Source organism: Ruditapes philippinarum, unplaced genomic scaffold (assembly GCF_026571515.1).
Source record: "Ruditapes philippinarum isolate M1 unplaced genomic scaffold, ASM2657151v2 ctg8279_1_1_1_1, whole genome shotgun sequence".
Classification (NCBI taxonomy): domain Eukaryota; kingdom Metazoa; phylum Mollusca; class Bivalvia; order Venerida; family Veneridae; genus Ruditapes; species Ruditapes philippinarum.
Genome location: NW_026863187.1, coordinates 1 through 56,109, shown reverse-complemented (window position 1 = coordinate 56,109; position 56,109 = coordinate 1). Strand labels below are relative to the sequence as shown.

Here is a 56,109-nt window from a genome sequence, read left to right as displayed (position 1 = left end):
TGGCGAAAAATTTCAATATTATGATTATTTTTAAATAAAAAATTTTAATTATTTTTAATATTATTCGTCTGAAAAACTGCAATTTTTTATTGTAAAATTCAAACGCTTTGATTAAATATTTTTTGCCAGTCTGTATAAAATATGCACATCACTGGATGATAATAAATTCATAGAATTTAAATCATATTTGGCCTTGTTCTGTACCAATTGTGGTATTATACTGTCTTCAGGGCATTCTAATATGAAGTGGAATTTTCCATCTTCTATTGTTCGGTTGAAAGACATAAATTTACACAGACGCTCGTTCCTAGGAATGATCCAATGCCTACCTTGTACCAATTTCAAGGCAATGAGAGGACAACCGTATTTTTCGTAATTTTACATTTTCTATTTTTTTTAATTTTCCATCAATGTTAAATATTCTGCCATTCCAAAGATTTGTTTAATACTGTTAAATAACATGATACTTGGGCTACTTCGCGGTACACAACTCTCCATTCACTAAACATATATATCGTAATATCTTCATTTGAATAATGGTATAAAACGCGTTTTTAAAGTATTTACGAACGCGGATATAGCCATACTTCTTCCAAAAGCCACATTCATAAAGTAGTTTTCTTCACTTTTTGGAAAGCCAATCAGTTTTGCTGCCCATTTTCAGCTGTTTGCAAAAAATAGATTCGTTATAACTTTCCCACATTATTACAGTTTGTTGTCCCTTCAACCAAAATTTAACAATTCGAAACTTTTCTGTTTTTAGAACTAGTGGATGCCCTACCCGTTTCACCGGGTATATGCCATGGCTACTTGTCGATAGTTTTCACATTTACGACTGGCTTTAATGAACTTTCGGGGTGTTACACGTTCTTTTACTTCTTGCGGAAATGAAAAATCCCATATTTCAGCACTAATAACAAAGAATAGATGTAACATATGGCGTCGAATAGGTTGAATTTTATATCTTAACTGGCATTTTCTATGTTCTTTTGTTATCGAAGTAAATTGTTCATGGATTTTATGGCCTTTGATTGCCGTTTCCCCCCGACCATTCTTCTAAAGTATGTTAGCCAAGAATAAGTAAACTGTTGAAAGATCCGACGGATTATCTATTGCCGTTGCCGTTATTGTCCATGTTTCGTTATCTCTCACACGCCCGGTAAACCTTTTTTGAATACTATAATTGTTTTGTTTTCGTTACATTGACGGTTAATCTCCATTTTTATCAAGGCAAGTCGAGGTGTGGTTGCATTTCCTTCCCGGGGGTTTCAGTCATCCGCATAGAGTAGAAGGTAAATGAAGTTAATCCAGATTGTGTATTTTCTTTGTATGGTCATTTCAAATAGCTTTTAGGAAGAGAGCGAAATAATATGCTTGATGTTATTTTCTCCCTTGAAATACACCTATATAACAATTGAAGAAGTCGGATACTTTGTCTATTTGCTTTCACACAAGATTTTACATTTGCATACATTTTGATCTAAAAAACTTTTTTTAAAAGTTTGGCCCGTCGATTTCCATGTTTTATTAGCTTATTATTCATAATGCCACTTCTAAGAAACAGAAAGGTTAAATTGGGCTCTTTGATAGTCGATGAAAGCAGCGTTATAGACGTTTCCCTTGACTTTAGTAGCTTTGTCAATTTAATGACTGTAATACAAATATTTGCATTGGTAAGTTTCCATAAATTAGGTTTAAAAATCCGAATTGTGCGTCAGTTATTGTTTTGTGAATATCTGTCCAATTTTTCCCAAGAACGCGCATTTAACACTGAAGTGAACAATTTTGCCAAAACAACTAATGAGTGTGTTCCAGCGATAATTGTTTGGGTCATCACCAGGTTTTCTTTAAAAGAGGGATAATAACACCATTTGACCAAGTTGTAGGGAATTGTCCCGATTCAAATATATTGTTAAATAGCGTTAGTTCATGGCTGTATTAATAGATCACAGGTTTCAATCAAATATTCATTTATAATTGAATCATCTCCAGGTGATTTATTTCTGTTTAATGTTTTCATGCTTTTAACACTTTCCTCTAACGTAATAGGGAGATCGAGTCCCTCATATGTACTGTTTTCGTCATGTTCATCAAAATCACGTAAGAAGTCTTCGATATCATTATCCGGTGTATTTATGGTCCTGCGCTAATGTTTTAAAATGCTCAACACAACTGTTCCTTTCAAATCTCATTGACAGAATTATTTTTATAAGTCTGAAACATTCTCCAGAAAATCGCGGGGGCTTTTCCTTCTCACTGTGTTCATTTCACGACACCATCACGATGGAATACTTTCTTTGCACGATTTACACATGTCTTATATTCACGTTTAAGCTTGATGCAGCCTATTTTAATGATTTCGTATTTCTATATGTGTCAGATAATGTCCCAATGCTTCTTGTATATGCGTTGCTTTTCTATATATTCTTCGTTAAACCATTTTTTCCTGTCAGTGCTTCTATCAAGGAATGTGTTATTTGTACATTTAACATATTGCTTAAAGTACTTATCGGCGTTATCGGTAATTACTTTGCTAAAGGTTTGTACTTTATCATTTATGCTGATGTCGCTGTGTTTAAATTGCCAAATTCACTGAATATATCGTTTCGAAATGCATGTTTGTGTTCATCATTCCACCTGTTATATATTATTCGGTGAGTTGTTTCCCTTTTTCTAAAACATTGTTAAATAGTTGATCATGTAATGTAAAAAAGTTATTAGATGACCTTGGTTTTCCTTACCTGTGGCATTGTGAAAGAATATCTGAAATGAATGTTTTAAATTAATTATTCAAAGAATCCATGATCAATATTACAACAATGGTTATCTGAATTAGACTCATCTTCTAAATTACGATTATTATAGAGAAATTAAGTCAAACTTTATTTAAGCTAATTATTTAAACACTGTTAATGTCGATGCACATATGAAAGCACTAGCGAGATTTAGATGTTCATCACACAACTTAGAGATTGAAGAAGGTCGATATAGGAATATTATTAGAAGCGAAAGATTATGTATCAGAGTATCATTTTTTGTTAATATGTCCTTTTTATAGAGAATTACGTTTAATTTTTAGATAATTATTATACACGTGGCCTAATATGAATAAATTCAATAAGCTTATGTCAACACCCAAAAGATCTGTTATAGTAAAACTTGCAAAATTTGTCTATTTGGGTTTAAAGAAGAGAAATTATAGTGTTGTTGTATAATAAAATATGTATTTCTTTAAACTATGTTTCATGTTTATGCTGTATATGATTAGATATGTTAAATATGACATGACTTGTATTGTATGTGTTTATGTGTACTTAAAACTGCCCATTTTTTGTTAAAACATGAAAATGAAACATGAATTATATATTTTCATACTTTTCAATATTATATTACTTTTGTTAATCTAACCGCCAGTTCCTTTAAGAACTTGAAATTTGAGTATTTAGTTTACACTAAGTCAATCACACTTTCACCATTGAGCGTCATACACGTATAACTGCCGTTATCGCCCGGCATACCTGATCGTCCGTTAACAATACACATATTCACTGTTTTACAAAGTTCAATCAATAAATAGGGGCGTCCGTGGCCGAATCCCGACAGGGACTTTGGATTCTTTCATGTGAGGAAGCTATCCAGCTAGCTTACGGAACGTCGGTGGTTCGACTCAGGTGCCCGTTCGTGCCTGAAATAATGCACAGAAGGGCACCTGAGATCTTTCCTCCACCAGTAAAGCTGGAACGTCGCGATAGACCTATTACTGGTGTCGATGTGAGTAAAACCAAAAACGAAACAAAACAATCAATAAATAACCAAATCGATTACTCTTAAAATCCATTGATCGTCGTATTGGCGGTACATCAGTTTAAGGTATTGTTTCATGTCTAAAACCGTTAAGCGCCCATCCTTGATAAAATTACACTTTACCCCCACCCGACTATTTCGTGTCGCGTTATAGTAATGTACGTCCGTATTGTTGAAAAGTTGTAATATCTTGTTTCTAAAATACTAAATATGTCACTTTCATAAAAGTCATGTACGTGGGGAGTTTTCTGGGGCAACATACGTGCAACAAATATACCAGTCTGTATCTGTTTTGAAAGAATATTTTATCAAGTTTTAACTATAGTACTCCGTCAATATCGTTTTTCACTAATTTGACACCTTTTCTTTATAAAATCTTTACTATACACTATAATCCCACCGCGCTTGCTCCTTTGCACGTCTATTCAATACGCTAAGTTTCTATTTGGGACACTTTGGTTTTTAAAGAAACGATCTCGTCCTGCTTTCTTTGGATTTCATCTACGGTATTGCTTTCAAACTGGTCACTGATCCGTTTTTCCATGGCGTCGACCTTTTTACGTATATCATACATAAAAACCGTTAATCCATTAACGGTAGTCTGAATTTTTTCAAGTTGTCCTAGTTTCATATCCATATCATCCAATCTGTTCAAGATCAATGTAAATGGAGCAATACTATTGGGTGAATTCGAAAAATACCATGACCATTGCTCAATGTTTGAAATGTTTGTGCATTATGTACAGTATTTGGTGATGAATTTCACGTATATGTATATCCGCCATTACGTTAGTTCCCTGCATAACAAATGTCTGACTTGCCTGGCCAACGCTGCCGTTCATACATCCTTGTCCCTGACCTGTCGTCTGTACTGATGATTTGTTCATATCTGTCACTTTTCAGCGTGAAGTCTCTTGGTTCACTTGCTGGGGTGATGTATTACTGTTTTTGCGTTTTTTCCCAAGATTAGGCCAAAACAAAATGATCTTGTGGCTTCAGTAACCTGACCGACCCGGTATTTCCGCACCTAATATAGAACATTTTATTGCAAAAATGGAGTATCCTATAGTGTAAATATCTGACATACAGTTAAATCTTAATAAAATACTAACAAAAAAAAAAATTTTCCCCACCTACCTACCCTATTATATTTCAGCATGTTACCAGAACCTCAAGATCATTTTGTTTTGGCCTTATGACGTCAAACACACAGGCCAATTTTCCCTATGGAATTATGTAATAATGATTTATGTAAATACCCATTGGAATAAATTTGTAACGTTCAAGGGAATGGGGCAGTCTTTGTAAATTTAAAGCAGATTGTTGATTTATCCTGAAACATTTTTCCAATGTCAACAGTTGGTCAGACACCAATTAATTATAATGAATCTATTGAAAATATCTAAACATTCATGGTTCAAACTTGGACAATGAAAAAAAAATAGGTCTTGAAGCGGCGGCGAAACCATTGTACGGAAAGGGTTTAAAAAAATCAAAGGGCGCAAGCTTTGGTTTTTCATTTTTCGAAAATTTTAAATGGGTACCGTAAAAATCTGTCTAAATTTTTTCCTGTAAAAAGGTTTATTCTAAATATATAATTCTTTTGCGGGAGCCCCCCGGGATGCAGGAGAGGTTTTGTTTTTTAAAAGTTTGAGTGTCCCACTTTAGGTTTTTGGGCAGATAGATTGTACCCAAAAATCTTTTAAAATGCTCTTTATTTTTAATTTACGGGCCACCCCTTTACCCTTGAAATTTATCGGGGGGCCCTTCTTTAAAAAAGACATTTAAAAAAAACCAGATCCCAAATAAATTTTTTTAAACCAAACAGCCCCAAACGGGCGCTTTTACCCCTGCGAGAAGTTATACGAAGAAACCCCTGAAATAAAATCAAAAAAATTCAAAATTTAAAATTTTCCTTTTTCCTTTGTTAATTTCAATGATATATTTTTCACGAAAACCTTTTGTTTAACCATAAATGTAAAAAATTTTAGCAAAAAAATTATTCTCCAAAAACATTTCCAAACCCAATTTTAATATATCCCACACTCAACAGTCAGTTTTAAATTTCCTTTAAATACGCTCCGAAATACTCGGGTAATCGACATGTTAAAAAAGGTTTTTTAAATTTTTTTAAAATAAAAAATTAAACCGCGTAATTTTTTGATTGGGCATTTATTGAAAATTCTATAACCAACCCCTATTTTTTAAACAAATGCTTTTGGAAATTTTTGGGGATATTTATAACAAAAAAAATTTTTTTTTTTTTTGGGGCCGCTTTTTTAAACTGTTTTGAGAACTCCCTTGTTGTTGGCCCCGGGGCCCCAAAGGTTGAATTTTCAGCATTGTATTTCCTGATCTGCGATCAGAAAATACAAAAACGCTACGAAAACTGCTCGTGTGTGAGTGTTATAACATATCTCATATAATTTGAAGGGTTATAATGCCGACATTAAAAATAAATATTTGTTGTCTAAAAAAACAAACTCATACATTTTATGAGCAGGGTTCCATAACCAGGGGTATATATTGCCGAGTTCAGCAAAATATAAATATATGACATAATGATATATATAGTGATAGAAATTAAGCATAATTGCATGTAGGTCAATGTAACATTTCATGATAAACCACAACCAAAGGACTGTTCCCTTTTCTTTATCACGTTTCTATGTTTCAAAAGGGGAGTTTTTATGCAGGTTTCCGTAATAAGTTGACATCTCTTGAACGTTTCAATAATTACAACTGCATTTTATTTAGAAATTTTACAATTCAGGTGTGAAATTTGGATCTGGAACAAGGGTTAAAAATAAAGCAATTTTTAATTATAAACAAGAACAGTTTAGTTCGCATATACTTTATTTTTCGTGTAAAGCATTATAAAGAAGTAACAATATTTAATATTAGTTAGCGGTTGTCGTTACTACAACTCTGTCATGGCTTGTTTTTTCTCTCCCTCCTCACAAAACCACATAATACGGGATGTCCAATAGTTAAAGCACTTACGGCATAAAGAAAATGTAACCCTGAAAATATTCAATTATTCGTAAATCTTAACTGAGCAATGTGCACTATGCTTAACATAAATAATCAATACACTTTTAATAAGCAGTGACACGTCTGCTTATAAATGGTTTACCCTGTTAAATGTATAAATATCATCGTATTCGTCTAACTTAAAAACAATGCATGAGATCCCTGACTGTCTCTTATTTTAATTATCCAGTTAGTGGATACATAAGCATCACCACATACTCCTCTTTTTACCAAAAACCATGTTAGATATACCATGTATTGGTTATTCAAATAAATAAAAAAAGGTCATAGTGGTATCTACTCATTGTGCCAGTCATCCAAATATTGCTGAACGCTTAATACTTAATGGGTATCTGGTTAACTGCACATGAAATGGTGCTTTCAAATAGAGCCTCCGCCAGCTGACAAATCGCATACTGGAAGCAAACAAACCCGCACGCAGCAATCTCGTTATTCCCATACAATACGGCAAAATATTGATCTCGGAAATCTATATAAATATAAACTATTGAAACGTTATAGCTTGATGATTGTATAGCTAAACATATACAGATGAAAACACAGTTTTGTACAAATATTAATTATAAATAAGGAATAAACTAACATAAAAAAGTGTATAAAGTAAATACATGTACTTTCTTGGGGGAAAAAACTAGTTTGCATGTATTATTGTGTACAATTTGCAATGAGCAAAAATCTAATATATAAACACATTATTATGTGTCAACATTGATTTGCTTAAATGAGTCATCAAAGCCTCCACTGTTTAGAAATAATGAAACATATCAGACAAAATATATAAAGATAAATAACATATGGTGCAATATCAAATGAAGTTTCTGAAATGATCAGATTGTATGATAATGTAGTACAGCGTTATGCATTAGACATACAATATAACTACTTTTGACAGCTTTTGTAAAGTTAATGAATCGTTTATACGAATACAATTTTAAATGGTAATGGGTGTGGCTGAAAACTGATTTCTTCCTTTGACACGATATATATAAGACGTGGGAATACTACATGCTACCTTTTATGAAATACAAAGAATTCGTTCGCGTGAACTAGTTTGCAGTGTGATATCACTCTATCATATAAGAGAATCTCAAATTTGTGAGTACATGCAAAAGGTGTAAGTAAATATGCTAGATATACTTTTAGTTCGCAAAAGAACTAAAACATTCAAACAAAAGATACGCGGTCACACATCAATTTTGACTTAGAACTGATTGATGAAGTAAGTCCTTATTGCAATAAATACATTATAAAAAAAAGCATTTATTATATATTATTATCATGTTCATGCTATATGCTTACAGTATATACCTTCATATCAATATTGGGCGCTAGTCAGGCGCCAGAGAAAGAGCAATTTATTATAATATTTTAATGTTATGCTAATGACTTACAATCGCATTTATTAAATGCTGCCGCCATACTATATAAGAATATCTGTAAAAGTGTCATTGGTGATAATATGATGTTAACAGAATGATATCTGTCGGTTTGAGCACAGTACAAGTAGCACAGTACAAAACACTTGGCTAGAGATAGTGGTAATAGTGCTGGCATTAAACATCGGTACAACTTTGTACCACCATCTGAAAAAATAACGTATGCATAAAAACAATTATATTTAGTACATAAATTAATGAACATACAGATCACCTGTATTAATGTTATCAGCAAAACTTTCTTCTACAACGTTCACTTTAGAATGTTTTTGAACAGTCATAATGTAGATATAAACGACCGAAAAATAGACTTCTAACAATCTTTAATGATGAATCCCAAATAAGTTACCTATTAATTAATCAACTGTAATTTCGCAGTCGACGAATATGTGCGCTAGACGTTGATAAAATAGAAACAGTAGTAATTTGTTTAGTAATTGTAAAATAAGCTTTTTTACTTTTAAATATTGCTTTCTGTCCATCATAGACAATTCCGACAAGAAAAGAAGTAAAAAGACCTCCCATCATTGTGTAAAGCCAGACACTCGGTAAAGTAGCTCACTGAAAACAATCTAAATATACAGAAAATGACATGACAAACTTTTATATATGTTAACTCAAGCACATGAAACTTAAATTAGTTTTAAGATTGACTGTAAATTGCCGATAATTATATGCTACGCCATAGTTTAATGTCCAATCGTATATTAAAAAATCGCAAGTTCAACATTTTTAAAGGCCCATTATGCCTCTGAATGGCTTTTTTTTAATTTCTCAAGAACGCTTTTTAATTTTTTGTATATAGCTTTGATGGTTCCCGAAAGTTATTTATTGCTAATTACCTGAGACCATTTTTTTCAGATACCTGTCTTGTAAACGTTTTTATATGGAAGTCAAAATACCCACTTGTACTTTGTTTACATTTTGCATACTTTTACTGACACAATTATTTTAACATTTCAGTCGAGGCATTGGCATTTAATATGCTCTAAATCAATTTTAAACATTAAACAATTCCATGTTTACCCATTCTAAAGAATGTAAAATGTATTCGTTCTGAGACATCTGTGCATGGTATTAAAATAGAGAGAAAACAGAAATCGCTTTAAAACGCACGATGTTGCAGGCTCGTTTGATTGAGCCTGTTCGTGGACGTAAGGTAAGTGCAACGTTACCGGCCATGCTCCCCTAGCACCGCTGTAAGCAAGTATCAACATTTTAGATCCATGAAATGGTAACATTTTGAATTTTGAAACCATCCGAAGATCGTTTTCATACGGCGATTATCGATGAAACCATTCATGTGACTCTGTAAGTTAGGTGCCATTTCATGATAAGCGGCGTAATGGTAAGTAATTATATACTTGCAATTTCTTTGCCTTATTTAATTTCAGGACAAATTGTCAAGCGAAATGGATCAGAAAGTGAATAACCTTTCATAACAATCATTGTTAAGTGTCCTGTTAAGATGTATTAAGGTTGCCTATGAAATAATAAAACCGAAGCTGTAAAAGACATAACAAATATTATGAGTTATAAACAACGGTTGGCGCAGGTAACTGCTTTAATGGTTGAATATCTGCTATCTTAGAAACCCTTCGTCTATCTGAAACAAGCAACGAACTCCTGTTACCATATTGTTAATTACTGATTTCACTATTCATTAAATGTCAATTTAAATTTCAAAATATACATAAATATATCATTACATTTTTAAGACAATTAAACAATATTTAAAGCTGAAATTGATTCCATTGTAAGGTTACATCAAAAAAAGTTAAATCATCAGTGATTCGAAATAATTTAGCATTTCGATATTGTGGTGCTTACCTGCTTTCTTTAAAATTTTTAGTAAACGTGTAGACTTAATTTAGGATTTATCTGGATTTCATTATATGTTTTATGATAAAAGTAAATCATACAGCTTGTAACATTACTTACTCAATCGTGGGTTTTCTTGATCAATAGTTTTTCTTTCGTGTTTGAATCAGGATTTGTCAACTGTATGCTCTCTACTGTTACAGGTGGTTGTTAGATATATGAAATCTTTAGGCAGATATTTCTGTGTGCTTACAAGGTTAGACAGTGCCACACCAAGTATGACGAAAAATATGTTTCTTGAGAAAATCCACTTTGATGAGCAAGCTAAAACCATGCAAAATGAATATACAATAAGTTGTTTTACAGCTTTCCTTATTAAATGTTTGAGGGAAAAATGGTTAAAAACTTCAAGTACCCTAAGATTGATACTTCTCGAAATCTGTTCATCTTTTATGTCCCACTTTCTTTTAATTTCTATAATGATATTACAATGATACAGACAATTAAACAAGAAAAGATCCTGTAGAGTACGTTTCAAGAGAAGAATTTTCGAACAATTTAATAAATGCATAAAATAGTAAACATACTTTAATGACCAGGTACACGGCCGCTGACATGTCGTAGCCACCGCAAAATAAAACCCAACAACTGATGAACTTCCGGTTGTGAATAAGTTAGCAACCTGTAGATTAATATAGAAATGTATAAATATCAAGAATTAATGCACTAAACATATAGATGCTAATTGCAAAACAAACAATAGACGTTCAAAAACATATTTTTCTAAAAAAAATGGTATCGAAGAGTTCTGTTGAAGATCCGACGTAAAGAATGATTTCTAAATAACAAATAACTATTGTGTGATAAGTGCATAATGTTTAAAGAAAACATGTGCTGCATTCATTTGCAGAACCATTACCAAAGGACACGATGTTGTGTCCACGGTTATGCGGCAAAATATAGATACCTGATTACTGGGTAACAACACAATGGTAAACCTCCAATACCTATCATTGACAGCCCGGGGAACATTAACCACGGCACGGCTAAAATAAAACACGAATGTTGTTTAGTATAGCAGAACAGATAATCAATTCTAACAAATAAAACATTCTATTAGTTCGTGAATAGTAGTTCAAATGAATTGACTGCGCCCCTATAATATACACTTTAACAGCATTGAAGACAATTTGTTGTAATAGTTTGTTTTTTTTTGTTGTAAACAGTTTTTTAGTTTTCTTTTATTTATTTTTTTTTTTAATTGTTTTTTTGTTTTTGTTTTTGTCTTTGTTTTTTTATTTTTTACTAAACCATATATATAATAAGTAATTTACATTTAACCTTTAGAGACAAACGCCAAACAAAAGTGCCCCCAGCAACAAATATTACACTGAAGTAAAAGGAAGAGATATGTAGATATATATATTTTTTTATCAATAAATCTAAATCATCGACTGTAATATAATGTCACATAAAGGTGTGAAAATTGAAAGGGGTTAGACGTGTTTTTCTCTCAGTAAGAAAAATCATCATTTTTCTAAAACTAATGGATTAATATCTACATCTACATCTACATCATACTGCTTAACAATCAATTATGATTATGACTAGCAGGCGATATTGGATATATTTATATAAAAAGTGAGTTTATAACATTTCCTACATGTCTACAAATGAATCTTTATCGAAAAGTCAAATCAAAAGACGTACAAAGGCAGAAAAACGTAAAGCAAGTAGTTCACCAGGGACAATACAAAATGGACAATTATCCCCTGAGAATCGCTCACCGAACTTGAGTGATGACAGCGATATTTCATATATACTTTTGATACTTTATAAATTTTCTTTTGTCTCTATGGCGGAAGAGCAATGACACATGAATAATGTTAAAAATACATTGTGTAGTATGCATAGTTATTTCATTGGATGCGATGTGCTCATTGTGTTGAAATATCTCATCTTAAATAAACATTTATATGTAAAACGAACATATTAATGACAATAAGCCATTTTGAACATGATTGTTAATTTATAACATATTATCAGTCTTGCAGTTTCTTTTCGGTAAGGCCGATATATTTATGTTATAACCGTTACAAATGAATTAAATATGCATCAATTATATTATATGTTTCTTGTCTTAGAATGTGGCAAGAATCGTGGATTTATTCAGTACATACATTGTATATGTATATAACCTATTATTTGATGAATGTATATAATTTCACATAGGTTTAAAACTTTAAACATTTATCAAATATAGATGTTTTGGATTACATTCATATCAAATGATACTATACATATATATGTAAGTTAAACACAACATTAATGTATTTATACTTGAAGAGTTTGTCTTCTCCGATATTATCATCATGCTATGTTATGTATTTCATATGTATATGCACTGTTCGTTGTCTAGTATTATGCTTTTATCATGTCATCGTGGGCTTTTAAGCCTAAATGATTGAAATGAAACTATCTATCTATCTATCTATATACTTCAAAATAGTAAGGAATATGTACAAACAGTCATGAATAATATATCACCAATTAATTATGAATCGCACCCAAAAAACTCTTGCGCAACATTCCCTTTACGCTCTCCATAATTTATTTATTGTATTCAATCAGTTAGAATTAAAAGTCGTGGATAAATGCAAGCTTTTCGACAGTCTTGTAAGTTCTATTCTTAATTATGGGGCAGAAGTATTTGGATATGACGAAGCAAAGGATATTGAATTAGTTCCATGTACCATGAATGAAATTGAAAATGAGTTTCATTTCCTCCTTATATGCCCAAATTATTATAACTTAAGGAAACAATATCTAAAACCATATTTTTGTACGTGGCCTACTATTAAAAAATTCGAATTACTGATGACAAGTAGAAATCCTAAAGAAATTATCAATTTATCAAAATATTTATACTTTGCATTTCAAAGAAGAGAATTACAAAATATTTAGAATAAAATAAACTGAAAATATATAAATTTTAAGAGGTTAATTTATTTTTCTTTTCTGTTCAGTATTAATTGTTGTTTTGTACCATTCTTCTGTAAATTGTTAAATATTGTACAATGTTTGTAACACGTTTATCCCTTTTCATATGTAATTGAAAGTATATTGGCTATTTGTATGCTCATGTTATTTTATGCCAAATAAAGATTATGTTATGTTATGTTATATAATAACAATCTAATATGGATAAATATGAAATGTTTGTTTTTGTTACCTACATCAATAGGCATATAGTAAAAGTGTATAAATTATTTAGAAATCCTCTACCTGACAGAATTTTTATAATGCTTCTTTAAAAAAAGTGTTATTACCGATCGTATTTAAGATCATAATATATAATAATACAATCAAGATTTGGAACAAGCCTCAAGAAAATGCCATTTTACTATCTAAGAAATTAATAAGAACTTACTTACAAGGCAGTGTATCGTGTTATTCTAGTTCCTAGTTTATAATTGACTTGACCCATAACAACACAACTAATACAGAATATTGATGATGATATGGTAAAACACAGTGATAACATGCTATCCTGTTCTTTACATTGAACTCTTTCATTCTTTACAGTGTCAGACATTTCTCCACTAATATTTGTTTTATAAAACACTGTGACGTTATTAATATCTGCTGCATTGGTAACATCTAAAACTGTTATATTGTCTATAGCATTATCACCAGAATTATATATCATTGCGTTTCTTGTCGTGTTGGTATCCAAGCCAAAGTCTGATGACGTCATATTATTAAATGACGTATCACACAGATTTGAATATATTCCTTCATCTTTGAAAACAAAGACTAGAGAGCTCCAGCCATAGAGGGTACCAGCAAAAAACAAACATTCAAAGAATGCCCATATTGCCATCATGTATTTCACCCATCCTTTCTTACTTTTGCTTAGTGACATTTTACACCTGTAGAGTGTTTCAGTTGTTGATTAAATGACTGTCAATAAAGATCACCTTGATCTGAAACGGAATAGTGAATTGTAATAACCTGTTAAAAATATTGTTGAAAAGATGGTTTAAGTAATAAGATGAGAATGTTTTCTAATTGTATATTATTTTGAAAACTCATAACAAAACACTGCTAATTAATATAAACTTCAAAAAATGATGAGTAAAGTCTTTACTATTTATCTGCTCTTTCATAACTATTTAGAAATATTTTTTTACTAAAATGTTTGAGCATTTAAAATATAGCTAACGTATTAAGTGCTTTAAATTCAAATATTGTTTTACGAGGAAAATAGTTTACAGAGTATCGTTTTCGGTGTTTACTGCTAAGTAACTACAGTGATAAACAACAAGTGATACAGATAAACATAAAATGGCAAAACTTGCATCTATGAGATTGTGATTAACAGTATAAAATTGTATACCTATAAAAGTGTGCCACAAAAGGATATAATTTTATAATTATACCATGCACATTCAACAATTATTTTGAAACAGTTACAAATTTACAACATCGGTCAAATGAAGAAAAAAAAATAGATAAAGAATTATATTCTAAAAACACGTCATATCTTAAGTATCAACTATTTATCTGAAATGATTAGACCACGTAAAGCTGCTAAATTTAGCTTATTAATAAACAAGTATCTGCATTTTACTCGTACATCTGGGCTTAACAGATATGTATACACTAAATTGCAATATGTAGTGAATATAATATAAGCGATTTAAAGAAAACTTTTCAACAACGAACATAAACAAATAGTTTTATATACCGTTGTGTCCAGAAACTATAACAAACTCCTTATATTAAATAATCCACGAGTCAATGAACTTTGATTTTATTAATAATAAACACTGGTAAGTTTTTACATAACTTTCACTACAGTATGAAGTTATAGCTTAAAATGTTTTTAGTTTAGTTTACTATTTTGTGACAGCGCCAGCGTACATTCAGTTAATGATTTTGTTGATGCGCTCAAGGACACTGGTTTTAACTCTATCTCGTTCATGTTTATATAAATTAAACCTTTATTCGGAAGTTAGTAAGTCGATAAGATAATGTTAACATTTTTACGAATCTGTGACTTTTCATAAATAAAGGGACTACTGTAATTTCACATGATTAATTATGCATGCTTGATATAACTCGGAAAAAACAAGCATGTATGTTTAAAGTTCTCAATGTCTGTTAATTAGCCAACTGGAACAGGTTAATGCATATCTAATTACTTTGCCTTTAACTTGTTAAACTGTATTTATTAACTACATCAAAGTTTTATGTTTACATGAAACAGAACATACCAATAATGAAAACCATAAATTCTCTAGATATTTCATTATAAATACGCGTAAAATGTTACAGTTGCAATAACCCTTGTACCAGTACAGATCAGCGGCAGATCGTGATCTTCTATTAAGTCACAACATATTTTGAAATTTTCCCCCTAAAATAATGAATGGTTTTGTCCAGATTTTAATGTTGGGTTAGTCTATTTAAGGTATTTAACGTTGTAAGGGTTAGTCTAGCGGTTTCTTAGGCTCCAAAACTTTCTAATCAGAAAACTAGCCTTGTATATCATTCAACTTTCTTGCAGATGTCCCTATAAGTCCATACTAATATATTGTCAAAGGATAATGCCAATTTTTACTCTTTGTTGTGAAAATGATTAGTAAATTAAATCATTTATGTGCAATTTTCCTGGACAAGAAATCTATTACACGTGCAAGTAGTTGTTATAAGTGTTCATTTTGAATAACCAAACATCGTCACAATATAATAAATTATTTATTATCTATTACTAGGAACGTCTAAAACAGTAGATTAAAGGGCAAACAAAAATACTCATATCAAAAGGTAGAGAATGCTGACATAAAGGTGAACTAGATTTATTCTGAATAGAATAAAATGGACATTGTACATATCGGGAGATTACCGTCTTTGTCGGTATTAATAATTACATAAGATAAATCGATAACATCAATATTTATCAAATCTTAATAACATTTAAAGGTGGCTCATCAAAAATGAACGGCGAACGCATGTACTGTTCGAGCTAATTTAATATCATATTTTAGAATTGTCATCACAGTAGCTTATCAAATGATTACATTACAAATGAATAAAGTTCGTGACAATCGCTCCCTAAGATCTACTGTTAGAACAGACAATACGTCAATGTGAAAGTAGGTTATTAAGGTGTTTCTTTTTACCTAAGTGGCATAATTATTTTAAGTTTTGAAGAGGTCCACTAAACTATTCTACATGTTTAATACCAAAGCTCTTAGCATAGTTGTTCCCACAAGAATACTTAAATGTTTTTATAAAAGACTTTATAAGTAATCCTAAGCACGGTATATTTAAATTTTGTGAGGGACCACAAAGTGATACTTCATGTCAACATTTCCTTGGTAGAAGAATGCCATAGAAGTCTATGAATTTGTAACAGAGTTACCAATGCCCCCCCCCCCCCCGTCTAAGGGAAGATTTACATGAAGCACAAAATTGTGCTGTTTCAAAAGATTGAGGTATGGTGCTGGACTTTCAGTGCAAAATTTTGATCAATGCAAGATATGCAAGTAACAATAAATTCATTAAAGAAATATAATGAAACAACTACTATGTATGTGTCAACAGAAATACATTTGTATAGTTGTTATCACTGTTCCAAAGCCACAAAATATAACAAATACAAAATCAATACAGGATATGGTCTGTTACAGGCAGTCATCAATCAAGGTATGTGGGCAATTCACCAATGACATTTTTTGTATGGGCCTGACTTGGCATCATACCCTGTAACAGACTATTTTAAGCTTTGACCTCCAAGTGTGACCTTGACCTTTGAGGTACGGGTCTGAGTGTTAGGCATGACATGTCTTCTCGTTATAGTATACATTTGCACCAATTTATTTTTAAAAAAAACCTTGATTGATGAAAGTTATATACTGTTGCATATGACACATGGTCCCATTATTGTGAACATTTGTGCCAAGTAATTTTAAAATCCCTTGAACAGTAAAGTGATTATGGACTGGATACAAAATATAATCTATAAAAGAACATGTTAAGCTTTGACCCGTAAGTGTGTCCTTGACCTTGAGATAAGGGCCGGATGTTATGCAAGACACATTGTTTTATTATTGTCAACATTTGTGCAAAGTAATTTCAAAATCCCTTAATAGATGAAAAAGTTATGGACCGGATACGACAAATACTCTCGAATAGACAATGTTGACCTTTTATCACAAAGTGTCACCTTTACCTTGAAGGTAGGCAGCTGTATGTTGCGCACAACAATCATCTTCTTATTGTGAATATTTGTCCTAAGTATTTTCAACATCCCTTGATGGATGAAAATGTTATGAACTGGAAACAAAATATACCTTAGAACAAATGTGACCTTGACCTTGGAGGTAGAGGTTTTTGGTGTTGTACAGGACACATCGTCTTATTATTTTGAACATTTGTGCAGAGTAATTTCAAAATCCCTTGATCTATAAAGAAGTTATGGACAGGACACAAAAATACCCTGTAATAGACTAAGTTAATTTTAGACCTCAAACTGTGGCCTTGACCTTGGAGATAGGCTACTGGTTATTGCGCATGACATTGTCTCATTATTGTCAACATTTGTGCCAAGTATTTTCGAAATCCCTTCATGGATAAGAAAATTATGGACCGCACAAAACACATACCCTCAAATAGACAATATTGACCTTAAATCACCAAGTGTGACATTGACCTTGGACGTAGGGGTCTGTTTGTTTTGCGCATGATACATCGTCTTATTGTAAGTTGTAACAAACATGTTTGCCAAGTTATCTCAAATTCCTTTGATAAATGACATAGTTATGGACCAGACACAAAAGTGTGACAGACCGACGGAGACTATTTCTATATCCACTTTTTTCTTCGAAAAGGCGGGGGATAATTAAATACCCATAGGATGATGCCAAATTTGGTTCCAGGGAAAAGATTAATATCATTTTTTTAAGGTCCACTAAGCAATGCTTTTGGAGGATGTACGTGCATTATTACAGACACGAGTAAGGACCTCAGTAGAAACAATGACGTTAGGTAAATTTGCTTGATAGATTAGCTTCCTCGCATAAAAAAATTCAGTTCCTGACAGGATTCAAACTTACAGCGGTGAGGGTCAAGTAACTTGAAGTCAACCTATACCATTCAACCACAGACACCTCTTCAAATCTGATAATTTATGTTATAATATGAATCCTTAAAAAAACACCATACCTTTAATTAAACACTAAAACCATGTATAACACAATAATTGGATATATAGGAGTATTTGTGCAAAAAATTTCATCTAATAAAGGCAGTTCTGCTTTTCTCAAATAGATCGACGAAAACTTAATACATGTATTTCAATAAATAAGCAACAGTTTTCACAATAATAACTATCCTTTATTAATATATTTTCAAATAAAAGCACACATTAATCAAAAATATGACACAAAAATAAAATTCTACGCTATTGCAAAAAAGCATTTAAAATATCTTTCAACAATAAAAATTGTTTATTTTTTACATTGCCAAACATAACAAAACTGTCTAAAATATCAAAATATGTCAAAAAAAAAATTAATCTATCATTCTGTCCTTTCAAAAAAGATAGGTTTCTACTCATTTCAATTAGGGTTCTTTCAAATATTGAAAAGACCCTTTTTCAATATTTGTAATCTAAAATTTCAACACATGTTTTTAAAACATTGTGAACATAAAATCAACTTGAAATAAAATAAGATACTACATAAAGTAAAACAAAATCAATACTTAATTTATCAAACTAAATATATTGTAAAAATTAAAGCTATTGATATAATGAAATGACTTAGTATGTGTCAGTATTAAATAAGTTGTTTTGAGTCCGACTAAGTCAGACTAAAACCCGTGCTGCGGGCGTTGCACTTTTTCGCTATCACTCATGTACATACTCAATTAAACCGAGTCTGCAATTTTCCTCAAATTATGTTGTTTTTATTTCTTCAAAGGGATCTCTGCTTTTTCTAAACAATCCATACAACTTAAATACTGCTTTTAAAATACCTTTATAGTTAAAACATAAATAACAAGAAATTATCATAGTATTGCAAGCAATCCATAAGTCCCCTACCGGTAAGAGCCCAAGCAACATTCTGAAGGGCCATTCACTTAGGTTCCTATTTTAAGTAAATTTGTTGAAAAAGTTCTTTAAAAGTGATCACAGGAAACAGTTTTTATGTACAGACAGACGGACTGAAGGACACTCTAAAGTTATTTTTTAAACATCCCTGTTATCAAAATATAACATTTTTAAAATCCTATCATGATTGAAGAAGTTGTGGAGTAAAAATTACCAATTTCTCAAAAAAAAGTCTAAGTTCAAAAGGGGCATAATTCTGGAAATAGTCTTGCTAGAGTATTGAACACTCGCAAATGTTGAGTGACAATAAGAAACATTTATATGAAGTTTGAAGTAGATACATTCAGAAAAAGAAGTTATTAAAAAAAAACAATGTTTTTTTCATGAAAATTTTAAGTTCAAGGGAGGTAATTCTGATAAATTTTGTACTAGAGTTGTAAACCTTGCCACATATGATATGGTTTGATGACAAGCAACTTATATTTAAAGTTTGAAGAAAATACCTTAAGAAATAAAGAACTTATAGTGAAAAAACTTAAAAACTAGAATAAGAAATCTTGAAATTCAGTCTATTTGTTGCCATAGCAACCAGAATTTTCAACATAGGAAGATAAGAAAAGGATGTGCATAATTTCCATACTGCCATCTACCCATATGTCAAGTTTCATAAACATATTTTCAGTACTTTTTGTGTTATCACTGGATCCAGGTTATGTGTAAAATTTGCCATATTTTCAGTCTATTTGTTGCCATAGCAACCAGAATTTTCAACATAGGAAGAAAAGAAAAAGACGTGCATAATCTCCATACTGCCATCTATCCATATATCAAGTTTCATAAAAATATTTTCAGTACTTTTTTCGTTATCGCGGGATCCAGTTTATGTGTAAAATTTGTCATATTTTCAGTCTATTTGTTGCCATAGCAACCAGAATTTTCAACATAGGAAGAAAAAAAAAAGACGTGCATAATCTCCATACTGCCATCTATCCATATATCAAGTTTCATTAAAATATTTTCAGTACTTTTTGCGTTATCGCGGGATCCAGTTTTGTGGACGGACGGACTGACGGACGGACAGACGGACGGACGGACGGACAGACGGACGGAGGGTAAACCTAAAGTCCCCTCCGGTAAACCGGTAGGGGACTAACAAGTTCTAATAACAATAAATGTCAAATAATCATATGCTAAAATGACGGCAAAACAATAAAACTTTTACGTCCAAGTACTGTCATACAAGGAGGTTCAATGTACATGAATGTATTCACTCCGAAAGTCTTAAATATAAATAATTTGGTAGTGTAAAATCAACAATAATGTCATGGTTTTTTTTTCATATTTAGTCTGGTGGACAATAAAATAAAATAAATAAATATTATAATCTATGACTATAATGAGATTCCTATTAATTTTAAGTAAACCATCTAATTCTAGCTTTTATGGCGTTTTTCTTACGAAACCCTCACATTTCTTACTATTATAGTAGAATTCGATTAATTATTATTCCTACATGTGTATTTTCTTTATTGTATTAATTTGCATAATATTGATGTATGTACTATTCTTTGCACATGTTTAAGTATTGTTGGTTAAAACAATAAATAGAGGCCATACCTTATAGTATGGTAGGGCCATTAAACACAATTTGATACATGTAGTTTGTTATTCCTCGCGTGGCTGTTCATAAATATTTTTAAGCAAACAAAGTCTTTGGGATATACTATTCTTAGTAACTACATTCACAGTTACTGCATGGCCAAGAGCCTGTTCTGAAGAACTAGTGTCATGGAAAATTAGTAACACAATGCCTAATAAATAATTTGTTTTAAGGTTGTTGGTTTTTGTTATTGTTGGATTTAAATTCAATATTGTATGGAAACTTAGTAGCATTTCTGGTATAGGAGGACCTCAGGTGCCAGCTGTTCATTATTTAAGATGTGAGCTGGTAGACCAACTAATCTTTGATGGGCTAGCTAGATAGCTTCTTAATGTGAAAGAATTCAAAGTGTCATTCAGGATTTGGATTCACAATGTAAAGGGTTAAGAAATTTAAAAGAATAAAAATGCCACTAAACACCAAAGATAATGCCCATTATTGGATGTTACATGTACTGAATGTAATTACTTAAAAGTTAGTGTAAAAAAATAACAGTTTTTGACAAGAAGTTATTAACACAATCAAAATGCAAGGTATACAAAATTTATAGAGGTTAATTTTTATTTAAAAAATCATATATTATAAAAGTTGTGCATAAAAAATAAAATAAGTATTTGAGACAAGTAGTGTACCCTCCATAAATCATTAAAATATGTTAATTTAAACCATAACACCTGCTTAATTTGTGTAAAGGATTTGCCCAGCTTTGAAGTTGGAACAGTCCATTCAAAGGTTGAGGGGTTTCATCATCAAAATACAAAAAGAAAAAATATTCTAGTAATAGTAAGGAAACTAGTAACATATGCTAGCCTGGCTCTATACTGGTGGCAAAGACTAATTTGGTTCTGGCAGGTTAATGTTAAAATGAGTCATTGTTCCTATAAACTTTAAAAAAAAATATCTAATAGAGCTACTTATCAAAATACTTTAACTCATTACAAAATATTAAATAGTGTAACAGTTTTCATATGATAACAAAATAAAAAGATCTAAACTAGTACACTTCATGACTTATACATAAGTCAAGTTAAACATCAAAAATTAAAATCTTTCTATCAATATACGCTGAAAGACATTCAACGACATTTTTTAATGCAATACTTTCTTAAAGCAAAGAGTACATCTAAGATTTCATATACCCATATAATTATTACCTTTTTTCAATCCTTATAATTTATTTAACAGTTTATCTTTTTTTTTTATATGTATATACACAAAAAATATTACCTGACACTGCTGTAAGTAAACAACAGCTCTATCTATACACTTACTTACATTAAAGTTGTATTAAGTGTATAAATTAACAGTTTGCAAAAAAGATACAAAATCAGAAAGGCACTTTACATACCAAGATAGACTCAGCATGATTATTTACTACATAAAAAAGAGAGACTTTTTGTATAAATATTGTGTTATCTGTAATAATTTAACTGTGTAAGTAACAATATCTTTTAGATTTAAGACCAGATTTGTTTAATTATGTCTAGCTTGAAGTAAAATTTACTTAAACATCTCATTAAATCAAAACTAACAAAAAACTTCATATTTCGATTAATTTCGTATACTATAACCTATGTGTAACATAAAATATTACAAAACATACTATATTGATTTACCACTACTTTTAGCTAAAACAAAAAATACAACAAATATCAAACTACATTTAAGCATAAGAGGCTATGAAAATATGATATCTGATCAACAAATACACTCTGCAAAATATATAATTGAGCCGCGCCATGACAAAACCAACATAGTGTGTTTGCGACCAGCATGGATCCAGACCAGCCTGCGCATTTGCGCAGTCTAATCAGGATCCATGCTGTTCACTATCAGTTTCTCTACTTGTAATAGGGTCGGATCCATGCTGGTCGCAAACGCATTACCTTGGTTTTGTCATGATGCAGCTCATATAGTAAACATATAGTAAAGCAGAGTATACAAGGTAAATAGCTTACTCCCGGCTATATAAATATAGTTATTTCTTTACCTGTGATTGACTAAATTGACAATCATCCTGATTATAAGACAAATTGTTTAAATGTGGAAACATTTATGACTACTTTTTTTCTCATCTTTGCTTTTATTTGAATAACCCATAAAATTTAGGGTCATTTACATCTATCATTTCTCAACAAAATCAGCTTTTAAATAGCTCATATAAATTTATAACCTGTAAATTAATAAACTCACCTTGAACTATGGTGAATCTTACAAAATTCTAACAAATATAAATATTTTCAATTAATTCTGACATCAATATTAACAATAGAAATATTTGGTGGATAAAATATATTGTGTATATATATAAACAAAATCATTCTTCAACGAAAATATTAAACTAAAATTAGTGGGCTAAAATGGCCCAGCATTGTTCACAAAAATAAATATTTAGATTTGTTCATGACATGAGGTACATGGCTCTAATGATTTATTTTATCTCAAATCAAATGGTCCCTATGACAAGTGCACAAAAAGTTTATATACAGTTTTATAACACAACATTTATAACGCCACTTTTCATTGGATAATTGTGATATTTATATAATTTTATATACAATGCTACTGTCAATTCATGAAGAAATCTCACTTTTTTCACTAAAAAAGAAAGTTTGTAGAGTTACAATTTAGTTATAAATATTCCAAACAGGTTATATGACCATATATAAACAGATGTTTGCAATAAAACCCTCGCCAGTAGCATTATAGGGACCATATAACCTGTCAAAAATCTTCATCTGCCTACTTATCTACAAGAAAAACAGTAGCATAAGCCTTTAAAGGTACTTATTATCTTAGCTTCAATAGTTCATAAAAAAACATTCAGTTTAGTCATGGTTATACTTTATTTTCAGCAATTATAATTACTGGTAATATGATTATCATTGTTTCAGATCTAAAATTTAATATCTTACTTATCAGCAGGACTATTAAAATATATAACTAAAATAATCCAATTATTTCTAAATTAAATGACATCAAATGTAATAATTAATTATATGCTTGCGTATACATGTATAGAATATATATACGAATCACTGCTAAATATCTCCATAAAAAACCAGTATCAATCTTGGTTTCACAGTTTCAATTTAGCACCTTAAATATATAAACATCTATAGTTCATTCATGCAAGTTCATAATGAAGTAAAGTTATTTATTTATTTTTATATTATCAAGTGAATGACAGATTCACTTCCAAACGGGACAGTTATATTTGACATACATCAGTACTATTCTTGTTAAATTTTAATCAGGTTCATGAAAATACATGGGTGAAAGTTGCAAATTTGTAAGATACTGAAAATTTTAGTTGGGGGGGGCCATAGGAACCCCAGTGGGTCCAGGCCAAAGCCCTGCCTGGGTGTCCAGGAAGCTGGATTCCCCCGGAGCTCTTGATATATAACCTTAACTGCATCACTTATAGGCCTATCAATGCGCAAAACTTTCACCCAAGAAAATAGCAATTTCAATATTGCCACCCAACATATATTTAAAGTAATGATATAATGATAACTAAACCTGATCCTATGAATTTGAAGTATATTGAAGGGGAGTGGTGGTCCTTTGAGTAAGGTATCTGTCTCTCCAACACTGGTATGGTAGGATTCAACCCTACTTTTGTCATGATTAGGTTTCCTCAATCAGTAGAGGTTAGACTTCAATATGGTTCAAATACGCTTTTTTCAAAATCAAACTCTTATAAATAGTGTTTAAACTATTATGTGAAATCACAATTTCAATAAATTCTTTTCTGTAGTCTTTAAAGTATCAAACTTATCTAAGTAAATCATGTTATTCATTTAAAACTTGATTTACTTAATGAGGATCTAATGTCATTTGTTTAAATAAACATAAGATATTTAGTAAAAATTTGTAATATAATAATGTCATTTGTTGAAATAAACATAAGATATTTAGTAAAAATTTGTAAGCAAAAAGCCATAATTTTGCAAACCAGGTACATATCCTTCCTTTTCATATTTTGATACAGTTATGCATATAGTCACCAGTGGTCAATTTTTTTCTGTGAAAACATAGAAGAAACTTCTCTCCCTCTCACCATCATGATTTACAGTTTTTCGAAAAAAAATTTCCATTTCAATCATCTCATCTTCTATGGTTGACCTTAACCTCACCTCAACATTGACCTATAGTTGAATTTAAGCTCTGTTCAACCTTGACCTTTAGTTAACCTTGAACTTCTTCTCTTCCTTCCAACATGTGATCCATAGATACAGAGGATGTACAAACGAAAATAAAACCAAACAAAGAAGGAAAATGTTGGCCTGGAAAGAAAACAATAATATTTGTTAACTATTCAATCATAAGCACTGCATTAAATACCATTTCAACATACATGTGAACTTTTTTTGATGATCAAGTGGGAGATTTTTCTTCAAAAAGAGGGAGATTTTAGAATTTGCAATTAACAAAGAAGAATGTTCTGGCATCAAAAAAGGGAGATTTCTTTAATTTGTGAAAATACCCCTTATTTTAAAAAAAATCTTTGAAAATATGACTGCAGAAAGTGGGTGTCTCCTGCTAAAAATGGGAGAGTTCACATGTATGTTTCAATTTCAAAGAAGAAATTTAATACATGTATTCATACTTGAAATAACTGAACTGTGAAGACATCAATCAATTACTGAAATAATATATAACCTAAGAATTTCCTTTTTTATATCATACACATTCTTTTGTTGGGTTTTACATCAAACCAACTCAGTATAAGTCATTCAAGCAACTTTCCAGCTTTACTGGTGGAGGAAGACCTCAGGTGCCCCTCCATGCATTATTTCAGGCACGAACAAGCACCTGAGTAGACTATCACCATTCACAAGCTAGCTTGATAGCTTCCTCTCATGAAAGAATCCAAAGTCATTGTCAGGATTCAATTCCACAGTGATTAGGGCAAAGTGTTTTGAAGTCAACAGCCTTAACCACTCGGCCACTGATGCCCCCCATTGTAAACTTTCTTTAAGAACATTTTATCATGTACTGTAATATAGATTTTCTAGTAATAGTCATGGTAACCCCTAAAAGACGCTATGTGACTGATATAACATGAGCTATAACAGTAAAAAAGTCACTAGATAAATAACAAGAGGACCATGTTGGCCCTGAGTCGCTCACCAGAAAAAACTGCTTTTCAGTGTTGGAAATTATCCATTGTCAATATTTTCTAATATTAAACTTGAGCATAGAATATGTTTAAACAATAATTTGAAGAAATGTCATGACCTGTGACATTTAAGCTTTAGCTTAAACAGGGCCAATCAAATTAATATGAGCAAACTTGATAAAAGACTACCTAAGAATCCTACAGACAAAGTTTGGTGAACATTCATCAATTAGTTCTGTAGAAGAAGATGTCTAAAGGGTTTTCTATTTTTAGCCCTAGAGACCCCTAAAAGGGGTCAATCAATTCAATATGAGCAAACTTGATAAAAGACTACCAAAGAATGCTACAGATCATCCATCAATTTGTTCTGTAGTAAAAGATGTTTAAGGGTTTTCTATTTTTAGCTATGTTGACCCCTAAAAGGGGTCAAATAAAATGACATGAGCAAATTCAAGTGTGACTGTCACAAGGATGCTACAGACCAAATTTAAAGTAAATCTGCCCAGCAGTTTCAGAGAAGACGACGATTGTTGACGCATGACAATGGATGACGGACGCCAGAGCATCCCCCTTTGATACTTATAGCTCACCCTGAACCTTCGGTTCTTTAAACTATATCTGAGCAGGAAATTTAAAGATCAATGATATAAACAAGAACACCCTCCCCACCCCTGCACCCCACCCCACTCACCCTGAATATATGGTTCTGGTCAGAAAACTTACCCTAGGCTTAAAAATCATATATGCTACCTTTAATTAAAACAAATTGTTTTATCAATTTGGAAATATAGAAGATTTTACTTACATGCAGTGGAGCCTCGGGATATGCCTCGGCCCATGAGAAGAAAGCATACTGTAGAATGCTGAATATACCTGCACATACTATCATGATTCCATACAACATACCAAAATATTCACTTGGAAATCTAAAACAACAATACATATATTGATACATATTTACTTTTAAAATACATGTACTTCTCAAAACAATCAGTAGCATATTTCTTTTGCATAATTAGACTGTTTACGTTTCAGAAAAACATGAGTTTCTCAGACCTGTTAGTACTTGTCTTTTATCTAGACCAGCATTGTCACTTTTTACCTTCCATTGTTACAGCTTAGAACCTTTTACATATCATATCAATACTGAAAACATTGTGGCCTTAAAACATTTCAGAAAGTCAGAAAGAGCTTTATGGAGCGAACTGGATTAGTTACAAATATTAACCTAAATTACATGTGACACATTTGTAGTCATAATAGTTATCATTATCAATAAATGATGACTAAATGGTCCGTGTATTACAGGCATACACAAACTTTGACCTCTCTATGTGACCTCGACTTTGGTAGCAGGGACCTGGATTTTGTGCAAAATACTTAGCTTCACAATGGTAGTCATGATAATGACCAATGATGACTAAATGGTCTGAATACACATTTTCATATTTTTATCTAAACTTTATACCCTATGTGTGACCTTGACCACAGGCACTTGAATTTTGCATGTGACACACAGTCTCACAATGGTGAACATTTGTGCCAAGTTATATTGAAATCCCTCTATGCATGTAGAAGTTTTGCTCTGGACAAGCGTTTTTCAATGACCTCTAAGTGTGACCTTGACCAATGACCTAGAGAACTGGTTCATACAATGCTCTGGACAAAATCTCTATATTTTATCATTTTTAGTGACCTTGACCTTGCATATATTAACCTGAATTACATGTTTCACATCCATAGTCATGATAATGACCATCTGTGTTTAAATACCTCAATAAATAATAACTAAATGGTCTGAATACACATTTTCATATTTTTATCTGAACTTTGACCCCTTTGTGTGACCTTGGCCACAGGGACATTTGTGCCAAGTTATATTAAAATCCCTCTTTGCATGTATAAGTTTTGAAGTTTTATGTAGAAGATATGCTCTGGACAAAATCTCTATATTTTATCACCTTTAGTGACCTAGACCTTGCATATATTAAGCTAATTTACATGTTTCACATCCGTAGTCATGATAATGACCATTTGTGTCTCAATCCCTCAATAAATAATGACTAAATGGTCTGAATACACATTTTCATATTTTTATCTGAACTTTGACCCCTATGTGTGACCTTGACCTTGGCTGCATGGACCTCAATTTTGCATGCGACAATCCGCCTCACAATGTTGAACATATGTGCTAAGCTTTGACCTAGAGAACTGGTTCATACGCATGACATTTCTTCTCACAGTGGTGAACATTTCTATGAAGTTTCATTAGAAACTCTCCATATGCATATGAGATATGCTCTGGACAAAATCTAAATTTTATCATTTTTAGTGACCTTGACCTTGCATATATTAACCTAAATTACATGTTTCACATCCCTCAATCCCTCAATAAATAATGACTAAATGGTTCGAATGGTGGTGAACATTTCTATGAAGTTTCATTAGAATCCCTCCATATATGTAGGAGATATGCTCCAGACAAAAATTGGAAGCAGCCTACCCACAAACCCGCCCGCCCGCCACGGGTAAAACTATAATACAACCCATTTTTCATAAGGGCACATAAAAATGAAATACATTTTCTTGTTTTTTGTTTTATTTGGTTTTACACTGCAGGAACACAATTTATGTCATACGGCTCCAAAACAGGGAAGATGAAATGAAATATGTAAACAAACAATTTTTCATGCATTAATTAGTGTAAGAAGCCATATACTTACATGGCACTGAGGAATGCTGCACCTAGACTATACAGGAAGGATCTATATACTGTCATCACTATGAAGGTAAGATAAAGAACCTCAGTTACAGGAATGAGGACAAGTATAGACAACAACACAGATAGAGCACTTGCTAGAGCCAATGGTAATACTGCAGGCATTATTTCCCTGTACATCTGAGATTTACCATCTGTAATATAGTAAAACACATTACATATTATACAAACATTTTATATATATGACTAGATGCCCAGAGGGCAACAAGTCAAGCCCGCTATCACATCTGACCTTGAGGTATGACTTTAACATTTGATCTAGTTTAAAGGTTCTTGCACGTGACACGCCATCTCATGATGTTGAATATTTGTGCCAGGTTATTTGAAATTCCACCAACTAGTGATAGAATTATGGACAAGCTGTTTGAGACGATTTTTTTTTGCATTTGACCTTAAAGTATGGCTTTGACTTTTGACCTAGCCGGATGGTTCTTGTGTGCAACACACCCCCTCATTATTGTGAATTTTTTTAAAATTTTGGAATATACGAGGGTTGTCTCAAAAGTCTGTGACAAATTTTATAAACTGTTCATTTTTAACGCCAATAGATAATAATTCACACATATTACCATTAAGTTTATTATTTAACATTACAACAAATCATTTACTCTAGTTACTTAGAAATTTTCAGTATTAACAACATTGGTTTGAGTTGTCGGCGCATGTCAAATAATTTGCATTTTGTTATGAATAGGCTAAAATTAATAACATATATTTCAATTATCTGATGATGTGTCTGCATGATGTCACGTTGACTTCCTCTGCTGCTATGTTTACATCATCTCAAATAACTTAAGAAACAAACAAGATACTGATAAATGAAAATACCCATACAAAAATAGGAAAGTAAAAATGGCGATGTTCGAAAGAATTTGCGGCGCAGTGAACAGGTCACTCAGGTTTTGTGACTATTTGGAGAAGACTCATGTTACAATTTTCAACAAATATACCAAATATAACAGTTAAGCAACATATCCTGAGCATTTGTTTACTAACCGCATGAACGCAACCAGAGTTCTGCGCTACAAAAAGCGAAAATAAGGAAAACACAAATAGGAAGACCAATCTCCGTCTCCTATTTCCTACAGCTTAAAGCAGGTGCAATGAGACCGGAAATTCGCATATAGCAAAAAATAATGTATGCCATCCAAACATTCAACAGACATTAACAACCACATGATTTAAGTCTGTTCTTGCCGATATATGGGTAAAGCTGCACCATTATTGCCTTGAAAGCCATTGGGAGTATTTGAGAAAGGCGCCCTATATAGATTAAATGCCGTCTTTGATGTTTGACGTGCTCCGCGATTCAGATAGATGACATGGTGTTTATGGCATATTATTGTTGTTTGTTGATATATTTCTATGTAAATTTGTAAAAATGTTTTAATTATATGGGTTTATAACATATTAAAATATCAAATTCGTACCTATTTTATTCAGCTTTTAAACAATCTTGTCACAGAATATTGGGACAAACCACATATGTTTAGTACAGCTTAACCATTCCACTAAATTACAATAGGTTTTTGAAAGAGTATTCTTTTATGTCTTACTTTGCCACTAACTTTATTGATTTTTCCATCCTTAAAATATCAAGCTATTACATACATGTAATCCCACATTGTATAATACAATACCTGTATATAAAATATTAAACTTGAATTCCTACCTTCAGCATTAAACTAATTGAATATACTAGTTTTAAGTCTGGAAATGATGATTAATTTATGATCAAACTTTGTTGACATATCATATAGATAATAGAATTACCTGAGAATACTCTTTTCTGTGAATCATAAACTATCCCAGAGAGAAATGAGGTCAACAGTCCACCCATCATGATATAGAAGCATATATCTGTGAAATAACTTACTGAAAACAAAACAATACAATACATACTTATTACTTAGTTCATTTCAATGAAAACTGTACATATTTGAAAACATGTTTTATCTTATATACATTATTATTTATATCATTACAAACTATATATTGTTTTACTATATTTTCAATATTAAACATGGGAACACTTGTAAAATCTGAAGGACTTAAACTAGCTTAAAGATTGTCATTTATAATAAATCTAACAACTCTGTAGTTTATTTCTTCAAGTTTTTGTTCAAACTTCCATACTTTCAAACTTCCATACATAGAGGAGCAAGAGTCAAAATAACCAACCTTGTTTCTCATCTCCATCTAAGATTCTATTTAAATATGGATTAAGTGTCCCCAAAATGTAATAGAATCTGAGTTGTAGAATACATAGCCAGATGACATGTGTTATAAACTTTGTCTGTTTTAGGCAACTCAATAAACTTGGTAATTCTGTTTTAGCAGCAGTTCCCTCCCCTGTAATAAATTAAACATATTAACATTATCGATATTTTCTTGAAAGAGGTATGATTCCCTTTCTACAGCATTAAATGACTTAATTATGACTGACAAAGCCACTGCTTGTATTTATTAATACAAAATCATACAATCAACATACCAATTACTAAATTATACACGATAAAACAATTAATATTCACATGACCAATATATCTACAAATCACATTGTAGAGATGATACTTTTACTGGCATGTGACTAAAGATTGTTATCTAAGGATAAAAAAGACAATTTCCAACAAAATCTATCGCATACATCATTGAACTAAGGCAAAATCAAAACATTTTTCCATAAATGCTAAAACACACAGATTCTGGTCTGGTGAGCAAACAAAGGCACAATACATTTTGAAATCGCTGAATTTTTATTCAAAAATTTCCTTTGTCTTATATCAACGCTATAAACCATTTTAAAGTAGATTATAATAATGTTACAAAGAAAGAGTTTCTATCTAATTAAAGGAAAAAGATGTAGTAGAAGAAGTAATGTGATAATTTAACATATACATGTACAGTAAAGACAAGCACCTGTTTGATTATTTTGCTTCAGAAGTTCTATCCCAGCTTCACCATCTTCAGGAATCTCTGATTCCATACCTTGCTTTACAACAGGTTTTGATATGAAATCTTTTGGAAGGAAGAAAAATGTGCTGACCAAGAAAAGGGAATGCATTACTGTGATAATAATAAACATGTTCATTCTGCTGAAACCATTCTCATATGCAATCTGAAAAATACAAATTCTAATCTACAATATCTAATTTATGATATATCTTTATTAACAATTTCGAGTACAGTTCCAAAACCTGGCTGATTATCTCTAAAACAAGAATTGTCAAAGGGACAGCATACTCAACTTTTCTCAGTGCATTTTGTGAGAATGGCATGAAAACGTTTTTTCAGTGTGTTTAGGTTCAACTATTTTTTTTTCAATATGAGCAAAATTTCTGGAATCACAAAGGAGAATAATTAAGTAAAAATTTCAAGCTAAAGTAATGGGTCTTTGTCAGTGATCTCAAAGTCGTACCCTGACAACATATGTGAGATTTCAAGTGGAAACCTTTCATAGTAAATTAGAAAACAATTATGTATCCAAAACTTTAACCAAGACTTTCGCAAATAAATCCAAAATGATGTAGGCAGTGAATTTTCATCTTATACAACAGAGGCCTTTAAAAGGCTCTTCCCACTTTTCTTTAAAATCATGCAGTATTCCCAAAAATCTGAACCTTCACCAGCTTTTTTGCTTCCCAAATTAGCAATTTTAGCATTATTTTTTCCCAAATTCAAGAGGCTAAGGTCTCTTTCCAATAGAGTGAGAAAAACCACTGGCTGTTTTAGGCGGCATCCAAATTCTTCCAAATATACAAAAATTGGATGATATTTGATTTCACTCTAGATCACTACTTAGAAACAGTCTGTCCTTAAATCAGCTATAATCTGCAACAAAACTAACTTTCAAAGTGCCCCAATTTGATATTTTGCAAAACATTTTTTTCTGATTTTTAATTAGCATAAAACATGTATTCGTAACAAATACATCATACACAGAAAAAATACTGACCTTGACAATAAGCATGACAGCAGATGACATATCAAACCCACCACACAGTAACCCTACGACTGATGAACTTCCTGCCAAAAACAAATTGGATACCTGAAATAAGATTAACTTTTGCATTTTATATTCTGACCTACATACATTATTATGTTAATGTGATAGACAAGGTCTAAATCAGCAATATAACTGCTTAAAGACAGAGTTAAAACCATTCTGCTCAATATATAATATTTTCAAATTAAAACATATCATACACAAGGAAAACATTTAGTAATCACTTAAATTGATAGACTATGAATACTTGAGAAATCTAGTCTAGGAGCATGTCCCTATATGGGTAGTTAATCAGTAAAGTCAGGTAAATTTCCAAAACCGGACCCTCTGAAACCAGAATCCTCTGAAATCCCAACAATTTTTAAAGTCCTATTTTATTCATAAATATCAATAAATATATATATATAACTTGAATCCTCTAAAACTCTTTTAAAAGACTTTTGTCGAGTCCAAGTTGGACCAAGCAGCTTCTGGTTTTCAGAGTTATTAAGTGAACACTTAGAGACTTTGATTACCTGCGTGTTTGTTACTAAGATAGGAAGACCACCTGTACCCATCAGAGACAGTCCTGGAAACATCAACCATGGATTCTCCTTGCTAATAAATGCCATCATTAACGTACCAGACACAAACATTGTACTAAAATATACAAGCTTTATTGTTACATAATATTCATATATTCATTGTCAATACTTTTCCTTTACTGGAGAAATACCTCAGGTAACCCTTTACGCATTTGCCATTACTTCAGATACACACAGGCATCTGAGTAGACCTCCAAACTTCCATTAGCTCACATGACAGAATCCAAAGCCCATGGTTTGATCCAAAGCAACAGTGAGTGGTCACTGGTGAGATGCAAGTTATTCAACCTTACCATTCCACCTGAAGGCAGCAATTGTTAATTCATCAAGTAACAAAGCTAAAAGACAGAATGCTAGGACCAGCAAGGTGGCCTGATTTCATTCTGGTTGTATGTAATTTTCAAAACTTATACTAACCAAGTTATATGTAATTGCCTGCAAAATAAATCAATTTCCAACCTCTGCAATGATTTTATTCAATAATGCAGTGTCGGTAAAAAATAACCGTTTTAAATTCAAATGTTTATAAATAGTCTTACAACATCCACGTCAATATGTTTAATAAACTTTAGTCAACAAATACCAGACAGTCTATATCATGATGTGAGAGCCACATGTTATAACATTCCATTACTGTATAGCGCATTATATCTGCGGTGTCAAATGTTGGCGTTTTTTAAAGTGTTTTGAATTGGCGGGGTCATAAATTGGCGCAAACGCTTTTAGACCGCCAAATTAAAACACTTGTTGGCATAAATATGGGGTCATGAATTGGCGATTACAAATAAAGAATAAAAAAAATAAATAAAAATAACACCGGTCACGCAGTAGTTGACTGTCCTCGTTTATTTTACGGCATACGGTATACCTATGCTTGGTCACCTTTATCTTTACATCGTGCTAATTCTGAACGATTTTAATAAAAACATGAACTATTTTTGTTATTATTTGTATTAGGTGTAAATATGGTACCGTGTGGTAACTGGACCATGGAAGAGAAAGGTATGCCCTATTATCCTGCAGTCTTTAAAGCGTGAAAAATTGTTCACGGTCACCACAACTGACTGCTATATAATTACAGTTATCATTAGTTTTATTTCAAATTATGAAACATAACAGTGAAAACAAAACAAATACTAGTTTAGATTTAGATTTGTTTCTCGTCGTGTGATCATCTTGGTAATAAATACAGTATATAGATATATAATTAAATGAGTTTCGTACCAAGACTTAAAAATAAACAAATTCTTTTCAGCTTACTTGTAATGTTTATTTTTATTACAAATAATCAAGGGAGATTACTCGGACAAACCAAAGCTATTTTACCATGAGTTGTCTACCTTTCAAAGAATAATGGCAATGATCTAAAATGGCGGTGCTTTAAATTGGCGGTGTTTTGAATTGGCGCTACTGACCCTGACCGCCAATATAGCCAAATATAAACCCCCGCCAAAATAAGTACTTATACAGTATGTATTAATAAATTCTATCAAAACTTAAAACTAACAGCTAGATTGTACAAAATGTTATGTTTTTTCTCTCCTTTTTTCTGCAACTTACTTATTACCCATTCTTATATTATTGTGTTATTAAAAAGTGATCTAAGACATGCACATCTTCAGCAATCCTTAACAATATTATACATTTTTGTATAAAGCATGAATGTTCTACTTACAAGGAAATTAATCTTGTTACTCTAGTTCCAAACCGGAAATGGATATAACCCAAGACAGCACAGCCAATACAGAACATGGCAGATCCAACAGTAAAACATAGCGCCATTTTACTGTCCTGGGGTTTACATGGTTGCTTCTTGGCAGAGACTTCAGACATATTTGATGATGTTGTTGTAGCATTTAACATTACCACATTCACTACTGATGATTCACTATTATTCACAGAATAAGTTAGGAAAGAACTATTAACTGTATCTTCACATAAGTCAGCGTATATACCTTCAGATTTCAGTACAAAGTTTATAGAAGCCCATCCATATAAAAGTCCAGCAAAGAACAAACATTCCATGAACGCCCATCCGGCAACCAGCCATTTCTTCCAGCCTATATCACCTTTACTTGTATCAGATAAAACCATGGTGATATTCTTGTTGTACTCACTAAACAGAAGTACAAGTATCTTATGTTTAAAACTGTCAAGTCATTAATCTTGTTATCCTTGATCTATACCTTGATATTCATCCCTTGTAATTCATATCATTGAAACCATGTCTGAAAGTAGAAAAATTATGCTAAATAATATCAAAATTGTAATAAAATCTTGATAATAAGTTTCTTGTCCTAAAGATATGAATAACAAAATATATGTCTTACTATTAAACCTTGATAAAAACAGACAAACGAAACAAATTAAAAGTACAATGTCCTGTTTTAGCAGGAAATAATGTGCATAGTGTAGTAAACAATGCAGGTTTTATTTTTATATCTAAACCATCATGAAACTTCCAAACTTTATACAAAACAGGGACCAATGAATTCATACAATATATATATACAATTGTTATGTTGTTGTTTAGTTGTTTTTTTAACTAAAGATACATGCCTCGAGATGAGAAAATTTTTTTTTCAACAAAAAATATTTTGAGAAAAAGGTTCCAAGATCTTTCCAAAAGTAAAAATACTCACAATTCTAGTAATGATTTACTTGTTATATGCAAAATGACTGATTTTGCAGTATTTTTCACCATATTTCTACTGTGTGACTAATGCAGTTAGGGTTATTGTTACATAGTTTGACCTTTATTTTGTAATTTACAATGTGTAAAGTACTTACTTTGTTCACTTGACAATATTTTAATTTTAAATAGATTTTCAAAATTTTCATGAAAATAAGCGTGAATACAGAGGCATGCAGCTTTAAGCTTAAAATAAAAATTACAATCAATATAATACTAGTATAATGTACACAAACCTAAAAAAAAATTAAAATCTTACTAAAGTTTAAAGTAAAGTCCTGTATTCAGCACAGATTTAGCTACACTGTGAAGTGTTAAACATTGTTTGATGTACTTAGTTAAATGTCAAGCTGAGTGATGACAACAATTTAGTATGAAAAACAAAATCCCAGTACTTGCACATTCATTTGCAAAAACACTTTCACCAGCTAAAAACACTTTCACAGGTAAAAACACATCAACAGGTAAAAATTATTTAACTGAAAAGAAGCAGACGCCATTATAGTGATGTCCAGCTGTGCAAATTTGTTGAGGTGGTCATTCAATTTTTTGAAAATATACATGTATCTTTTATACAAAACTAATATAGTTTTAGCATGAACTCTGAAAAATGATATACTGTGCTGTGTAATTCTAATAGATTTATGTCACTTCAAGCATTATAAAGGTCTCATTGATAATGTTCATTGATGCAAACCACTTTTCTTTATTAAATTATCTACTATAATTGGAGATGATGTGAAATATTTTTCTATCTCATGTGTATACACAACTTATTAATCTTTACATTACTGTATCTGTACAAGGCCAAAATCATTTACAGCTTTGAAAAACACTAGGGTTGCTAGATACAAAAACACTTTCCTTTTATAACAAAAACAATATGACATTGTATCAGTGAGTTAATAATGACATTGAAATTTTGGTAACATAAATGTGTGCCTTTAAAATGTATAATCACTCTGTTATTTTGAGAATAAAACTGTTTAATTATATTTATAATTATATACTATTTAATCTGCTATTGACTGTTTCGGGTGTATTTTGCTGTTGTTTTGTTTCGATTTATTTGTTTGTTTTTTTTGTGTTAACCCACACCCTTATGTGCAGTGTCTCATATTATTGTAAATGAATACATGTATAACTACACTGCAGTTTGGAGATAATTGTACATGTATATACTTGAACACAGTAATTACAGAGTATTCTCCTTTTCGTACATACCTAAAGTAGAATTCCTTTAATATTTCTGCAAAAGTTCTAATTCCAATACATCCATTCAAAAGATAAAGAGCTGGACACAATTTTTTTAATGCATATAAATATATAATGACTATGTGTGACCTTGAAATTGATCCGAGAAGGCAAGTGCTCTAAATTATATAGTCTAATTATGGTGAACATTTCAACTGGAAAGTTTCGGTTTTCTTCAATTCCATTCAAAAGATACAGAGCAGGTACAAAATTGTTAAAAGACAGATGGATGGCATGTAAAATAGGGACTTGGAGAGATAAGCAAATATTGGGAGATTGGTTCTTCATATTGCCACTAATTTGTGATAATGAAAATACCTACTTTCATTAACGTGAATCTATTGGTATAAAGTGTTGCATCTTTATAAATTTACACATGTATGTCTAAACAAGAGCGTTCAGTGATCACATGTGTCGCCTCATGATGGCCAATTTCATGTTTGGACAAGTTTTGTGACAGACGGACAGACAGACAGACAGTGCACAACTAGACTTGGTACTGATCATTCCTGAAAAGTTTGGATAAAATTGCACTAGTAGTTTATGAGGATTAGTCCGGACAAGCTTTTGTGTATCTGGCAACACAAATAAAAAACACCTTTTTATCAAAGGGCCATAACTCGGCCAAAAATCATTCAACCAGAAAACCCGTGCAATCTGGGCAAGGACTTGAGCTACAGATCAACCCTGTAAAGTTTCATTGAAATTGCATTAGTGGTATAAGAGAGGTAGTCCGGACAAACTTTAAAAATAAAAATTATTAAAGGGCCATAACTCTGACAAAAATCATTGAACCGGAAAATGCTGACAATATGCACAACTAGACTTGGTACTGATCATTCCTGTAAAGTTTGGATGAAATTGCACCAGTAGTTTATGAGAAGTAGTCCGGACAAGTTTTGTGACAGACGGACAGACGGATGTTCTCACAGGACAGTAATTATGTGGCTACTCTATTGTTCTCTCTATTGTTCTTTTTAGCCACACAAAAGAAAATAGCCACATAAAAGCATTACGGAATGAATGACATCAAAGAGAAAGAACAGTTACCTATTGTCCCTCTAGCCACTTAATTACTGTCTTGTGAGTGCGGACAGACAGACAGACGGACAGACAACGGAGAAATGATCCCTATATGTCACCACTACTCTGTAGAGGCGACACAAAAAGTATGTCAATGGTCAAAGACAATACCATTCAGGTCAATCAGCTATGGTCATAGCACTATGTAACCATATTACCATATGTTTGGGTGATGTATGTAAAGCAATTATGTGCCAGGAGGTTATGTTCTTTTTTTTATCAACCATTGATATGTTTCTTATGTTATTTACTAACGTTTTTATAAACGACAATCTATTATGTTTTTTAATATATTGAAAATAGACAAAAACAAGAGCTGTCAGTTGGGCAGCATACTAAACTATTTGAGTTTAGAGTAAAACAACAGCCTTGATAATGAAGCTATAAACAAACCTAAAGGGCCAAGATAGACCTGGATTGCTCACCTGTGACAGATTGCAAGAAAAGGTATAAAAAAATACCCAATGTATAAAACAGTAATGAGGTCACTTTTGGTTTGCTGTTTTTTACACAAGCTGTATAAGGTAATTTTGAAAATATTTGTAACAAGAGGGCCATGATGGCCCTGAAATCGCTCACCTGAAATAAAAGCTCTACATGACAATGAACAAGTAATATTGTAAACGATATGAAATCTAAATTCTAAACTGATATCACAAAGTTCATATTTATATCTGAAATACTGCATGTGTAAAAGCAGAGCTCCAGATAGCGTGCGTATAAGCGTAAAATACGCATAGAAAATCTTAAATACGCATCACTTTCAAAATTCGTGCGTCACAGTTATGCACAACAAAATGAAAATACGCTCGTATGTCAAAATTTATGCGTAAAAGAATAGAAGTGTAAACATTTGATATGTAGAAAGAAAATGTTTTGAGCATAAAATACAGTATATTTCCATTTAATTGCATTGAAAACAAAAAATTCTGTTGTCAACAACGCATGTTAAAAACGAAAGTAGCAGGAAATACAGAAGGGAGGTAACTCCCGTAGATCTATCAACCTGTGAAATTATTGATGAAATTTGTGCCAGATAATCATCGTAGGAGTTAACACAGTATTAAGTTTGTTTAGGCATCTATTGACATACTCAATATAAACAAAAATATATTTTAATAAAATTTCTTTAACTTTAACAAAATAACATGTTATTCACCTGCAGTTTTGTACTCAATATTTTCGTACCCAGTCTACAGTTACGGACAATTTTCTCTCAGACCAATAATTTTTTTTAAGGAAAGATAAAAAAATCTTGTTTATGTTTCTTTAATTCTAATTTCAACTATAATTGTTCAAACTGGAGTACATGATAAGGTACATGCCAACAAAAATAAAGAAAGAAAAATATTGACTCCTAGAAAATAAAATAACTTGAGGGCTTCCACTAGTGGAAGTTTGGGAGTCTTTTATTCCTTCAAGTGGCCTGTGACTTCCAAAAATCAATACTTTCCTTCTTTACCTATATAATGTGACTTCCAATATCAGAGATTTTGAAGTCTTTGACTTCCAAATTTTGAAAATGGAAGCCCTGATAATTTTGCTGTGTATCCTAAACTTGAGTTCCAGTATACTCTGGAAGTCTGACTTTACATGGCATGTTTTGTATTGTTTCACATTAAATCAGTATTTAATTTGTAAAGGTTTTTCTAAAAAAAGAAAATAAACAAACAAACAAACACAACAATAAGTTTAATTTGTTTATAAAAAATGCAAAATGCTTTTTTGACAGATTTTACCCCTTAAGTTTTTCAGAATTTGCATTTTACCCCTCACTCTAAATTTTGAGGGGTAAAAACCCCTTGGCCAAAAAAATTATCTGGAGCTCTGTAAAAGCATTATGCATTGGATGCTATTGCTAAGGGAAAACAACAGTTTCAAAAGATGTGTACTTATGTCACGGGTCGATTTATGAACAATTACTATAACAAATAAATCGAGCCTTGACACTTTTAAGGAAAATCAATGACCCTAGGGGATGGGGCAATTATTGACCGTTGAACAAACTTGGTAAACATTCACTAAAATATGTTTCCTGCTAAATATCTGAGACTTAAGCTCTAGATCTTTGGGGTTTTTACAAGAAGATTTTTAAGTTTTTACAATATACATATAAGGAAAATCAATAACCTCCTTAAGAGAGGCCAATTTTGCCCCAAGAGCTTTTATTTGAACAAACTTGGTAGATACCCATAAGAAGCTTTTTCATGTTTAATATCTAATGACTAGCTCTTTGGGTTTATCAAAATCAGATTTTTTAAGTTTTTACTATATAAATGTATTAATTAAAAGAAAATCAATGCCCCCTCCCAAGCAGGACCAGTTTTGGCCCCAGGGCAGAAGCTGTTTCATGCTACATACTTAAACTCTGGTTATTTGGGTTTTTTAAAGAATATTTTTTAAGTTTTTACCATATATAAAGTCATGCACTTTCCTTATATGTTTATAGTCCAGATAGCGTGCGTATAAGCGTAAAATACGCATAGAAAATCTTAAATACGCATCACTTTCAAAATTCGTGCGTCACAGTTATGCACAACAAAATGAAAATACGCTCGTATGTCAAAATTTATGCGTAAAAGAATAGAAGTGTAAACATTTGATATGTAGAAAGAAAATGTTTTGAGCATAAAATACAGTATATTTCCATTTAATTGCATTGAAAACAAAAAATTCTGTTGTCAACAACGCATGTTAAAAACGAAAGTAGCAGGAAATACAGAAGGGAGGTAACTCCCGTATAAAAATGATAAGGACATGTGTGAATTGAACAAAATACTTGCTGACGAAATACTGAAATTGCAAAGTTTGAGAAATGTGACTGTTACCACCAGTGAGATTATTGAACCACAAGGGACACTTGATAACGATATTTCATATTCCAAGGAGGAGCCTTCTGCTAGCCTAACTGCTAAGGTGGCCCCCCTTGCAGTAGTTTTATTTCAGATAAGGTGCAGACGTTGAAACAGACAAGATCTATCAGCAAGATGTGTAGCATGTGTGCAGACGGGCGTGAAATAGTGGACGATGATGTGATTCAGTGTTCTAACTGCTCGGCTTGGTGCCACTTTGTGTGCACCAGACTACCACGGTATCAACTTTATGTATATAAGACATCAACACGAAAATACACATGTGAAGTGTGTGCGAAATGTCCAGAGGATTTCATAAAAACTTGAAAAGAAAACCCTTACGAAACAGGCTAGTGACAATGAAAGGAAAAGTTATGAATCAAAATCAACACAGTCTAGTTACATTGAAATAAACAGTCATGAATCTAAATCAACACAGTGTAAGTAACATTGAAATGAAAAATTGTGAATTAAAGTCTACACAAACAGCTGCAGAAACTACTACTTACCAAAATAATGAAAGTTTAGAAATTGGACTTGTGAAAATTCTCGACCAGGTGTCAGAGGTGAACAAAACACCTGCAGAAATTAGATGTACCAAATGACATTCAAGATTTACGTAAAGAACTTGAAAAAACAGCGCTGAATGCAACACAAGATCAAATGTTGAAAAACAATTTGAAAGTAGAGAAAATAGAGAAAAGTCAAAAAATAGTCAGTTAATCATTGAACTAGAGAAAGAAAAAGCAAAGAACAGTAAACTGATTATAGAAATGGAACTTGAAAAAGCAAAGGAGAAATCAAGATACAGTAAACTATTGTATGAATCAGAGACTGAAAAGGTTGAAACTGAAAATGAGATTGAGTCAAATAACGTTAAACTATCATGTCAGGAAAAATCTCAGAATATCTTCCATACTGAACTGAATATGATGGAAAAACGATTTAAGCAGAAATGTGACGACATAGTTGAACAAGATAATTTGATTAGAAACCTGAAGTGTCAAATTAAAAAAGCTGGATGAGGAAATGTTAAGTATAAAACTCTCGTTAAGTGCTGATAATGCCACTCAACCTTGGGAAACTGTCGCTGTAAACAATAACAAATCAACCACAACACAAACAAATGAAAAAGTCACGAAAGCAACAGAGACTCTTGAGCAAAAATCAACATACAAATACAGACAAGAGAAACAATCAAGATAGACGGAAATCAAATCATAGCCAGGATAGCATTAACAGAGACAAACCGACCATAATAGGAAAGAGATACTCAGATCAGTCAAAAAGTAACACCCATAACAAACACATGTTGATGGTAGGAACTTCAAACATTAAATATCTCAGTGCAAAGTACATGGCTGACTTTGGGAGAAATAATCTGTATGTAAAAGAAACACATCAGATATTCTTTGAAGGACACAAAAGATTTTATAAAGGATATGAGGGAATTCAGCCCGACATGCTTTGCATACCTAGTAACCTGTAATGACCTGGAGAAAAATAAATGTGACGACATAGTCCGAGATATGGAAGACCTTATCGATACCACAAATACTATGTTTGGCAATAAGCCTATTGTCATATCTCTACCACTACAAGGAAGGAGAGGGACATCAACTTGAAGGCGCAACAAGTGTCGGCGGCTTTCAGAAACAAGCTCTCAAGATTCCAGAATGTGACATTCAGTGACAACTGTAACCTTACATATAGGGGACTACCCTAGAATGGAATACTGTGTGATAAGAAACATCTATCAAGGTGGGGAACAGAAACCTTAGCAAGAAACCTGAGGGATGACTTTGCTGAACTGGTGATTAAGGGACAGTAGATAGCCTATAATGTGACAATTAATAGTAATAAATTTTTATACATGTGTATTAAGATCATAATATGTTGTTTTGTAATATCTAGCAACCTTAATAGTATAAATTTGTATACATGTGTATTAAGATCATAATATGTTGTTTTTGTAATATCTAGCAACCTGAGTCATTATTTACTGTTGCTCTAAGCAGTACTTTTTTAGTAAATATAAATATATATTTTTTTTTCTTTCTCTAAGTCTTAACGAAAATAAATTAATAATAAAAATAAGATAAAATAAATGATAGTATTGATTTTTAAACATTAATTTAAAAATGTATCAGAATCTCTAATTTCTATAAGATCTCGCTCTATGTGAACAGTCAATTTAACAAGTAATGTAATTTTGTTTTGTCAATGTATTGGCTAATGTTATATGAGTCAGTATTTACAATTAAAGGTAAATAAATGTTAGATGGTTGTACTGTATATTCAGTAAAATTCATTCTATTTATGAAGAATTTATCATGTGTTAAGTGTTAACATTTAGGAGCAGTAACATTCTCCATGGCAATTATTTGTCTTAATTGAGGATATCTCACATTATACTTACATTTGGAGAATTTTAATGATGTTTAGTATTTTAGGAAGTTCAAACATGATTTGTTGACACTTTGCCTTATGAGGCCGACTACAGTTATTTGGTTGTTTGTTACTGTTGTATAGTTGTTACTTAATATGTATCAGAAATTTGGGAAGTTTTTTAAAGGATTGGATGCTGGAATGTTTAATGGTCTGACAAATAAGCTTACAGAAAAGGAATTTATTAGAAGTATTGAAGGTTATGATATTCTCTGCTTACAAAGAGCAAAATGTGATAAAGAAAAGGGTATTTGCATTGATGATTATGTGACTCATGCTGTTTTATAGACCAACAGAGAAAAATTATCCTGTGTCTGGAGGAATGTTATTTTTACTTAATCCTGGTATAATCTCAGGCATTACAATATCTGAAAATACATTGTAGTGAAATTCAATGGTTGGAAACTATGTAAACATTATTTTTTTCATTGGAAAAATGATCTTTATATTTTGCTTTAACTTATAATGGCACCAGAACACTCTTCATAATGTATTAAGACATAACTTAGACATTTTATCCATTATTGAAAAAGATATAAGCATTATAGAAATTTAGGAGATATTATGCTTTTTGGGGCGATACAAATGCCAGAACAGGAGTTGAAAATGATTTTTTAGATGCTAATTGTACAATTTGCCTGCCCCATTTTTGAAGGGAATACTGGGTCATTTCTGAAAAGAAAAGCCAAGATAGTGTTTGTAATAGTAGAGGTAAGGGAATTCATTGATCTTATGCTTATCTGCAAACTTAGTTATCTTAAATGGGCGGACTTTTGGAGATTTAGGTGGGAAAGCCCACAATGTTTTCAGTAAATGGAAATAGTGTTGTTGATTATTGTGTTGTTAATGATGAGCTATTTGATAAAGTTTTGTATTTTCAAGTAGAGAACCATATTCCTTTTTAAGTGATCATGGCTAAATTGGAATGTAAAAACTGTATGCAAAAATTCAAAACTGTTAACATTGAAAGTACGCTTTTAGATATGCCTACATCCTGGAAATGGACAGATACGTGCTAGTTTAGATTTTAAAATTGCTCTTTCCTCTATTGAAATTAAACAGAAAATTGAGAGTTTTGACAGTGATCCTTTGCAAAATGTTGATCAAATGGTAACTAATCTTTAATGACATTTTGTATACTGCCTGTAACAAATCAATGAAGAAAAAAGTTAAAAAGTTAAGAAACTAGACCGGTCCAGTAAAAAAGAAATGGTTTGATAGTGACCTTAGTATGATGGCGTAAAGAATTACTACGCAGAAGTTCACTGTATTCTAGAAACCCGTATGAAATATTTTAAAAGGATCAATTCTATAAGTATAGAAAATTTATAAACGTTGTTGTAAGTCAAAAGAATAGAATACTTTTAAAAAGGGTATTATTTCTAGATTAGATAGTATGTTAGGTAATAATCCATCTGAATATTGGGAATTAGTTAAAGATCTTAAGGAGGAAGGGGCCTAGCAAATGATCCTGCTAATAAGATATCGGCAGACGGAATGGATAAAACATTTTACAAATCTTTTTTGTGTAAAGAAGGAGTTTGAACATATTGACAAGAAATATGCTGATTTACTACAAATTGTTTTGAAAAAATGAAAACCTTCAATGAGCTAGACTTTTGCAATTTCTGAAAAAGAAATATCCAAAGCCATTTCTTCATTGAAAAACAAAAAATCTGCTGGTCTTTGACTCCATTACTAATGAAATGATTAAAGCTAGCCAAAGTTTTCTTTTGTCAAGTTTTAAAAAATTGTTTAATTGTATACTTTCAAGCGGTGTTTATCCATCTTCATGGAAAGTTGGTTATATTAAAGCAATTCATAAAGGTGGTGATACTAATGACCCCAACTGCTATAGGGGTATATCTGTTATGCCATGTCTATCAAAGGTATTTAATTGTATAATGAATAATAGATTACAAAAATTTATAGATAATGGAATTATTAATGAAGCACAGATTGGGTTTCAACCCAATTCCAGAACATCTGATCACATGTTTTGTAGTGAAAACATTAATAGATAAATTTTTCAGCAAGGGAACTAAATTATATACATGCTTTGTTGATTTTGCAAAGGCATTTGATAATGTTATTCACTCCCTTCTTTTGTATAAACTATGTAATACTGGTATATCTGGACCTTTTTCAACGTTGTTAAAAACATGTATTGCTCAAATGTGATGCACATAAAAGTTGGTAATAAGTTAACAGAAACATTCTCTCCCAGATGGGGGTGCGTCAAGGGGACAATCTTAGCCCAAATCTTTTTAAGATGTTTATTAATGACTTGCCAGCTGTATTTGATAGTAGTGATGACCAAGTGTGTCTAAATGATGTAAAAATTAGTTGTTTGTTGTATGCAGATGATTTGTTATTGTTGTCAACTTCACCAAAAGGTTTACAGAATTGTTTGAATAAGTTATCAACATTTTGTGACAATAATGGTCTTATAGTAAATCTTAAAAAGACAAGTATTTTGACCTTTTGTAAAAGTGGAAGGCTTTCTAGTGAGAAATTCTACTTTAAGGGAACTGAAGTTAATCATGTTAAAAGTTATAAATATCTCGGAATTATTTTTGCATCATCTGGTACTTTCAGTTACTGCCAAGATGATCTTTATAAAAGAGCACTGAAAGCAAGTTTTAAGATTAGTAAGGTTTTTGGTCAGCTACACCAAAATGTTGACACTATCATCCATCTTTTTGATCATACTATTAAACCCATTCTTCTGTATGGTAGTGAAATTTGGGTATACCAAATATTAGTAGTTCTATTGTTAAAAAAACAGATTATGTGTTGTTGAAATCCTTTGGAAATATGTCCTGTGATAAGATGCATGTGAAATTTTTAAAATATATTCTGGGTGTACACAAAAAAACATCAAATGAGGCAGTATGTGGTGAACTAGGACGGTATCCACTATTTATTGATGTAATATGTAGTTATGTTAAGTTTTATCAAAGACTGCTAAGTGGAAATGTTAGCAAATTACTGTCTGCTGCCTTTATTGAAAGTCAAACATTATTTACGGATAATAAAGTTTGCTGGGTTTCTTCTGTACAACATTGTTTTAAGCATTTAGGTATATCTGATGCTGGTTTAACCAATAAGAACTTAGTAAATGTTATTAAACTCAAGTTAGTGAAAATGTACCAAACCAACTGGTGTTTGAATATCTCAGGTACTGAAGGGAAACTTAGAACATACTCTTTGTTTAAACAAAGGTTTTGTAGAGAAGTGTACTTTAGCCATATTAAGGACAAAGATATAAGAACTTTCTTCACCAAGTTTAGAGTAAGTGCACACAGATTGAATATAGAAACAGGCAGATATAAAAAGATCCCAGTAAATCAAAGATATTGTAACTGTTGCTCTTCCAATCTTGTAGAAGATAAAATTCATTTTTCCATGTGTTGTACAAAATTTGATAGTAATAGAGAACTACTATTTAGACAAATTGAAATATCAAATAAGAACTTTTGTATGTTGAATAATAAGCAGAAATTTGTTTGGTAAATGTCCTCGGAAGACCCTAGAGTCTTGAATGTATTTTCTAAATACCTACTCGAAATTTATAATAAAAGAAATCTTATGTTAGGTAGTACAAGTAGTAATAAAAATTTGTCAGACCATTGAATGTATATCATTGTTCTTGAATATCGAATGAGTAATAAGTGTTTTTTTTTTGTTAATACTGTTTTATTCATTTACTTCTTATTTTAACATTACTATGCCTGTGTTATTTGTTTTTTCCAATAATACGAATTAAGCTTTAGTTACTTTATTGTCTTCATTTCTACCATACAATACACAAATTGTTGGTTGATATATTTTGTTTCATGCCTTATGTTTTATGCTTGTGATAATATATGTCATATAGTATGACCCTTGATTGGTGAAATAAAATTATTCTATTCTATTCTATTCTATTCTATAAGGAAAGTGCATGACCCCCCCCCCCCCCCCCCCCCCCCTGGCAGGGCAAATTTTGACTACAGGGCTGTCATTTTGAACAAACTTGGTAGACACCCATTAGAAGATGTTTGTTTCATGCTTATTGTGAACATTTGTGCTAAGTATTTTCCAAACCCCTTCATGGATAAGAAAGTTATGGACTGGACACAACATATACTCTCAAATAGACAATGTTGAGCTTTAATTACCAATCGCGACCTTGACCTTGGAGGTAGGGGTCCGGTTGTTGCGTATGACACATCGTCTTAACAAACATTTGTTCCAAGCTATTTCAAATTCCTTTGATAAATGACATAGTTACAGACCGGACACAAAAATGTGATAGACAGACAGATGAACAGACAGACGGAGCCTACATGTTGTATTTCTATATTCCCCTTTTTTTCTTCGAAAAGGCGGAGGACAATTATAGGACCCTGGGGACAGTCGAGTTATTTTGAAACATGGGGCAAGATTTATATTAGTTTTGTAAATGCAAAATGTTTTTGTTCTTGGCATTGGGATTTTTAGATAAGGATATTTTAAAAATATTTTGAAAATACAAGTAAACTAAGTGACCCCCAATTTTCGGCTATTTTGACCCTACAGCTTGAATTTTGTCAAGGTCCATTTGGCAATGCTACATGATAGGGCCCCTAGTACACAAAGGTGGCTTGAAAGGCAGGCCCTTTGCTAAGTTGGCAACAATTACCAGCCTTTAACAGGGCTACCTTACAATCCATCCATATTGTCATTAATCATTTTCCATTTGCTTCAGTCCATATTTAGTGTTGCTCGATACGTGTCACAAAAAAAATTAGATCTTATTATAAGCTTTGCTACCATGTAATGTAAATTTGCAACGATAGGCTAATTCATTTCATAAACAATTATGCAGCCCATTCACGTGGTTTACTATAAATAGAATTGTGTCGCGAAATCTAATGATAAATATGAAAAAACATTTTTTAACGTTTCCGTCAAAACTTTAAATAAATGCAATAGAACTGCTTATAAAACCTTCTTTTATCAACAAATAGCAAAATATGCTTTTATATCTACCACTTGATTCTGTTTTCGGTTTTTTTCGGTGAGATAAAGGTCAAGGCTAGCAGTAGAAGGATAAAAGCCGTACTGTACATGGCACGGTTGAAAGCGAATGTATACATTAATTTATTGTGCAACCTGTGTTTCTGCGAACACTTACAGCATCCTAATTAAAAATTCTTAACCAGCCAATACAAGATAACTATAGTGTTATCATAAATTGGACAGACTGAATAGTCCATTAGAGCTTGTACGGTTTTGTGACGGTTGAATTTCGATGATAACCTCCCCTGAAATGAGTCATTACAGGTACTCACCACAGATGTCGCATTACCCAGGTGTACACAAAAATTGAAAATAATATTTATTGAAAATATTTGCCATCAGAAATGGAAATCCGTATAATCGTCCAGTATTTCTCAGCAATTTTGATCTTGTCTAAAACAGGTACCTGAACTTGAATTAAATCACTTTTAAAGTTAATTACAATTACCTGTAATTACAGGTATGATGTTAAAAGAAGATGGGTGGGGAACTAAAAACAATACGGAAATGCTGTTTTTGCAAAATAAATGCCCTCTACTGTCACTACAGATATTAAATAGGAGACAAGGGATGGATTTTATGCTAACATAGCTTTAAATTGTGCCACTTTTCAAAATTATCTTTCTATCTCTCTTCCTAAATTTAACACCTTTTCAAAGCAGACTATGAGCTAGTTTGAATAGCAATATTAAGTGGGAAATTGTTACTTCTCATTTCTATCAATAATATTAAACAGCTTGTATTTTTAATCAAGTATACACGTAGATCAGTTAATTAGACTTGTCAAAGTAACATCAAATTTGTAGGGCAATGTCTTTTTCCAACAATTTGACAGTAAAAACAGTCTGTAAAATGGGTCAAACCTTTTATGCTTAAAAATTTAATAAGGCTTAGTTTCTGTACATATTTACCATTTGTAACAGAACTAAATAAAAGATTTTACATTTATACTGAGGATTATTTTTTCTCCTTTATGAATATGCTAATCTAATCCATTTTACAGTCCTATATTAGTTATTTTGTTTGCCAGTATTAAATTAAGTTGTAAGTCCACACTAAAAATTGATATTAAAGTTAGCTTTAGGTAACGCTAAGGAAATAGAAGGAAACAGTTTATGGGATTGCCTGAGAGAACATTAGAATATATTAACCTACTAAGTAGTTAGTACCTATTTATCATTTATGTTAGATTGTTGATTTTTTTTTTTTTGGGGGGGGGAGGGGTTTTACGTCACATCAACACAGTATAGGTCATATCGCAAAGTTCCAGCTTTACTGGTGGAGGAAGACCTCAGGTGCCCTTCCGTGCATTATTTCAGGCACGAACGGGCACCTGAGTAGAACCACCGACGTTCTGTAAGCTAGTGGGATAGCTTCCTCACATGAAAGAATCCAAAGTCCCTGTTGGGATTCGAACCCACAGCGGTGAGGGGCAAGTGGTTTGAAGTCAATAACCTTAACCACTCGGCCACGGACGCCCCAGATTGTTGATAATCTCATGTCTAATTTGCTTGAAACTTGGCGTGAATGTATACATATATAATACAAATAGAAAAATCAGGCTCTCCAAGTGCCATCAATATCTTTACACTGGGAATTTAAATTTAACAGTTATTACCCTTTGACTTGTTACTTGATTTTTTTATTAAGGAAACTACCTTTTTGGGCAATTTACATGTACTATGTATCTTGTTTATTGTGATTGGTTAGATTGTAATGAAACTCAGTATAATTGTATATAAATAGTAAGTAAATGATGCTTATCAGAATACAGTAGAATCATGTGTTTTAAAGTTATGGTTCTTTTCTAAAAATTTATAACAGGCATTTTTTAAAAGAACATTGTCATAATACTAATGTGTTAGGTTTTGATAGACCTGGGCACAAATGAGTACATAATGTACTTCATTAATCCAGTGAATGATCAATCAAGTAAAATTTCTTCAAGGTCTATGTGTGCTTTATTGAAATATAACTTCGGTGTGACAGTGATTCTTCAAGAAAAAAATCTTTCTGGAGATAATTTTTAAGCTATTGTGTTAGTTTTTAATCAAATTGACATGAATGTCTTAAATGACATCTGATAATATCTGCAGGATTGTTGTTCATTTATGGTTCTTTAAATTGAACATATTAGAATGGACAGTTTATATAAGCTCAAGTTGACAACTTCTGTCTACTCTTAAATTACATACAGAACAATACATTTGTATATATATAAAAACAGCATTTTAGATTATAGAATCTTAAACAGATAGTGATTTTGTAAGAAAAAAAGTGTAAGATCTTTGTTTTGTAGTTTAACTCTTGCAATTAATCTTTTTTTAAATAATTTAAAATGACTTAATTTGTTTCATAATTAAATTTTTTAGTAGCTGTATTTATTTATTCCAATATCTGTCGAACATCTTTTTCTTTTCATAAGCAAAACAAAGGAAATCATCCATCCAAACAAATACCAGATGAATAAAAAGTTAATTTAATTAAGTTAAATGTATATATTTTTTCCATCTCTGTTAATTACAATATATCAATTGCTTTGTTGTTTCTAATAATTCTAATTATGAAAATATATAGAAAATGTTTGTTTTCCATATATTTCAGGTGATGCATTAAATTGCTACCAGTGTGATTCAACATTGGATCACAATTGCCAGGAGTATTTCAACCATGACAATCCCAATGTTCCACTTAGAGCTACAGAATGCAAGATGTACAATGCTAAATTCTGTATCAAAGCTACTGGACTCTGGGGAGGTATGAATCTTATATTATCTTTATTTGCTAAATAATTTGCTCAAATGTATAATACTTTAATTACAATTATAGTAAGTTTAATTATTTCCAACAAAATCATGAATATTAAATTATACTGAAGATATAAAGATAATTTTCAATTAAAACATATTGAACAATTAAAACATATTGAATATACATAATAAATCTGTTCTAGTTATCTACTTAGTGAAAAAATAGTACATTTGTAATTTAAATGTAATTAAGTTAACTAGAAAGCCTTTTGGACTATATTCCTGTGTTAATTCTCTAAGAAGGATATAATATGATGAAAATATTCATTTATTCACTCTTTTATTATCCCCCGCCGAAAAATTTCGGCGGAGGATATAGAAATAGTCTCTGTCCGTCCGTCCGGCCGTCCTTCCGTCCGACATTTTTGTCCGGAGCATATCTCTAAAAGTATTTGACTTATCAACTTGAAACTTCATAGGTGGATAGACCTCATTGAAGAGGAGTGCAGTGCACAAGAATGATAACTCTACCTTGCATGATTTTTGAGTTATTGCCCTTTGTTATTTTTCAAAATTGATTTTTGTCCAGAGCATAACTCCAAAAGCCTATGAGATATTAACATGAAACTTCATAGGTGCATAGATCTCACTCAGGAGGTGTGCAGTGCACAAGAATGATAACTCTACCTTTCATAATTTTTGAGTTATTGCCCTTTGTTATTTTTCATACCTAATTTTTCACCTGAGTGGAGCATAACTCAAAAAGTGTTTGAGATATCAACATGAAATGTCATAGGTGGATAGATCTTATTGAGGAGGAATGTTGTGCGCAAGAATGATAACTCTTCCCTATACAATTTTTGAGTTATTGCCCTTTGTTTTTTTATGCTATTTTGTCCAGAGCTCATCTCAAAAAGTATTTGAGGTATCAACTTGAAACTTCAAAGGTGGATGGATCTCATTGAGGTGGAGTGCAGTGCTTAAGAATGATAACTCTACCCTGCATTATTTTTGAGTTATTGCCCTTTGTTATTTTTCAAAATTAATTTTTGTCCAGAGCATAACTCAAAAAGCCTTTGAGATATCAAAATGAAACTTCATAGGTGCATAGATCTCACTCAGGAGGTGTGCACTGCACAAGAATGATAACTCTACCTTTTATAATTTTTGAGTTATTGCCCTTTGTTCTTTTTCATACTTAATTTTTCAATTCAATTTTTTTCTCAAAAAGTATTTGAGGTATCAACTTGAAACTTCATAGGTGGATAGATTTTACTGAGGAGGGATGCAGCACACAAGAATGATAACCTACCATGCATTATTTTTCAGTAATTGCCCTTTGTTATTTTCAGCCATCAGTATTCACATAGGTTTCAAATCTGTAATCACTATAGCCATCAGTTTTCATTACCAAAAGACCTCTTAAAATGGAATTATTCTGCTCTACAACATATACATTCTTCCAATGAGCAAACACATTCGGCGGGGGATGGCCATGTTGACATGGCTCTTGTTCTATCAATAAACTGTAGTTGATGCAGTCATAAATACTATCATTACTAAATGATAGCTGCATTTATAACATGAAGATGTTAAAGGTTTTTTTTTCATTTGTGAATGATATCTTGTGTGATGATTAGTTGTCTTCTGTTTATAACAGGTATTGTAGGAACACACAGGTTCTGTAGTTCTCGTGACCTTGGAGACCAATGCCAGGACATGAGGTTTCCTGACCACAGTCGTAAATATCGTGGCTGCATTTATACATGTACTGGTGATGGTTGCAACTCAGCACATGGAATCAACTTTTCATTCACTCTGATGGCTTTGAGTTTGTTGTCAGTTGTTGTTGCCATAGTGATGAGGAGATGAAGCGGACAATGAAAATGAAAGAAAGGTTAAATGTTGTGACATTATGAAATAAAGTTATGTGTGTGTATAGACTGTAACCTATGCAATGGTGAATGAATGTACAATTAAAACAGCAAGTCGGCAAATGTTCTTCTTGTATATAAATGTTTAAGTTACTGATAACACATGTAATGTGTTCTGCTGAAGAGCATTCTAGTATTCTACACTGTATAAGACCTTACAAATGTAGCTTATTGTCATTTCAAGGTAATTTTTTTTGGCATATAGCTGATATTTTGTATCATATTTATATTGGAAAAGTTCACAAACAAAATTCCAAACATTAAATTGAAATTTTAAAAAAAATGAAATTTAAAAATTCATTTTTATTATTAAGTAATACTGGGTGTAATAGGTAAATTGAAAAGAAAAAAAGTCGATTGGTTTAGGCATAACAATGGTTTATATACATGCTCAAGATAGGAGGAGATGAGAATAAATTTAGTCTAACATTTTTGTAATTTTTATTTTTCCCCCTTTTCTAGCAAAAAACACTACAATAACTTTTCCTAAGCTCAAGGGTATAGGACATATTACCAAAATTACTGGTATTAAAAGTCATTGTTATTATTTATACATATTTCATGAGTAAGATTAGTACTGTAGCTTGTATATCACAAATTGCCTAGCTATGAATTTGGAACAGTCCATTCAAAGTTTCAAGAGTTTTTCAAGAGTTTTCAATATCAAAGCTTCCAATAGAATAGAGCATTACATTAATTAGACTGTATGGATGTGCCTGGCTCGATGGTACTGGCGCTAAAGACTAATTACACTTTTGATTTCACCAGTAGGTAAAGGATTAATATAAAACAGATGATATTGACACATGTTATTCCTAATTTCTGTGATTTCTTCAAACTTCAAAACGTTGGTGACATTAACTCAAGTAGTTGTATGCATGACAGGATTTTCATTTTTGTACATGTATAATAGATATGTATGATATAACATGTAAAAACTATAAACATTCCTTTGTAAAATATCCCTATAACAGATTGAATAATATTTTTGTACTTAGATTTTATAAGGTTACCTCTTTATGTATATGTATATATATTTGTAGTCATTCAAATCATTCTCCAATCTGTATATACAGTTACATATAGTGGTACATCATATCATTTTCATTCAACTAAGAAGTGTCTGTAAAATCACATGATAATCTCTGTAAATTTGGATCTGGTTTTGACCTACATGTATGACAACTAATCCCCAATTAATAAATTAATTTTAATTGATTAATACATCAATAATGATTTTCACTATGGCATCAGTATATAAGTCATACCAGCCTGTATATAATAACAACACATTCTGACAACATAAACTTATTGTTTGTTCATAGCTGGTTTGATTTACTTGGGAATTTTAAGCTGTCAAAGTCTATGCTTTTAAAAAGATACCAACTTCATCACAGAGACAAGCCAGTGGTTATGTTCAGTGTTGTTAGCGATTAAAACAAAATTATTATTTTTAGTTGGGTTACAAATAACATGTCACTTTACATTGCCTCCGAACACAAAAGGGTGTTTTATTAGGTAGTTAAATATTTTAATGAACCACTGTTAGCTAGAAATTAAGGTTGCACAAAAAAGAACTAATCAATAAGATTTTTTTTAACAATAAAAATTATTTTATTAAAAAATAAAAACAATTTTCTAGATGTTTGGTTTTAAACATTATTTTATTTATTCATCAAATGTTACAATAAATTTACACCATTTATTTAGAAAAAAATTTTTTATACAAAATCATGGTAAAGTGATTGCCTGTTGAACTGAAACCTTAAAAGCGGTTTTGTCATGGTGTTCACTATTCTTGAGCATATTCTCTAAAATAAAATTTTCTGACATTTTTAAAATCTTTTTGTATTAACATTTCATAATTAATTTCATTTGTATAAGTTTCATTTTTTTACTTTGATTTTTTGGGTGTATTCAATTCAATTATGCCACAGTGTACAAGTGCTAAAAGCCTTTATTAATTTTCATTTAAAAAGATGGTCCTCAAAAAAGAACATTCTTTTCTTTTTTTAAAGAAGAATTATTAAAAAAACTCTTTGGGATATCTTATAAAAATGTAGCTCTGTTAAAAATTTCCATTTAGTTTCAAAAACATTTATTCTGAATCAAGAATATCTATGTTGTAATGCCTTTATAATCCCTACTGTGAGGAAAAAAATGTGTTTTTTTTAATTTTATGAATATTGACAAAAAAAAATGAAATAATTGAAATTTTTCACTTGAAAAAGCCATACAAAAATAAGGTTCGTACTTTTCAAGAAATGAAATCAATTGAAATTAATATTTTTATAATTAGCTATTTAAGGTCCACTTACATTAATAAAACATATCAAAACACAAAATAAAATGATTTATATAAAATCCTTTAATTGTTTTTGTTGTTTCTTATTCTAGTTGTGTCTTGTTAAAAGGGAAGCAATTTATAACTGCTCGTGCTTTGAAGTGACCAAAGTGTCTAATGTTCTTTTACTATTGATCATGTCTAAAAACATTTCTGCTAGAGAATACCTGTTTGTATTAGATAAGGAAGTGGTGATTTTTGTATTATATATTTTATAGTGTAAAGAATCGGTCATGTTAAAATTGAATTATCTCCCTTTATACCCTAACGATGCATATTCATTATGTATGTACCCTTCTACAATTATCCAAAACAA

At 31.5% G+C, this 56,109-nt stretch overlaps 2 protein-coding genes across 3 annotated transcripts; one reads left to right on the top strand and one right to left on the bottom strand.

Moving 5' to 3' along the window:
- Positions 1–18,496: 18,496 nt before the first annotated feature.
- Positions 18,497–48,882, bottom strand: LOC132721413 (equilibrative nucleobase transporter 1-like). 2 transcript variants are annotated; one of them, XM_060705718.1, is made up of 10 exons: positions 48,736–48,882; positions 35,066–35,618; positions 33,322–33,445; positions 32,756–32,848; positions 31,720–31,918; positions 30,982–31,152; positions 30,574–30,675; positions 28,745–28,934; positions 26,827–26,947; positions 18,497–25,185 (listed from the first exon to the last, which is right to left on the bottom strand). In XM_060705718.1, the coding sequence occupies exons 2-10, from the start codon at positions 35,482–35,484 to the stop codon at positions 25,084–25,086; spliced, it is 1,521 nt and encodes a 506-aa protein (XP_060561701.1). In that variant the 5' UTR covers positions 35,485–35,618; positions 48,736–48,882; the 3' UTR covers positions 18,497–25,083. The 2 variants fall into 2 exon arrangements, with proteins under 2 accessions (XP_060561701.1, XP_060561702.1); XM_060705719.1 differs by lacking the exon at positions 48,736–48,882 and adding an exon at positions 36,342–36,483.
- Positions 48,883–49,007: 125 nt separating this feature from the next.
- Positions 49,008–53,784, top strand: LOC132721414 (U-scoloptoxin(05)-Sm1a-like). Its single transcript, XM_060705720.1, has 3 exons — positions 49,008–49,167; positions 51,370–51,522; positions 53,176–53,784. Exons 1-3 carry the CDS (start codon positions 49,110–49,112, stop codon positions 53,385–53,387), a joined length of 423 nt encoding a protein of 140 aa, XP_060561703.1. The 5' UTR covers positions 49,008–49,109; the 3' UTR covers positions 53,388–53,784.
- The last annotated feature ends 2,325 nt before the right edge of the window (positions 53,785–56,109 follow it).

Coding starts and splice junctions, on each gene's coding strand:
- LOC132721413 (XM_060705718.1), bottom strand. CDS start 35,484: ATGGTTTTATCTGATACAAGTAAAGGTGATATAGGCTGGAAGAAATGG. Junction 28,935..30,573: donor ACAGAAAAGAGTATTCTCAG/GTAATTCTATTA, acceptor ACTATATTACAG/ATGGTAAATCTCAGATGTAC. Junction 25,186..26,826: donor ATCCCGAGGCTCCACTGCAT/GTAAGTAAAATC, acceptor TTTTCTTTCCAG/GCCAACATTTTCCTTCTTTG.
- LOC132721414 (XM_060705720.1), top strand. CDS start 49,110: ATGGAAATCCGTATAATCGTCCAGTATTTCTCAGCAATTTTGATCTTG. Junction 49,168..51,369: donor TTTGATCTTGTCTAAAACAG/GTACCTGAACTT, acceptor CATATATTTCAG/GTGATGCATTAAATTGCTAC. Junction 51,523..53,175: donor AGCTACTGGACTCTGGGGAG/GTATGAATCTTA, acceptor TGTTTATAACAG/GTATTGTAGGAACACACAGG.